The sequence below is a fragment of the Bemisia tabaci genome, chromosome 5, assembly GCF_918797505.1.
Source record: "Bemisia tabaci chromosome 5, PGI_BMITA_v3".
Classification (NCBI taxonomy): domain Eukaryota; kingdom Metazoa; phylum Arthropoda; class Insecta; order Hemiptera; family Aleyrodidae; genus Bemisia; species Bemisia tabaci.
Window position 1 is genome coordinate 6,941,062 of NC_092797.1, and position 71,795 is coordinate 7,012,856.

At 38.4% G+C, this 71,795-nt stretch overlaps 4 protein-coding genes across 6 annotated transcripts in view; 1 reads left to right on the forward strand and 3 right to left on the reverse strand.

Annotated features, from left to right (window-relative positions):
- LOC109034916 (major facilitator superfamily domain-containing protein 6) overlaps positions 1-9,045 on the reverse strand; it is a 22,714-nt gene extending 13,669 nt beyond the window's left edge. Inside the window, exons 1-6 of one of the 3 annotated variants that reach the window (XM_072301139.1) lie at positions 8,690-9,045; positions 7,606-7,779; positions 3,630-3,771; positions 2,764-3,119; positions 1,811-2,050; positions 1-70 (exon numbers count right to left, since the gene is read on the reverse strand). The exon at positions 1-70 is cut by the window's left edge and continues 150 nt beyond it. In XM_072301139.1, the coding sequence (XP_072157240.1) occupies positions 1-70; positions 1,811-2,050; positions 2,764-3,119; positions 3,630-3,693 (730 nt within the window). In that variant the 5' untranslated portion in view covers positions 3,694-3,771; positions 7,606-7,779; positions 8,690-9,045. The remainder of the gene's footprint in view (positions 71-1,810; positions 2,051-2,763; positions 3,120-3,629; positions 3,772-7,605; positions 7,780-8,689) is intronic. The other 2 variants (XM_019048335.2, XM_019048334.2) reach the window with 2 other exon arrangements.
- A 9,969-nt stretch (positions 9,046-19,014) lies between these two features.
- On the forward strand, positions 19,015-36,997 carry LOC109034917 (clavesin-1). The gene is made up of 8 exons (XM_072301141.1): positions 19,015-19,265; positions 27,457-27,623; positions 28,881-29,043; positions 31,091-31,152; positions 32,091-32,284; positions 33,242-33,358; positions 34,021-34,114; positions 34,892-36,997. The coding sequence occupies exons 2-8, from the start codon at positions 27,476-27,478 to the stop codon at positions 35,071-35,073; spliced, it is 960 nt and encodes a 319-aa protein (XP_072157242.1). The 5' UTR covers positions 19,015-19,265; positions 27,457-27,475; the 3' UTR covers positions 35,074-36,997.
- Positions 36,998-37,020: 23 nt separating this feature from the next.
- On the reverse strand, positions 37,021-46,225 carry LOC109034852 (mediator of RNA polymerase II transcription subunit 27). The gene is made up of 7 exons (XM_072300614.1): positions 46,141-46,225; positions 45,457-45,655; positions 44,711-44,855; positions 42,885-43,006; positions 41,151-41,244; positions 38,606-38,812; positions 37,021-37,155 (listed from the first exon to the last, which is right to left on the reverse strand). The coding sequence occupies exons 1-7, from the start codon at positions 46,223-46,225 to the stop codon at positions 37,021-37,023; spliced, it is 987 nt and encodes a 328-aa protein (XP_072156715.1).
- A 16,575-nt stretch (positions 46,226-62,800) lies between these two features.
- Positions 62,801-67,405, reverse strand: LOC140224725 (uncharacterized). The gene is made up of 2 exons (XM_072301142.1): positions 64,839-67,405; positions 62,801-64,466 (listed from the first exon to the last, which is right to left on the reverse strand). The coding sequence occupies exons 1-2, from the start codon at positions 66,279-66,281 to the stop codon at positions 63,633-63,635; spliced, it is 2,277 nt and encodes a 758-aa protein (XP_072157243.1). The 5' UTR covers positions 66,282-67,405; the 3' UTR covers positions 62,801-63,632.
- Positions 67,406-71,795: the final 4,390 nt, after the last annotated feature.

The following is a 71,795-nucleotide window of genomic DNA, read 5'->3' on the forward strand; positions in this document are numbered from 1 at the left end:
ATTTCATCTCCTGAATCTGAGCATTGCGGTAGGTTAATTTTTCAAGTGGAAAGTACATGCAGTTGTTCAACTGAAAAATAAATAACAATATGAATTAGAATTTTCAGGCATCACTAAACAACTAAGGATTTTTCACTGAATGGTCCTCTAGTTTAAATGATAATTCAGGCCACAGCGATTAATTTTTACTTTTAGTACAATGAATCACTAGATAAGGTACGCATTTAAGCAATATGATACATGTTTCTTAACCAAAATTTCACATACAGCACGATTAACGCAATGAAAACTAATGAAACTAACTCCTAAAGAAGATATTAACGTTTTTATTTTACATTGGTTACAAGGAATTTGAACTGCTAGCTGACAAGAAACTCAAAGCTCTATGTGAGTCAAATCGCGCACTACAACGGTTTCGGCAAGCCTCTCAATCGAACAATATACATTTCCCACCATGTGTTCTTAAAACTATGAGCAGTTTGCTACAGCTGAGCCAAAGCTTCAAGATTGAGGTTGCCAGATTTTTATATCGCAGAGACTGTCATAATAACGTTTAGCGCACGATGTGAATCACGCAGAGCATTGAGTTTTCATGAGCGGGTGGTTTGAATTCACGCATCAAGAACCATTAAATATCTTTGGAAGGAGTTGATCTCGGTAATTTTCATTGTGCGCGTCGTATTCTACGTGAAATTTAAGTTAAGAAACATGTATCAGAATGCTGAAATTTGTACCTTGTCTAGTGGTCCATTATATGACAGAAATAGGTGCTAGCACATACCTGCTTTTCCATTTAGAGTGATTACAAGACTAATTTGAAAATATTTTAGCTGACTTCCATACAATCATTGTATTTTATTAATTTGGCTACATGACCAGTGATTAAAGGACCAAGAACCAGAACTATATTTTCGCTGGTTCAAGAAATCATGAGAAAACCATGCAACAGCTCAACTAACTGCAATATATTTTAAATACTTAAAAAACCTATGACTAGGGCTTGGTGATTGATATCATAACAAAGGCTTTTGCACTCATGGATCTTTCACTGAATATGTTGAGAATACAAAAACCATGTTAGTTATAGGCAGTTAATGTGGTATGGACAAAGGCAAGGAATGCCAGAGGAGAGGTTGCCCAAGCAAGTTTTGGATTGGGTGCCCCCTGGAAAAAGGCAACAGGGTTGTCCATGAAGGGAAGACTGCGCGGCGTCAGCAGATAGATCTACCGTTGTCAGTTGCTCTATAACCTTCGGAAAGATAGGCACATGTGGCATTTGAGTGTCACAGAGCGCAAGAGTACGCTGTGAAAGCAAAGTATAAGTTTGTGAATTACGTTTCATTGGATGATTCCTACATAATTATACTATTGAATTCGTTTTGACACAAAGATTTCCATTTGATTTTTGATGACGTGCTACAACTTCATTTCATTTTATTAAATTGATCAATAATGTTCTAAATATTTGGGATTGCTATCATTCTCCCTCCCCTGATGTTTGTTAATTCACTACGGCTTCGTTAATTTTGTTAAATTTTCTTCTTTAAAATTTTTACAGGTGTTTTGGACCTTATTCAAGACATCACCGATAAGGATTATGAGCAACGGAAATTAAAATCATCAAAAAAAAAAAAAAAAATTGGAGGAATTTAATCATCACATAAAAATTATAATTTCTAACGCAGATTCAAGATGAAATTTGTTGATGATAGTGAGAAAGGTTAACACCGCCTACAATCTCGGGACAAATATTTTGACATGATGTCATCTACAATGTAATTTTGTGGGAAAATTTAAGACAGAAACTTACCTCAAAAGAAGAATTTTTGGAAACAAATGTAGAAAACTCAAAAATGGAGTGTTTATGACCAGGTTGCTTTTGTTTGAGGCTGGCAAAAACATCCTCAAGGCTGACCATGCTGGCAGGAGAGGAGAGATCATCCTGACTGCTGGAGAACTTTGATGTTCCACAATAACTTGATAAACCCCAAGATTTGCACAGTTCTTCAGTTGAATGATGCACATTTGATGTATCATTGTGGCAGACTAGCTGAAATAAAAATCACTCATGACTTGTTGAATGATAGAGATTGTCTTGGTTGGTCGTTGGATTTGCAATTTAAAATCTAAAATGACTTTGTAAGAAACGACTGCCGGTCAAAAACGGTGCAGATGTTATTAGATTCTTCCTTTATGAATATCGACAAGTACCAGGGTAATTAAAATTAATTTGTTAATTATAGATTAATTTTTTTATCACATACATATTTAATCTTTTTACACTTTCTTGCAATTTTCAAATGTAAAACTCTCGCTATTATCCCCATTTTTCAACCAAAGTTCGCTTTCAGTAAAGCTTTGGATATAAAAAAGTTTTTCTAAAACTCGTAAAATTCGTTTTAAGTGGGCTTCATCATACCCTGTTTTATTGATTTTTAAGGTATTCTGGTAAAATTAGAGAGAATAATTTTGAATTCATCTTCCAGCAACTTAAAACTTAAAGATTTCAATTTCGGCTTCTCTGACGTCTGCAGAGTTGTCAATACAACCGAACATTCTGGGAGTAAGATTTAAGTCATTGGTAAAAATTGAAAAGCGTGATCCAACTTCGAGCCAGAAGAGTTTCTGTTAGTTGCATAGACCCCATGGGGATGCTTCCCTGATCAGCTCCACCCTCACTGACTACCAACTAATAATTAACAAAAACAATACAATTTAAAAACCTAGGATCAGATAATGAGAACAAATGAGATCCACACTTACGCGACAGGTCATTTTTGAAGTATTCTCTTTCAAGAATGCCAATTTTTCTTTCTCCGCTATTCTACTGCCAGAACAAAAATTGAAATTTGTGCCCGATGAATTACATTCCAGAGATGCGGATGGCTTCTTTGTGATGGCCAGTAATAAGAGAATGAGTAGAGTGAAGGCGAGTGATGCAAAAATGAAGAGAAGAAAGCAGAACCTCTGTCTTTTGAATTTGTCTGCTAGTGCTCCAAACCAGGTTTTGGCAAACATGCCGCAAATAGGCAACCAAAGGAAGACAATCCCGACAATATTGCTGGAGAAACCCATATTTGTTATGATTATTGGGATGAATGGGTACATTGAACCCATAGCTAAAATGAAAGTAAAAGCAAACAGATTGGTGAATATGCAAAACAAAACAAAAAACACAAAAAAAACAAAAAACATGAGATATACAAAGATTTATTTAAATAGATACACAATTCTAGACACTTCTCTTGTACCTAAAATGTAAAGAAGCCCTGTCACAAAATTCAAAGGGTTTGCTTCAAACATAACTACAAGGATGAAGATCAGTGTTATTTTTATTGTATATTTGTATTGGAATATAGGCTTCTTTTGCTTTTGAAGAGCAATAATTCTGAATTAATTAAAAATTTTGATGAAATGAAAATATGTATGCGTAAGAAGATAAAATTTAGAGAAAACACATAAAATAGGGACTCATGGCTGCCTTAATGATAAAAAAAGCCAATGGATCAAGGAGAATACCTAAGAATATTCACTATGATTTCTTTCTTTAAACATTTTTGAAGAACATTCTGGCAGAGCCTGGCATTGAAAAGAGGGATGGGTTAGCTTAAAAGTAAACTACTACTCACCTCCAAAGAATAAAACATAGTGCGCTTTGATTGGCCCAAGCTGTTTCTTAATGTCACAAAACATTTTGAAGTTATTTTAATAACTGTCTAGTATTAAAGATGTGGCGTTCCCTCAAAAATCGCTCCTTAACAACAGGATCATCTGGAAAAATAAAACAATGGAATTAAATATTAGGTGGCAAGGTAAGGTAGGGTAGATACGAGTGCATCCCTCTACTCCATTTTTCAGCCATCTTGGATGTTGGAATAAAATTAGAAAAAATTCCAAACTAACTTGTCCATGATTTACAACACATCTCAGTTTCATGCAGCACAGAGCCTACCAAACTCTGTGCCACAAGACAATAAGACAAGCCCCTGAGTTGGACCCCAGATAAGTCACTATTAAGATGAAGGTGTCCAAGAGTACCAAAGTGATATTCAAACAATCAATATTACATAGAAAACCATCTACGGCAGGGGGCAGGTGGTGTCTTTAAGGCAGTATTGCACTTAATCACCAAAATATCAAAAAATTTCCTTACAAAGAAGGAGGTTGCATGAATCTGAGGGAGAAAGTACCTTACGTAATACTCGAGCAATCTCATTACTGTTAATAGGAGGCTGGTGTATGATATCTGTCATTAAATATCTCTAATTTCCTAATTCTTGGTTTTCATTTTTCTGTCGTTTCCTTAAAGTTTTTTTCTTGACTTTCAATAAAGATCGACTTCCTCTGTTTAAAGCCACTTACAAAAGTGTCCTCTGAAAAAAGAACTAAGGTGCATGGAGAGGAATTCTTCAGAAAAGCGTTGTTACTCAAGTTGAGTAAAAAATTCAGTATTTAAGTTTTCAAAGAAATCTAAAAGAATAAGTTCGGTGCAAGTTAGGAACATGTCAAGCCAATGACGGGTGCAAAATTGTATTTTAATCTGACAATTCTAATGCCAAAACATGGCAAAGTATAATCATTTCGCATGGATTTTCCTCAAGACTACTACTTCCAAACTTCATATCGTCATAACTTTCGTTTGGTTTGAAATTTTGGCGCATTTTCCTTGCTAAAATGTTCCTTTAAAATCCCTCAAAGTTGTCAAACCTACGACTCAATTTTTGAGTTTACCTGTGCTAAGATCTTTTTTTCTTCTAAAAGGAAACACACCACTCCGTTAGAGGGAATTCTGTAGCAAATATTGCCAAATTTCCACCAATATAATACTCATTTTTTAGATAATTTGGGATAGGTTTTCCTTCAAATTTCCAGACAAGGTCAATCAAATAGCAAAAACTAGGTTTTTTTGCTGAAGCTTTCTAAAATTTCTCAAAAGAAAGAAAGTACTGAATTGAAAAAAAAAGTTTAAGTTACAAAAAGTCATGTATTTGCCAAAACACATAATATACAAATGGGTGACATTAGTTGAAGTTGAGATCAATAAAAAAGCGCAAAAGTATTTACATAAGCGCCAAGTTTTAAAGTTTTCAAAAATTCACCAACAAAAACATGGCCTTATGTCTTTGCAACTTACTGTCTGACAGTTAGAGTACTCAGAATCAAAGATTGCTAAAATTTATCAAAATCGCACCTGTTCAGAGAACACATTATGGAAGACAAAACAAATTATAATAATTAATTAGTAAAAGATGGAAGTTTCTTCTTTTATCGAAAAAATAGTATAGTGTTTACTCTGAAGAGAGTGCAGTTAATAAAGTTAAAAAAGTATGGTAAAATCAGAAAAAAACCTATTAGCTTTTTTGGTGGAGACTCTGCATAAGATAAAGATGGTTGAGCAAAAAATGATTAGAGTACTGACACTAAGCATTAAATTGATAGACACTAAACAGTCAACTAATCTTACAGTCATCGTGACATACAAAACCAATGCTTGCACCAGACTTTGACATCCATGATGCGATATGAAATACTAACAACTTACTTGTTGTGACAAAATATAATGCGTGAGGAAAACTAACCATAAAGTAACACAATTTATCACTTAATTATATTGCTAATCTCTAAAGCGACATTTTGATTTTCTGTGATGATATTTTGAAAAAAGTAAAAACTTATAAAAAATAAAAAAATAAAGACTAAACTAAGACCTAAAATCGATATGAATATTAAATGTAAAAAGTAAAACCCGTAATTTACATTGGCTTTTCAGAGTAGACCACAATATAGAATCAAAATTGAAGCATCTAAAAACTCGTTTTTTCACCACAAATTTTAAATTGAACACGTTTTTATGCTGAAAACTTGCAAAATTTTGCTCACTTGCTCGCTATGAACCAAATTGGCATTTTTTGTTATGATAAAATTAGTCGATTCAAATTTGTGCTTTCTCTCCCAATGCACAAAATGCGAGCGAGCTCCAATAAAAATTCAGGGCATTGAGAAAATTATTTCAGGGTAAGGTATCTGTAAGTTAGTCTGCCTAGATAAATTCATGTAAACTTTGAGGGGTTTTCTTTCTTCTTTCTTTGCCAGCAGGAAGTTATTCTTCAAGAAACAAGAAAACACGAATATAGGCGAGAACGTCTCATGAATTAACATTGTAAATTCTTAAATGTGATCATTAAGTTGGATAAAGAATTTTTGTGAGAAAACATGCACTTAGATGCTTGATTTCTGAATCTGTGTAGTGGTTCATTGAAGTTAGAAAATTAATTAATTGTTAAATTAAATAAAAACAAAAGTTTTTATTCTGCTTCGTAAGAAATTGGCAAGGTGTAAATGATGGTCAAAAAGTCTTTTTTTGTGACAACTGCTTGAGCATTGAAATTCTAACTGGATCATAAGGAGGTTGAAACAAGAGCACTTAACATTCGAAATTAATTTCAGTAGAGGAACTTGATAATCAAATTACATTTGAGAGATCTATATCTTGAAAGAGAGATAGGAGTTGTAGTCGATATTTTCCTTTAAATTATAGGAAATCTACCAACAATTAAAGATTAGCTTCTCCTGAGCCTTGATAGTAAAGTAATTATCACAGATGACACTAAAAGCTAAAGTTTGCCTCAATTCAAAAGCACTTTGGCGAGTAGATAACAATAATTATTGATGACATCAGTGAGTGTGCCCAATGACAGTAAAACAAGCACGAGAAAATATTCCGTAATATTTTTTTACTTTACTTCACTAGGAGAAAATATAGGTTTAAAAAATGGGTAAAAGTATCATTACACACGAAAATTGCTGAGGCATAATTAACCAACATAGTATTTCACTACATTACCTATAAGAGCGCTTAACTAAATAGAACTCCAGCGAAATTCAAGGATTTTAGATCAAATCATTCATTTCTATTTGAAATTTTGTGAGAAAAACGATAAAGCGACTAGTTTTCTTTGAAAATTACCCTCAGGAGTCTTAAACTCAGAAGTTCTTAGATTTGAAGCCGTAATAAAGGAACAACTGCTTTACAATACAAATAGAGTCCACCTCTACATTCAGTCTAACTTTCCATGAGGAGATGAGGCTTGAAACAACAGTGGGACTCCATAACGGTGGGTTAGAAATGGATTGAGTTAGAGAGAAAATGTACCAATTTGCAATTTGAAATAAAAAAGTTTGTAGCAGTTTAGAATGCAGCTCGTCACACGTTGTCTTCAATCGAAAATTGAAGATGGGAAACATTACGATAAACTTCAATGAGAGAAGCAAGCCTCTCCTTCAATTACTAGGTAGGCAACATTCACAACATTCAGGTGCAGTAGCGAAAATTATACAATGTAATCGCACTTATTGAAGCCTATGCTACTTGGGAAAATCGTCTTCTTCACAGAGCAGTAAAGCTCTTTCATTATGGCTTCAATTTTAAGAGCTTTTTCTGAATGGGAATTTGATTTCCAATGGATCCAATGGCAATCCTGTTTTATTCCGAGATGATTTTTAATACGATTGCCTTAAACTCGTAGCACTCAAATAACCGACGGTTTTTGTTTTGCCAGCCGGCGAAGAGATATAACATTGAGATCAAAAGATAAATAAAGAGACCTTACAGTTAGAGGAGATCAACAAGTCATGGCGGTCGGGTGCACCTCTTGGTAGATGTGACAGCACAAATTCAGGATGAAAAGGAACTTTGAAAAAAACGAGATTCCGGAGACACAGTTTTAGATGGACGGACCGGAAATACGACGGCTGACTTTCAAGCAACTTTACGGCTGTCTGCAACAAAGAAAGAAAAAAACCTCATGAGAAAATGCTGGATATTAACGAAGACTTAAACCATCACAGTATTTCGAAATGCGATATCTTCTTCTACATTGAACGTAAAGACTTAGCGTTTGATAGACCACATTTTTTAAGATATTTTGTGGGATAAGATAAAATATCATATTTTATGAGACAATCATTATTATTTTTTTAAACCTGAGTTGAAATAACATTGGTCAAAATACACATTCAAGTTTTCAAACTCCACCGAATACATGACTGACAAATGATGAAATAATACTTGAAAGTCTAAAAAAACAAAAAAAGTCTTGAAAAATATGATTTTGATCGGTAATAAAAATAGACATTAATTTAACAGAATAGACATAGAATTTAACAGAAAGGAACCAAGCCACATCAGCCATTGCCAAGTTTAACTGGTCAATTAAATTTTTTACGAGAGAACATTTGTTCGGATTTCTTTGAAAATTTTGAGGAATTTGCTTCGTACCACGGAGAATTTTCACTGAAATTTGCACGAAAATCCGCACAACCGTTTTCATGTTAGAAATTAAATTGCCTAATTAAATTTGGCAATAGCCGATGTGGCTTGGTTCCTTTCTGTTTAACGCGGTCCAATTTAAGGGTTTCACACGTAATCCCGTTTTGTTCACACAAGAGCTTTTCCTCGGTTTGTTACAAGAAAACAAAATCCCATTCTTCGCCTATATATCAGGGAGAGAAAAATTTGGAGCAATTAACCGCACTAAAAATTGGGAAAAAGTCCGTAAAAATCAGTGTAAGATGAAAATACGGAGAGGATCGTAAGTCCTTTGGACAGACAAAAAGAACAAAAAAACACAAGCGCTGATGAAGTGAACGATCGCTATACGAACTCCTTACGAGGAGGCAAAGTTATTACCTTCTCATCATTCAAGAACGACAGTGTGACTGAGATAACCACTTTGTTCTGAGATTACCGACTAAAAAGTAATTGAGAATCCAGCACTTGAAGCGCCGGGTGTCATGAAGGATTTCAATGAGGATATCGAGTGCGATCTACACAAGCACTCGAAATTAAGAGGCTGTTGATTTGTATAATTTGAAAAAAAGTAGTGATAAAAAGTTAACAAAATGTTTCCCCGATATTTTTTGTGAATTTTTGAAAGAGGAAAGAAAATCCACGGATAGTTTCAAGATGAACAGTTTCTTGTTTTCCCTTTAGAAAAATCAAACAAGAACAGAGATTTGAAACTACAAATTAATATAATTTCTTGAAATTGTCACTGAGTTTCCTTCGCACAAAAGCGAAAAACACGGCTGTTTCAAGAATTGACGTTAAGTAGTTTTCCGGTGGAAATTAAAGTATGACAGGAAGTCTACAGCGTCGTAAACCAAGATACGTGGTCTGATAGTTTTACCGTCAATATGTTTTTTTTTTTTTTTTCTCACGCGCGTTCTTCTTAAATTTGTAAGCATTTATTATAGGGAGCAGTGCTGGCTGGTGTAAATACATTTAGAGATGAGCTCTGTCTCCCGCATAACCCCCTGTTTCCCATGGCTCACAAAATAGAGAACGAGGTTACGCTGTTTAGTTATCGGAGCAGCCGATTGTGAGGTAGAGACAAACGAAAACGCCTTCAAGTTTTCGTATATGCAACACGCACATCCCCGGAGCACGAATAGTTGCATTCAGGCCTTTTAATTTTTTCACGGTGCATATGTTGCGTTTAAACCATTTTAGACGAAACGGAGAAGTGCAAGCGGTGCATCTGCAGAAATCAAATAAATACTACAGTTTTTTTAAAACCATTTTGTTTCGAGATTACTGGCCACCGAAACCTCTCAACGGTTAGTACATGAATTTGCATCGGATTTTAAGATGAGCACATCTGCAACTTTCAATTTTCTACATACATAGGGGTCACTTTCAAAGCGATCTCTGACGCTCTGCGACACCTAATAATGATAGTTGCCCACGTCTTCTAGGTTTAAGATCAGGAGCAAAGTTACAGAACTTCATTGCATTCATGTGCACTATACCGAGCAAAAATAAAAAAAATTTTCTCCAAAATATCTGAAATTTTGATTAAATATGAACATTCGAATTAATTGAGTCTCGGTCTCGCAATAACAGCGTATCGACGGCTCGATTTTATTTTTTATTTTTTTCCGGTTGAAAATGAAATCGTCACTATTTTGAAACGTTCCGGGTTTTGTTTATCCTTTGTTGCTTTATTGCAGCCTTTTCCCCAAATTAAGCTGTTCTTTTAATACGTGTGTTTTGGCTGATTAAGTTGTTTTTCATTCGAATTAAAGGAGGAAACTTGGATTTCGCTATTTACCTTTTTAATTTTGACCTTTTTTCGGTTCAGAAAGTCGCTTAAGAGAAACGAGAGGATAAACGCTAAAAAAAGAAACCGACATTTTGTGTTAATATAGGAAGTAAAACACAGATTAACCCAAGCCTTCGGTTGACTCTAGAGTTCCCCAGTCCCTCCATTTTTTTTCTGCGCTAAATTCACTGCAAACCGTATCAAAGTCAACACAAAATTTGGATCGGTTTGTGTTTCACTTCCTATATCAACCAAAAGTAACACAAAAACTCAAATACTTTTTTCAGTGTGCAGATCTGAAAAGCGGTTAAGGTTAGGGCAGATAGTTTAGATTATTTTTTTGTAGCTATGGAGATAGGGAGGGAGACTGCCAACATTACTCCCCATCCCCTGAACGACCGTGGAGTTACGGGTTGTTACAGGTGGGAGCCCCAGAGAACGGCCACTTCGTCGAATTTGGATTACATTTTTTAATACGGAACCACTTTCTCTGGATCTTCCATAAAGTACTTTTCTGCATAGGGAAACCAATAGCATATACGTTGCTTCTAAAATGATCCAGAAATTGTAGTTCCTGATTGCAAAATGTGGTCCAGTTGTCCGACATTCTGTTCCTTGCATGTATTCTAACACAGAAGATGCCTCCTACGTGGACCCCGACTTTGACACAACGTGCATTGCACGTGGTCATTTTTGCATGACCAAAATGGTGCAGTGGTAGTTTTTAAACAACTAATACATTAAGCTCGATCGATAAACAAGCTGGTCATTCGTTCTCTTGTCGACATCTAAGAGCAAAAAATCGTCACGGAGACAAGATTAGGAATGTCGGGATGAATGGAGAAGGACTGAGGATAGAAAAAAGGTGGAAAGTAAAGAGGATGGTAAAATTCAATTGCCTAGAAGTAAAATGTGACGTCCTCCCAACTTTTAGGAGGAGCGTGACCCTGGGGGCATAAAAACATAATCTGGATTTGGTTTTCCGTGGAACTTGGACATGGTTTTAGGGCTAAGAAGGGGTTCATCTTTCTTTGGAAGGGGTGGCAGTTACAGACGAGGACAAGGGATTTGTGGGGGGGGGGGGGTCAACGGAGACTCAACTGACTCGGAAGATTCTGTAGTTGCAGATTTTTCTGACACAATACCGACAGCCAAAGAACTAATCCACGTGGCCCCATTGCGATGTTTCGAAATTCCCGCTCTTTTTCTATTTTTCCAAAGAGTAAAAACCTATTTTATAGCTTGAAATTCACACGAAATATTCTGCTAACAGAGCAGAGAAGAAAAATTAAGGAGGTTTCAAAGAAAGTACGTTGACTCCCCAGTGAAAGTGCATCGGGCTGACGTCAGGCCATGTTTCATTGATTACCCTGAGTGAGACTGATTCAGGCTGATGTCAGACTGACGTCAGCCTGAATCAGTCAGACTCGGGGTAGTTTATGAAAAATAGCCTTACGTCAGCAGGCTGACTCACTTTTAATGGGACTAGTTTTCCAAAGAGGAAATGGTGAATGCCAGGAAGTCTGCAACGTCGCAAACGAAGATACGTGGTTTGGCACTTTACACGGAGAAAAAAACTTCTTGCGTGAGACCCGAAGTTTAGGTCATATGGATCTCTGAAGTTTTCGGATTGAGCATCTGAACACTTTAGATCTTGCTGTCGAGGTTCGGATCACACACCTGAAACTTCAGTTCTTACATCTGAAGTACTTCGGGTTTCACATCGAAAAAACTTCGGTTCTCACATCCGAAAAACTTCGGTTCTCACATCTGAAGTACTTCAGATGTAAGAACTGAAGTTTCAGATGTGTGATCCGAACCTCGACAGCTAGATCTTAAGTGTTCAGATGCTCAATCTGAAAACTTCAGAGATCCATATGACCTAAACTTCGGGTCCCACGCACGAGGTTTTTTTTCTCCGTGTAGCCATCGATATTTTTGTGCTAGATCCCGTCAAAGCTTTTCATTGAGGTCAGGAATTGATCTGTCCAGGTTTTCCTTGAATTTACAAGAACTTGTCACCTTTGAATCTTAACAAAACGAAGTATCGCAATTTGACGTCCTATCTTGCTGACATAAGATTTCAATGATCGACCCGTAGGGCCTGGAAATTAGTTTCATTACTCGTCGTTAGAGCGCGGTGACTATTCTAAACGACCAGTAACGCGTGGAATATTATGCACCATAACGCCGGTGAGGAAACAGTGATACGTTTAAATGATCTCATAACCACCCCGAATACCTCGAAACGAGACGTAAGCGGCACTTTGGGTGGAAAACATGAAAATCGCCAGGAGCGAATGTGGGGAGCTTACGCAGGCTCGACCGAATCCGTAATGTTTTTTTTTAATACATCGGGAATGAATAAAGTGAATCGAGTTTTGAAGGCGCAGGCGGCTCATTGAGGCTATTAGTTACGGCTCGACTCCAGTATGGAGCGATTTTCTCGCTTTGCGCTTATGATCAATTGAACCACGTTGTCACATTGAGTAAATAGACGCGGTGATGCAAAAGAGGTCTGCACTGTACTGAGAAGTTTGAAACAGAATATGCATATCTGTTGGAGGGATCGATTGGAAGTATTTAAATGAAATAATAGGTATCTGTGCTGGGAGCTTTGAAAAACAAAACTGAAAAAAAAAAAAAAAAAAAAAAAACCTTAAATTTTCCGCCAGTAAATATTTTTACTTGAAGCAGAAATGGTGCTACTTAATTTAAGCTAGTTTGTTTTACTATATCTAAGCATTTTTTCTTTTTTATAGAAAAATTCAGCTTGTATTAAGATGAAAAAAACTCTTGGCGGAAAATGTAAAAATCCTTATGCATTAAATCCCAATCACTTTTTTACGATGAAATGTGGAATAGTGTAGGATTGCTAACCTAATGATGAACTGGACTACGTTTTGCAAAAGGGAATAAGTATACCTACCCATTATTTTCCCTATGTAGATGGGTGCTTTTTTGAATGAGCCAGAAATAGTAGCTCCTACTGGCAAAATACAGTCCGATTTTTCATCTACTTTTTCAAAGACAAAATGGTCTCGGTGTGGAAATGGAAAACAATTCAATGCAGCTTTCCTAGCGGGGTCCGATCTTTCTGAAAATTTTCAATTTCTGATGTATCCCAGAATTTACAAGCTATGACCCAAATTTTTTTTGGGTTCCTGAAATATGTTTTAATGGTTTCCAACTTGCGTCAATGACAACATGTTGCGACAAGAATCCACAAATTCTAACTTATCCATAAAAATCCACCTGTAAAAGGAAAATGAACCAGAAGTGTCTGATGAACCAGATTGGTACACTGGGAAAAAAAAAACACATTGGATCTAGAGTCCAGGCTCTTGAAAACATTGACAAGAGAAAATACTCTTGATTCAATCAGATTTTTGCTTAAATCAAAAGGAAATCCGCTCAAATTAAGAGGCTTGCTTCTTGATTTAAGCAAAAATCCAATTGAATCAAGAGAATTTTTTCTTGTCGATGTTTTAAGAGTCTGGACTCTAGATACAACGTGGTTTTTTTTTTTTTTTTTTTTTTTTTTTTTTTTTTTTTTTTTTCAGTGTAAAATGAGCCGGCAATATGGGTGTTTTACACAGAAATTGACGTATTTGTCGAAAGGGACTATGTCCTTAGAGACGAGGGCCCAAGTGACGATGAAGTTAATTACTTTTCATTCAAATACATCCGAATGTAGTCTAATTGGACGTATTTCTACCAAACAGACCTATGTGAAGGTGAGAAATATGGGGTGTGCTCGTTAGTTCTCTGGCCGTAAGAGTGAATGAGAATAATAAAGCGCCAGTGACGTCAGTGGCAACGAACGAGGATAAGCTCCGAGGACGCGGGAGCGGGGACATCGTCGTCGGGGCACTTTAACTCATGAGCCCTGTCTACAACGCTCTCTTGCCATGCCCGTGGCTCATGAGTTCCGCATTCAGTTGGCACATAGGTCTGTTTGATAGAATGTAAAATCCCGCTTTTCCAATTCTTCAAAAGGAATCACGCCCACTTTTACATTGCTTCCTATGCAGCTTCGACGAGCACACCCCATAATTCTCACCTCCACATAGGTCTGTTTGGTAGAAATACGTCCAATTGATGGACCAGGGCCTACCTCTTGGGCCAAAAACATATTAAGCCCACCTTCATACGAGAAAGGGAGGGCTGGGCTGACGGGAAAGAAGGATGGGAGCGGGAGGAGATACGACGGGAGACTTGTTCGTGTGTCGTCACCCTGGTTCATATGCCTAATCATGACGCGAAAATACAATAAAGCCGTTTGGTGTCTGGGTCCGAGCAGACGCGGGTCCACCATCATCAGACATGGAGGTGAGCGCATATGTAACAGCTTCGTACCGTCTCGAATCTATGAAAACTCCGGCCCGACAATCACACCCAGTTGTCAGACGTGCTCATAAATCGCCACCATCCAAACGAGCACCAAGTTTCATTCTTAAAGGACCTGACGTATTTTGTAAAGTTTCCCCAGACACGAAAAGAGACTTAACCTTAGAGTACCTATATAGCGAGAGTATAGACAGATCGCTTCATGGAGGGCTTAGGGCCCAAAAGTGCAGCCACCCTTCTAACCAACTTCTAACGCACAAAATTTCACTGCCAGTCTGCACATTCCAATTCTAACCAAGATGGCTAAGAATGTACATAAATGAGCGTTCCTCCGCAAAAATGAGTAAATTTATGCAACAAGTAAGTCAAATACGTGCTTTATAAACGATGGTTCGTAACAATTGTATTGGTAAAGCGCTCTGGATAATTGAGATTCATAGGTTGTCTGAATTTCTGGGCCCTAACTTTATTCGCGGAGACATCGATGAAGGCCTGATGGATTTTCGGAGTTTCACATCTGTCTATACTCTCGCTATACAGGTACTCTACTTAACCTCAGACACGAATTTTCCCCAGACACGAAAAGAGACACTAACCTCTTGCCGACAGGTGGAAACTTATAATTTCGGGTATTCGACGCTTCCTTATGGACAATGGAGATGTTGCATGTGTGAGGGATTTGCGATTTGACTATTGATTCTTGTGTAAAAGTTCGCGAGAAACACGATGGTGCCACTGGTTTTCTCTGATATCAACTCCCAAGCTCAAAAAAGCTCTCAAGTTGAGGCCAAAATGGCCGGGGATATCCCACGTTATCCTGAGAGTCCACCTCTACATCAAGAAAAACTCTCCATGCAAAGATAGGGAACAAATACATTAGCAGCGTTGCCGTGTTTTCAGTTTTGAAGTCCCCAAATAAAGTGGCAGCCCTGTCGATGTATTTACTCCCTATCTTTGCATGGAGAGTTTGTCGTGATGTAGAGGTGGACTTTCAGGATAGCGTGAGATATCCCCTACGTTTTTGCCTCAACTTGAGAGCTTTTTTTGAGCTTGGGAGTTGAAATCAGAGAAAACCAGTGGCACCATCGTGTTTCTCGCGAACTTTTACTTAAAAATCAACAGTCAAATCGCAAATTCATCACACGTGCAACATCTCCATTGCAAGGGAGTAACTGTCTCAGCCTTTTTCGGTTGTTGACCTACCTCCTAGGTGGACGATTAGCTTCAGGTCTCGTCATGAGCGGAACAAGTTTACCAAACTTCGATTTGTTTGCAAAACGAAAGACACGACACGCTGCTGAACATCCACCTAGAAGGAAGGTCAACATTTGAATGTTGGAATGCTGAAAGTAAAAGATTCCAACATTGCAAAGATACCTATAGAGGGCCTCTCTTTGTCTCCGATATTCCCACGGTTAGTACGAAAGAAATGAGCTTGACAGTTATCTACCGAAGAGGATTTTGTATGGGGAGGCAATTCTCGACTGAGCCGACCGTTCAGTTGGACTAGAGGATGGTAGATTAGTGTTAGAGTATGCACACTATTCTGATGGAGAATCACAGCCAAAAGTTTGAAAATTTAGAACTAGAGTTAAAAATTTAGTACCATGGTGTCTACTGAAACAGGATGATCAAAAATAAGTACGTTTACAGTACTTTTTCAGTACCTTATCAAGTAATTCAGAAATTGATTGAATTCCTTTGATTTCCGTTATTTTCGGACCGCCCTTAAAGAATCAGTACTAATTCCGGACTTTCCGGAAATTCCGGACTTGTAGACACCCTGAGTGCAAAACTGAAGCTAGACAATAGGCAAGGATTTAGACAGCTTTTAAAAATAAGCGGTTTTTTCAAGGAATTCTGACTAGTAATATGTCAAAGACCGTAAAGAATTTGTGAACAATCGTAAAAACGTTGATGGGTGCCTTTTAAATGGAAGTTTCCTGTTCCTAAATACCTACACTTTCTGACAGGAAAGCAGAAAGTTCTTCGGCGGACGCAGTTTTGAGCAAACAGAAATTCAGTCTACTACTATGACAAGGCGTATTCGCAGTAATTTTCACAAAAAAATAACGCATTCGCAGTAATTCTCCGGATATTGAGCGCGGTCGAATTAATTTTCTAAAAATTCAACGCTCCCGCAGTATATTTCTCAAAAATGTAACACTCTCGCCGTAATTATTTCAAAAATTAATCATCTAAGCAGTAATTACCTCAAAAACTCAACGCTTTTGCACTAATTTAAAAATATCAATATCCTTGTCATAAGTTTGTGTAAGAATCAGTGCATTGAGCGTTCATTCTTTAGAATAAAATCGAATTTTTAATTCGTGTAATCGAACTTCTTTCATCAGTTATTTTATCCTTTAAAGTTCGGTTGTACGAAACGAACGATCGGTAACAGGAACTGAAAGTTGAGTGCGATGAACCGAATAGTTGGAATGATACGCAACACCATGTTCTCCTTCATTTTGAGGATATGCAATTTTACCTAGTCGGAAGTCAAAATCGTTGTATCATGTGTTTCGCCCCATCCAACTTTTCTACTTGGGGTTAAAGTTTCTGAGTCAGCCAAGAAGAGTTCTCCTTCATTTTATGGATATGCAATTTTACTTACTTGGAGGTCGAAATAGTGGTGTCACGGGTTTCGCCCCATAAAACTTTTCTATTCATGCATTTAAGTCTCTGAGTTAACCGAAAAGATTTAACGACTCTCTTCATCTCATGGATATGCAATTTAACCTACTTGGAGGTCGAAATAGTGGTATCACGCGTTTTGCCCTGTGCAACTTTTCTATTCATGCATTAAAGTCTCTGCGTTAACCGAATGGAGTTAACGACTCCCCTCATCTCATCGATATGCAATCAACCTGATTGGAAAAACTTGGATCTACTAGAAACATCAAGACATAGTGTCAAGAGCTTTTGACCATGCTCATTTCCAGATTTTCCCCTGATTTTCAGGAGCTAATTGCCTAATGAGGAATCTAAGTTTTCTTCCACTTTTCCGGTATTCTCAATAACTCTTCGTATATCCAGTTATGAATGTTGAATGTTATAACATTTTTCTGCGGATTCTTCAGCGTGCATTCAGGATTTCAATCCAAAAAGCATTCTCGGTGTCTATATTATCTGGCCAATGAAAGATGATGATTCTGATGATTTGAATTATTCAAAAATGTCATTCAAGAGGTCCATAATGGCGGCTCAGGTTGCAATAACACATAAAGCCCAATAACAATAAGTACTAAAATAAAGCTCAAAAATAAAGCCTATTATATAGTCTAAAAGAATTTTTCGAAGAACCAGTATAATTTCATTTTGCTTAAATTGGTGTAATTGTTGTATAAATTGTACATTTGACTTGTGCCAGAGCTTTTTACTATAGGTTGTATGCATCAATAAATTCTATCGATTTATTTATCTATGTATCTATATAACTATCTATCTATCTATTCTATCTATCTAAAATTTCCACAAAATTTTGGACTGAAATGGTTCGATGCGGTAAAAAAGAAATGCCCGGTTTTTGGAACAGATTCCCGGATTCGATATGAAACTTTTCATCCCCTGATGAATCCCGCTTTTTCTCGGTCCTAGAAACCATGCACTAGAGCACATACGTTGTTTCAATAATGCGCTAGAAATAGTAGTTCCTATTTGAATCTCTCAGTTCAAAAACGACTCAGCAAGGATTTATTACGATGTTCATTTTCTTCTTTTTTCTGTGTGGAATAACTTCTTTTACGCCTGTTACGCTGCTCTTGTCGGAAGAATAAGATGAGTTGTTTTCGAACTGAGAGATTCAATTGCAAAATGTAGTACATTTGGACTACACTAAGCAGAAAGGAACCAAGCCACGTCAGCTTTTGCCATTTAATTAAACAATTGAATTTTTACATTAAAACGGTTGTGCTGATTTTTTACGAACAGTGAATTTGCTGGCAAGTCAGGCAGGGTGTCTACTAAAACAAGCCGGACAAAAATCAGTACTTTTTCGGTACATTTCCGAGAAATTCAGTGCTTCCTCAACAGAAAAATTAAGTACTTATTCAGTACCTCCAATTAACGGAATTAAGCAAATTTCATAATTGTGAATTTCCCGCTCAAGTTGCGACAAAAATGAAAAAAAATGAAAAAATTCCGGACCTTCTTGCGGAATTCCGCACCTCTTCAGTACCTCCGGACGGCCCTTAAAAAATCAGTACTATTTCCGTAATTTCCGGAAATTCTGGACTTGTAGACACCCTGATAGTGCAAGCAAAGTCCTTAAAATATACACACACGAAATAAAAAAAAAAAAAATAAAAAAAATCCACACGAATGTCCTCTCGTAAAAAATTAAATTGCTCACTAAATTAGGCAACAGCTAATGTGGCTTGATCCCTTTCTGCCAAACGCGGTCCATTTATGCGTTCATTTCCCACAGGTCAATTCCGGCAACGGTGTCGTAAAGAGCTCCAAATTACAGCGGGCAATGGTGGGTGGTGGACGGTGGTTAAAGCGCGCCTCGAGGAGGGGCGAGGGGAGGGGCGCAATAACTCACGCTAAAAGAACCAACTTTATAACCACCGGGCGATTGACTGACCTGCACCGGTTCAGCCAGCATCGCCGCGTCCGTCTCGTACTGCTTCGGACTCCGCGGATTTTTCTCGTCCCCCTCTTCGCCCCTCCTCGAGGAATATCTGAAGAAAATCTGACCCAGTGTAATCGCTTCCCGGCTCTAGGTATCGTGCCTAGTGAAAAGTTGCGATTTGTGGTGTCGTCGAAGGAGGTACGGGTAGTGTCTGTTTGCGCGTGATTTTGTGACAGGTATCGTCAATTTTTTTAAAAATGTCTTTCTTATAAAAATATTCTTTTTTTTTTTTTTAAAATGTCTTTCTGTCTTGTCTTGTCTGTCTTTTTGCATTTTGCAAAAAGAAACCAAGAGCATTCCAATGTTGCTAAAATTGTGCACTTTACATTCTTCGCAAAAAATACTGAAATCATGCAAAAAATTAAATTTACAATGGTAATTTTCGTCTTGAATTTATAGTTTATTGGGAGTAAAGATATAAAGATACAATTTGTTCAGATGATCAGTTTATATTGGCAGGGTAAAGAAAGTTGCACAATCTTAGCGATATTGGGATGCGTTTGGTTCCCTTTTGCAAAATGCAATCCAGTTTTAAGTACTCAAAGTTCCGAATGGGCTCCTAGACGAAGTCTAGACTGGATAAAAACAGAAAACGTTTTTTCCTCACTATATCTTACTTAAAGAACGATTGGACGTATTTCTGCCAAACGGAACTATGTGCATAGAGACATGAGCCCTGAGACCCATACGAATATATGCATGATAAGGCTCAGGTCATGATGCACATAGCTCCGTTTCGCGGAAATACGTCCGATTCACACATCGGGGAATTCGGGAATCAACTCATGAACTAACATGTTAACAAGTATTTTAAACACAGATCAAATGAAAATTTAGATGATAAATGATTGTAAACACTATATCGACGGTGAAACTACCAAACCACGTATCTCGGTTTGCGACGTCGCAGACTGCCTGCCATTCTTTATTTTTTAAATGAAAAACTACTTAACGTCCAGTCTTGAAAATTTCTGTGATTTTTCCTCTTTGTGCAGAGAAAATTCTGTGAAAATTTCAAGGAATGATATTGATTTGGTCTACTTCAAAAAAATAAAATGTGAGCGTTAATTTTTAAACACCGCAAACGAGATACGTGGTTTGGTAGTTTCACCGTCGATATCTTGCTTAGTAGTTGATCTCCAGACTTCCCGTTGTGAGATCCATTTTCCTATGAAAATTTGAGGAAAAAGCATGCAGCATTGAGCTTAACTTTATAAACTTTATACCTTGTCTATGGACTGGTTCCAGGATTTCCAATATTTCTTCACAATCCGATTTTCTGACTATTCCCGGTTTATTTTTGATTTTCCTTGAATTCAAAATTTTCGAATTCCTTGATTTTCCCAAACCTTGGAACAAAATTTCCACTTATACTTTTCACTTTCAATTACGTTGACGTCTGCTAAACGATGCTCGCAAAATTCTTTGATATCTCCTATGAATTCCCTAGCCTTTTCTGGCCGCCGTAAATGTTCTACCGTTCCAGGTTTTCCAGACCGCCAGGAATCCTGAAATTCCTTACATCTTTCTCACGCATGCAATGCATTTTCCCTATGTTTGTGCACAACTTTTGGCATACATTAAATTTCTCCATTCGGACGACTCTCAATTGGGTTATAGTTTTAGCACTTGAATTTGTAGTTAAGTTCTAAGAATCCCTCTTTTTCTGATGTTTTTCGAAAATTCCCCACGCTTTTCAAGATATTTCCGCCTGATCCATTCCCTCCGTTTTCCTCCACTTTTATCTTTTTTCCAATTACCGAGAGCTTGCCTTTCCGCCTGAAAGTATCACAATTCCGCACAAGTTGTCTTTTTGAATTCGTAAAAATAGACATAGCCAATAGGTTACCAGACAAGATATGAATTACAGCACTGAGCAACGTGTTTCCTCTTAAAAATTGCACGCATATAACGAATTACACAACGAGTAGTCAGGAAATCAACTTCTAAACAAAATTAAGTTTTTACAATACTTGGATAATGTAATAATAATATTGAGGTAAATTGAAAGGGTAAGTAATGACCGATATGATAATTAATTTTTTTTTTTTTTGCATCATCCGTATAGTGAGGAAAATTTATCACAGTGTTCATAAAATTGAATAAGAGTAGTAGGAAGAATCATTAGTCAAAAGCCTTGCGTAATTCTAGCACTAAACTAATTAAATATCCCACTATCCCAGCACAAAAAGGGTGTATAACAATGTATTTGATATAGCAACTATTCGTACACCGCAGTCGTGCTGATTGCCTACACAGCAAATTGCAGGCGTTTTATACCGTGTAAGTATATGAAAGTTGCAGGAGTCAGTTTGCTTGTCCATCTTCCATTCCCTTTAAACGCCTGCAATTATCTGTTTATGCAATTAGCGTGATCGCGGAGTACGAATAGTTGCTCTATCCAATCCTTTATAACTAGGTACTTTTTGTTGAATTGTATGGAGAGAGTGGTATAAGAATTTATCGTATCTTGCAAAAAGAAGTCACTATTTCTGCTGCATCCATAAAATTAACTATCTGTATAAGGAAACTGATAACATAAACGTTGCTTGTAAAATAAGTCAGAAGTAAAGGTTTTTTTTTAGGAAAGTGTAGCTCGTATGACCTCCGTAATTTGCGCTTGCTGCTGTTTGCTGTTTTATAAGTGACTTTGACTCAAAATTCGGTTTATTCATCTATTTTCTTTCCTTTACTAAGTGAAGGGCGTCTAGCAGAGGGTATAATGTAAAAATTGCAAAATGGCGTATTTACGTAGAAAGAACTAGAGTACCTGTATAGCGAGAGTATGGACAGATCGCTTCATGGAGGGCTTACGGCCCAAAAAAGGCAGCCACCCTTCTTACCAACTTCTAACGCACAAAATTTCACTGCCAGTCTGTAGATTCCAATTCTAACGAAGATGGCTAAGAAAGTACATAAATGAGCTTTCTTCCACAAAAATGAGTAAATTTATGCAAAAACCAAGTCAAAGACGTGCTTTATAAACGATGGTTCGTAACAATTGTATTAATAAATCGCTCTGGATAATTGAAATTCATAGGTTCGCTGAATTTCTGGGCGCTAACTTTATTCGCGGAGGCATCAGTGAAGGCCTGATGGATTTTCGGAGTTTCACATCTGTCTATACTCTCGCTATACAGGTACTCTAGAAAGAACTATGTAAAAATGTACTGAATCAAGAGGAAGTAAGCGCGTGGGATTTGCGCGTTTCGTGATTTCTCTTAATTCAGTTTGTCTTTGCATAATTCTTTTAGCATAAATAAGTTAAAATATCTGACCGTTTTTATATTATGAAAACGTCCATTTCTGATCCATTCTGATTTCCATTTCTGAACGTCCAGTTTCGTTCTGAGAGCGAAAAGTTACTCCGAAAACGGGGAAAATAGGCCATCGAGGCAACATCTGAATTAACGCCAGAGCGAAGAGAAATATAGGGAGAAACGATGTAAAGTTAATCTTTCGCTGAGTAATGGAGTTAATAAAATTATTAGAACTCATTCGCTTCCTATTATGAAATCATTAACCGACCGTTAAAAATTAGTCTCATTATGCGTTATAAAGACCTTTCTTCGGGCTTGCTCGATTTTCCCAAACCAAAAATCCTATCGACTTCATGTTGCTACGAAAAAGTACCTTAGGCAGAGGACAGACTCCACTTCGACCGAGAGACCTTAGATCCTTGAGAAGTCCGGACAAAAACTTCTTCAAACTGGTATGGTGCCAAATCTAAGAAAGTTTTGTATCGAAATGTAACTCGAATCCCCAATGCATGAGCGGCGGTTGACCTAAAATATCCAAATTCCCTGACTTGGTCTGAATTTTCTTCAACAAATTCCTTGCTAATTCTTGAAAGATTTTTCTCTGACTTCAAAAAAAAAAAAATCAAGAAGAAAAAAAAAAAAAAAAAAATCAATGATTCATCGGAAGAAAATTAAGCAGCACTCGAATACTCATAAAATGTTCCATCTTAACGTCGTGCGAAGGAAGAACATAGTACTAACATTTGGGCGTTGCCAATTTTTTGAATTTTCCAAAGGATTTTCTTCGCGTTTTCATTTTATGCATGTAAACATTTCAAAGAAAAATAGCAGATGGATGAATACAAACAATGTGGATCTCTCTTTAACGTTCAAAAATTTCCGATTATTTTTTATATTCTTCAAAAAAAAAAAAAAAAAAAAACCGATCAAAATTTGTCTTTGCAATGGGGCTCTAGACACGGTAAAACACTACGCCACATGTTGTCACTTCTCAATTTTACGACGAAAACGAACCATGCAAAGGAAGGCTGAAAATGAACTCCTAAATCAGATATAAGAGTTTACAATTAACATCTGTTAAATGGCAAAAATACGAGTAATGTCATTTGTATAATCTAACTTCCATTTGACTTGTGTTAAACATATTTGCAAATATCTCGTACAGGTGTTGATTTCCGAAATTCCAATGGTATGATTCGATTTTTATGATCTTCGTTTGCTGGAATTTGAAGATAATTCACGTGGCGTTAATTTCTAGTTCAGACCCTGTCTGGTGGTCCATTTTTAGTGATTATCTAAGAATGGAAGAAGAAAATTCTTACAAAATTTTAATAGAAACTGATGGATACTTTTCCTTTGGAAAAACAAAATACATGCGGAGACCAACAACGTCAAAATCTGAGATACGTTTTTTTCCGACGTTAGCCATCGATTTTCAAAAAAATTCTCCGAAACGATCAATTTACAAGGGGAAATTCGGCAACATATGAAAGTTAACATGGAGTTAATATTGAAATTAGGAACTAGACACATCTAGAGTCCAGACTCTTAAAAACATCGACAAGAAAAGTTACTCTTAATTCAATCAGAATCTAGCTTAAATCAAGAACCAAGCCTCTTAAATTAAGCGGATTTCGTTTTGATTCAAGCAAAAATCCGATTGAATTAAGAGTATTTTTTCTTGTCAATGCTTTCAAGAGTCTGGACCCTAGATCCAATGTTTTTTTTTTTTTTTTTTTTTTTTTTTTTTTTCCAGTGCAATTTCTAACTAATCAGCAAAAATACTTATATGCATAGGGAAACTAATGACCTATACGTCATTTCTAAACTGAGCCAGATATTGCAGGTCCCAATTTCAAAATGTACTTCATATATGATGTTCTTCTTCAGCGCGGTCCGTGCGATCTGGGCCTCGCTGACCAATGTTTCTCCGGAGTGGGGCAAACATGGATGGTTTAATTAAAACTCAACAAAGCGTTTTCGATTCATGAGCGCCGATGAATAGGCCAAGTTTATGGTCTCAAGTTTAATATTCTAGTGGACTCAGATACGAACTCTAATTAAATTTCGCGGTCCGGACCCTCACTGTCCGCGGCTTGCTCAACCGAGAGCGCCAAAAAAGTGATACCTGCGCGCGCCGACACTGGAGAAAGGGAAAAGCCCATAGGTGAGAGCTCTCAAAAAACCGTTAAAAATTATACAGGAACCATTTTATTGCGCGAGCACATTGCGTAAAAATTAGGTAATTGCTGTTCTATTCAAGCGGGTATGCAGCATGGTTTTGGAGCAATTGAAATAATGTGCTCTATGTAACATACCGACGGGTGAAAATCTGTCCTAGGCGAATCTTTTCCATTTTTGAGCAACATATCGGTAGTTTAGGGCAAAAGCCTCGTATCTAACATTTTTCGGACGTTAATTAATGCACATTCTCAATGTAGTTGAGGGAAGGTTTGTATCGTTACTTTCAAGTTTGCAATTTCAACAATACAATTCACTTGTTTCCAAGGATATGCCAGGATGAAATCCAAAAGTTTGCTGATCTGTGGGTGTGATCAATAGAAAAACCAGCGAATTTTCATTGGTATGGGGAAGGTCCGCATGGTACGGATATCTCTATGTATGCTTGGTAACACAGTTGGAGGGGAGGATATCCCAGCCAGGGTTGCACGGGTGAAATGATAAATATGAAATATTGAAAAGTTGTGAAAACTATACAAAATATGAAACATATATTCAGGGGCTGAGTATGCAACACGCACTAAAAAACACCCAAAAGCAAAAACCAGTCGCCTTTCATTTAATTTTGCATTTAATTTCGAAAAATATTTTTCTGAAATTCCATGAAATATTTTTCTTGAATTTCACGAAATATTTCGTATGAAATTTCAAGTTTTTATTCTTCAAGAAAAACTGCGAACCTGATCCTAGCCTTAATTTTAGATTTGAAACAACTTGATCAGCCCACAAAACTGAAATATTCGAGGGGAAAGCTTTAAAAAGGGGCAACCTTTAAAAAAAAAAAAAAAAAAAAAAAAAAAAAAAAAAAAAAAAAACCTCACCCCGTGCATTAAAATTTTAATTTTGGAAAGGCCTTTCCCAAATCAAGCTATTTTTTCCTTTTCCATTTGAATAATACCCCCTCCCCTCGCTCTTCACGCATTAGTCGAGCGAAAATCGAGAGCGTCATTGCACAACGGCTCTGTTTGGCGCGAGCGCGGGGGGGGGGGGGGGGGGGGGCTCCGCATTAGCGCCCCCCGCCTCCCGAAAAAGCTCGCGCACAATGAGAGATTTGCAGCGTGAAAACGTGCGAGGCGACAATCCGCGCGGTGGCCGACACAACACAACAATCGAACGGAGTCAATATCGGTGACGCAACCCGTCGTCCACCGTCTCGCATCTTTCGTCTCTCGTGTGTACAGTCATACACCGTCGCTCGACTGACAAAAAGGCGTAACTACACTGAGCGATGAGCTCGGGAAAGCATTGACTTATACGGATTGCGGGGCTCATCGCTGTGCGTAGTTGCGTTTTTGTGTCGGGAGGGCGACGATATATTCCGAATGCGATCGGAGCCGTGAAACGGTCGCGGCCGTGACGCAAGTTTTTCGGCCCGTCCCGAACTGGCGACCTAGTCCTCGGCGGTACTTGCAGAGTACTTAGCCGGCGCCGCCGCTGCACTGGCCCCGTTTCGGGCTCCCCTTTACCACTCAATGGGCCACCTCGCCGAAATCTCGGTTGCTCACTCGCATGGTAGAAAGAAACGTCGATGGACGGATGGATGCGAGACAACGCTGAACAATATCTTCCCCCGAGGGACTAGACCCCGCGGCTAGAGTCCTGGTAACCCTCCGCATGCTTAAGCCCTGCGGGCTGATCGCTGAAATGGAGATGTTGCATGTGTGAGAAATTTTCGATTTGACTATTGATACTTATGTAAAAGTTCGCGAGAAACACGATAGTGCCACTGGTTTTCTCTGAAATCAACTCCCAAGCTCAAAAAAAGCTCTCAAGTTGAGGCCAAAATGGAGGGGATATCCCACGATATCCTGAGGGTCCTCCTCTACATCAAGACAAACTCTCCATGCAAATAAAGGGAGCAAAAACATTGACAGGGCTGCCACTTTATTTGGGGACTCCAAAACTGAAAACACGGCAACCCTGCTAATGTATTTGCTCCCTATCTTTGCATGGAGAGTTCGTCTTGATATAGGTATAGTGGACTCTCAGGATATCGTGGGATATCCCCTCCATTTTGGCCTCAATTTGAGAGCTTTTTTTGAGCTTGGGAGTTGATTTCAGAGAAAACCAGTGGCACCATCGTGTTTCTCGCGAACTTTTACAAAAGAATCAACAGTCAAATTGCAAATTCTTCACACATGCAACATCCTTATTGACAGACAAAGCTATAGACAAAGAAGACAAAAGCGTTATGGTAGGATCCTATTCTGCCGTGATAGCGAAGAGAGCAGTAAGTACATTTCTGTATGAGCCATGGTTAGCACATGCTTTTATGGGTCTCGAGGTTCATCCCGGCATGCACTTACTGCTCTCTTCGCTATCAAGGCAGTATTGGGGGAAGCGGGTGGTTGCAATGGACACATTTTTTTGAACATTTAAAAACGTTTTTATCGAATATGTGTTTTTTTCGTTATCAGACTTTGAAATGTTCGAGAGAAGTCGATTTTTGGAATGTTAAAGTGCTTTCACGCGTCAAATGATTCAACCCAAAATGCAAAAATATAGTTATCCCAGTTTTTATTCCCCACTCTAAGTCCACTTTTGCTCGAGCTACTTTTGCAGCATGAAACTTGCTACATGTATTTGGATTGCATTTTGCAAAAAGGAACCAGAAGAATAGCAATGATGCTAAGATTGTGCATTTTTATCCTTTGCAATGAAATTACTGAAACGATGAAAAAATATGCAATTTACAGGGTAAGTTTTGTCTTAAATTTACAGTTTTTAGCGAGTAAATTAGAGACTGTAAATGGATACTCAGGTTTTTCTTCCAAGACAAAGGGAGTTGCTCAATCTTAGCAACATTGCAATGCTCCTGGTTCCTTTTTACAAAATGCAATCCATTTGATGATAACGAAAGTTTCAGGTATCCGAGGCGAAGGAAGATGGTGAAGTACGATTGCCCGTTCGACAAGTCGACGCAAGAGGAGGCCGAGAAGGAGTTGCGCGAGACGAGCGAGATCCGGGAAAGCGCGCTCGAGAAAATCCAGGAGTGGATCGAGAAAAACCCGCGCATCGAAACGTGCAGAACGGGTAAGTTCCAACGGATGACATTGCGACGAATCAACCTTTAATTCAACCAATTAACTCATTATTATTGATACACAATTGGCGCGCTCTCGGCGAACACGAGTACTGCCGCGCTAAGGAAAAACACCGTACGAGCATTCGAGAGTTGCCAAATCTCCTTCGACAAAATGTTTATTTTTGAGGGAAACTATGAATATTATTCCTTGAAATTTTCAGGAGCCTTAGGTGGAATTGCGAACAAAATTATCTGAAAAATTGGAAGAAAAACGTTTACAAATTTTCCCAAAAATTCGTGATTTTCCAAAGGAAATTTGGCAACGTCTGAAGGTTCATACGATGTTTTTCCTCAGCAGGGAGAGAATTGCCGTGCTTAGGAAGAACGCTGTATAAGCCACCAGGCGTTGCCAAATTTCCTTTGGTAAATTACGAATCATCGATAAATTTTTAAATCTTTTTCTTCCGATTTTTCAGATGATTTTGTTCGCGATTTCACCTAAAGTTCCTGAAAATTTCAAGGAAAAATATTCGTAGCTTTCCTCGAAAATATACATTTTGTCTAAGGAAAGGCAACCCTTGAATGTTCATACAGCGTTCTTCAGAGTATGTGAGCACCGGAATCAGCTTAGTACATGCGCCGTAGCCTGATTTTCTCTCGAGTCGCTACTCTGACGTAAGGGCATACCTCGATTTCCGCATGAGCCCTAGAAAGCATAGTTTTATATGTAAAGCATGGCTCACGTAGGAATCGAGATACGCCTTTACTCAGAGGGGCAACGAGTTGTAACAACAAAACAGATAATCATTCAACCTAGAAATTTTACGTTTAGGCTTCATTCTAAAGGAAAGTCACAGAGAGCTTCGAGATATTTTTTTAGCTATACAGGGTGTCTAGTATTTTTTAATTTTGAAAAATCCTGATATTTTCCTGATTTTTCTTGATATTGTATAAAAAATTCCTGAATTTTTCATTTTGGAAATTCCTGATTTTTCTTGACTCCTGGCACGGTAAGCAAAAAGCAGTAAGACTTCCTCCGCTGAGGAGATTCGTGCAAGAAAAATTCCTAATAAAACGTCCAATTTTTCCGATTTTCCTGATTTTTTCCTGATCGGCCAAAATTCCTGATATTTTCCGATTTTTCCTGATGCTAGACACCCTGCTATAGGTTATTATATAATAGAAAATTACAAATGAGAGGAAATTAGGCAACGTGAACTGCAGTTCGGCTGATTATCATTCTCAAGATTTTTCTTGAATTCTAGACCCGAGTTTCCTGCTGCGATTTTTGAGGACGAAGAAATTCAGCATGATGCAAGCACAAGAGGCCCTGGAGCGCTACCTACTTCTCAGACAAACGTATGGCTCCATGATGTTCCTCAAGCTCGATGTTCAAGAGCCGCGAATGCAAGAACTCCTCGACGAAGGGTGAGTGAATAAATGAACTACATTTTGCAATTAGGAACTACAATATCTGGCTCGGATTAGAAACAACTGTGCAATTAGTTTCCCTTGGCACAGAAGTGCTTTAACGAATTAGCCCAGGAACTGAAGTTCCTAATTGCAAAATGTCGTCCAAATGACAATTGGACTACATTTTGCAATTTGGACTTATAAATTCCGGCCCGGTTTAAAAACAACGTATGTACCATTAGTTTCCCTATGCACATAAGCGTTTTTTTTCAGATGAGCCAGAATTTATAGGTCCAAATTGCAAAATGCAGTCCAATTCGTTTTCTTATTCTGGCGGACCGTGGTCTCTCTTTAATATGCTTCCCTACATTTAGGTACCTTACGTTGTTTTGGCATAGAGAGTGATGTGATGAAGCAATTTAATTTGTAACACCATTTATTACGGAAAGTCGTCCGAATTCGCATGAAAGAAAAGAATTAGTGAAAGCGCTTCAAGAACGTGTCAGCGAGGTGAACATTGATATTGATAGGCAAAGCGATAGACATAGAGGACAAAAAGAAAATGGAGCGATCCTATTGGTGAAAGCGAGTGATTGCGATGGACAAAGAAGGTAAGTAATAGGGTAACCGGAACCGACGAGAGCCCCTATAGTTATAGTCCATTATTTCTCCCTAATTCTACGAGAGTCACCCGTTTCAACCAATAGGATCGCTCCATTTTCCCGTCGTTTTTACCGTCGATCGCTCAGTCTATCAATTCCGAAAGTCAGACGGCAGCTGCTCTCAGGAAAAACGCTGTACAAACATACAGACGTTGCAAAATTTCATGCAATTACTTAAGCATGTCGTTCTTTAACTTTCAAGATCATATCATTCGTAACTTTTCAAGAACACCTGAGAATTTCAAGGGAAAATATACATGGTTTTTCTCAAAATAAAAAAAAACTCGGTAGAAATTCAACAAAGCTCAAATGCTCTGGTGGCGTTTTTCCACGGCACGGAAGGTGTCAGAAATGTATTGCAAGAGGAGACGCACAAAGCAAGTAGCGCCATCCGGGTGGCGCCGCTCGTGTTCTACCGTGCTATGGAAAAACGCCGTATGAGCTTTGAGACGTTGCCAAATTTCCTGCGACCAATCGCAAATTTTTGGAAAAATTTGTGAATGTTTTTTCTCCCGATTTATCACACAATTCAGTTCGCAGTTCAATTTAGAATACCTGAAAATTCAAGGGGAAAAATGAGTAAATGTCCTCAAAAATGTTTGTTTTAACTCAGGAAATTTGGCAACGCTCGAATGCACATACGGCGTTTTTCCGAAGCGCTGTCGTGTTTTTGTGCCAGAGGCTTAAACGCCGGCTCATTGCTGCAAGTTCGAGGTTGTAAAAGAGATCATAAAACGGCCGCGATGCTAAAACCAGATCATAAACGCGTACAAGTGCGAGACGCATGACCGAATATTACGCCACGAGCCCCCAATTGTTATGCACACGAAACGTTACGTCCGGAATTGCTTGTCTCGGGCCCGTTACCTGTTGTGTTGAATGAGTTTCTTCATATAAATATATATTAGGGGAAATTAGGGTTTCCGGCCAATTTTGCGGGAAAATTGCCCAGACTTTTACATGTTGAACGGGCAAAATTGAAATTATTCCCTAACTTTTTCGTCAAAACTTTCCTAGGGACGAGAGTAAGATCCCCCGGGACCCTCTGACGACGCACAATGGATCGAGTCAATAGGAGAGGTCGGACAAAATTTGGAAATTTTAAACGCTTACAACTCCGTTTATACCAAATTTTGAGGTTCTGAAAGTGGTTCCATTGGTTTCCTCGAGAAATTTTATACTTGATGCACACCTATAAATGTAAAATGTGATGAAATGAACACCAAAATTTGCAGTTGAAGTCAAAATTTCATGTCCAACCTCTCTGATTGACTCGATCCACCGTGCGACGCCCACGAATAGAAATCTCAACCTTCCAAAGGTTATATTCTTCAGGTTTATCTAAGGTAACAAGTTTCCTTAAATGTTTAAGTTCGATTAAAGATCTCGTTTTTTTACAGGTATTTGTTCGCAGTTCCCGGGCGTGACAAATATGGGAGAAGAATCATCATTGCACGGCCTGGTAAATATATTTTATACAACTTATGAAAGAGAGAGCTGCCAAAGTTTGAAACCTTTTTCCTGTTTTACGAATTAATGAGGATGCAGTGAAAGGGATCATACTTAAGATGATTCGATGGACGCCATATTTTGTGTCAGAGCGCCATGCGATATACCGCATCGATTAGTTCCATGTTTTCAGTCATGTTTATCAAATTTTGAGATCGCATTTCTGTTGTCACGGGAGTAAAGAATTTACTTGCCAAATTTTACAAACAAATTCAACGTAATAAAGGCAAGATTTTTGTTTGGAAGAAAAATATCGCATTCGAGTGCAGTTTCGATAGACGCATCGAATGCGATATTTTTCCCCTATAAAGAAACCCTGCCCTTTTTACGTAAAAATTGTAAGTCAAAGGTAAATGAATTCTGTAGTTTAGTAAAAGAAGAAATGCGATCTCAAAATTCGATAAAAATGGCAAGTAGCTGAAAACATGCAACTAATCGATGCGATATACCGCATGTCCTTCTGATACAAAATAAGGCATCAGTCAAATCACCTGGTTACATTTTCAATAAATTCAAGATCCTGACTATTTTGTATTCATAAAAACTTTGGAAAAGTAGGACAGAATAATGATTCGAGAGCTTTACAGTTGATGCGATTGATGATTTGTGACAGTCGAGTGCCTTTTTTACAGCTGTGAGCCACTACTAAGGATGATTTCAAGATTCATAAGTCATTCAAGCGATGGAGAACAGATTTTTAGTTTCTGGAACAGATTCCCAGATTTTTTCCTGAAATTCCTCATTCCCTGACGATTCCTGATCTTCCCGGTCCTAGCCACCATGTGTAAATAGTATATACTGCTTTGAAAACAGAGGAAATCTTTTATGCCAAGCAGAATTTCTGACATGCAATTCATTGAAATTTAAATTAAATTTTCGTGATGGTGATAGGTGCTTTTGACATGGACAAGTATGCTAACACTGACATGTGTCGCATACATGGTGTAACATACGAAACACTGATGGAAGATGAAGAAAATCAAGTTCGCGGCTATGTTCACTTTTGTGACGGTGCAGGTGTGGCTGTCCGCATGTTGTCATTATTCACTCCCAAGGAGGCAGTGCGCATCGTAAAAAATGGAGAGGTAATGTCTTAATGATACAATGGTTTAATTAACAAAAAATGGAACCATTTCATCTAAACTATTTTGTTTTTAAACCAAAGAGTAACAATGATGCTTTTTATCTAAAACCAACGCAAGATGAGAGAAGTTACCTCACTTCATTTTCATTCAAAAGGGGAAACATTATTCAACTGGATACAAACTCCCTCTTCATCAGATACAACAAAAGACCAATAAGCAGTGGTTTAGGATTACATACAAAGTTTCCAAAAGTCAATCATTTGCTTCGAATTGGGCGATTTTTGTGGAACAAAATTCTTCTCAAACTATGTGTCCTCGGAACTGTTGCTTCCTTAAGTCCGAGAAAACATAATTTTATTTCATTGCAGCAACGTTTATAGCACTTCAAATTAAGTAAAAATCAGAGAAAGGAAGAAACTTTTAGTTCTCTTTTCAATTTTTACCTCAAAAGTAAGGCAAACTCATGTTTTGGGAGATTATGCTGCATGATAAACATGAAAATGGCCAAAATTAAGGAATATGTTACGTATGATTAAATAGTTGGTTAATGTCCCTGGCAATCCTTAATAAAACAAAATTTCCTTTTTTATAGATTAAAACTGCATAGAGCACTTGTAATTAAAACACCTTCTCTTCCATTTTAAATGCGATTCTATACAACAAGCAGAAAAAGAAAGAAAGAAAGAAAAAAACTTTACAAATTTGCTTTTTCAAGCTTTAAGAGGCTGTAGTTCCGAGAATAAGCAGTTCTGGTAAAAATATTACTTAAACCATTTAAGAATCTTATTTTGGCCTAAAGAATCAAATTCTCGTATCAATCCATAATGAACCTGCATAACTGCCTTGCCAAATGACTTAAACTGTAGACACCAGAGTAGAAAATTAAAACTGGTACAATAAGTCCTGTTTTCATTAAATTATTGTTCATTTATTTATTTTTTTTTTTTGTTCATCCAGAGAACTCTGCCTATGAGACATAAGGAAGTGCATGTTATCAATGTTCATCCATCAGTGAAATTCGCAATGGATTTTGCAATGACGCTAGTTTCTGAAAAGATCCGAAAACGTGTAAAGGTACGTATGTTGAAAGCGATGCTTACATTGCCATGAGCCAAAAGAACAACAATTACAATACAGACAGATTGTAGTTGGACATATGAGTCGTTTAGACAGAGAGTTTGTGATTTTGCCAATGTCTGTTGAAAGATTGTATGAAACTGAAATTCTCACAACAAAGAAAAAAGCTGATATAAACATCATTGAGAGATGTTGAAAAAGTGTAAGAAAAAGAGAACTCGATGCGGGGGCAAAGTCAATTTTTGACACATCAAATCTGCGCCTAAATAACATGTTGGAAATGTCATGACAATCCTGTGGTCCTGAAGTCTTGAGGTACCATCTTGACATTTACTTGCTCATGCAAGTAAAACTTTAAAAATACAAGTAAATGATAAACAACCGGCAACATACTTAATGCCATGATACATCCACATTATGCGTACAAGAAAAAATTCTGCTGAGTGCTGGTTTCTCTTTAGAATAAAATTGTAGCAACAAACTGAACCATAAAGTCTGCAAGCACATCAACTGTCTATTACTGAAAGGTTTTTTCCAAAAAACTGTAAATTAGAGTTTAAAGTTCTTGAATGGAAAATATAGCATTCAATTACACAAAATAATCTACCAACATGTGCTTTGGTGTAATGGTGTTTGAAATTCTTCATTTCATGTTACAGCTCCATTCAAACGTTGAAGAAGTTCATGAGCACATCGACAAGTCATTGCTCCCGAAAGAGTATGGAGGCACGATACCAATGGCCGAGATGATAGGTAAAATAAATCATTACATAAAATGAATATTCCTACACAGTGCTAAGAAACAATCGCTGGTTATACGACTGTGGAAATCCAACCTTGAGTAGAATTCCTGCAATATATTTCATGATATTATTATGAAATAATGGAACGGACTTTTTCTATTCAGAGCAGAAAGTTCGCCTCTCGAAAAAAGTTCGAGTAATGAACCACTGACTTAAAACGACAACTCTAAGCTGTTGGTTGATTTAGCATCAATGTTCATATTCTCATTGAAGTTTTAAAGAGTAGTAGTACCCTTTAAACTTATTTTTAACAGTAATTGATTTGTTACTTCGTCACGGTATTTTTGCATTATTGTACAGTTGAACATGAAAGAGTCTCAAATTTTCAATTTTTTGTTCACTTTACAATTTTCGCAAGTTTGGAAGCAATAAATTGACAATATAAAAGTAAGATAACTAGGATTTTTTCCTATTATGAATGCTACTATGAATGCTTAATACATCGATTTTCAAACCCATAGAATGAGTTTTAGGATTATTTGAAAATGATCAAAGTTAAAGATTTTTACTTGTTTCGGCCAAAATTAATAATATCAATGGTCGAGTGTGACAAAAAGCTTTCACCGAATATCAGGAGAACCCCTGGCAAAAAATTCTAAAACTTCTAGCTCACAAGTTCTAACAATACTTAAGTTTATCATGACTTCTCAATTTTCAATTCATTCTTTGAAATTGGTTTTGGCAGCATCATGACAATCCTTTTACAATATTGACTTTTTGTTTTTAGAATCATGGAAGAAAGAGCTCCTTGGAAAGCGAGAGATGCTGCTGAGCAACGATGATATGCGGGTGAGAGAGGATCTTTTCAGCGAGGGCGCTAGACAAGGAGCGGTGTCAGCTTTGAGAGGCGGATGTGGACCTCAAAACGATATAATGGCTGGCAGTTTTCGGAAACTAGCCATCGATTAGAATATACAATAATGCTTGGGACAACTTTTTTGATCCCTCACATTGTGGATAACCAAAGAAGCAACTAGGAAAACACAAAACTGAAAAAACATGAAGTTTGACGAGAGTTGTTTAAACCTCCAATGACTAAAGAATATTTCCCACATTGGAAAGATTAACAGAAGAGAACTCAAGATTTTATACAAAATCTACTATATTGAGACCAAAGCACTAGTTTTAAAAATTCCAGAAAACGATTAAACAACGTATTTCACCTCAGTTCCTCTGTTTATACAATCAGGGCAAAGACATCAAATCGGAAGAAGATGTGCAAGACACTTCATTAGAAAAACTCTGGAGATAGCTCATTGTTTCATAAAAGAAGTTTTCAAACAATCAAACTTTCAACAAAAGCTGATGAAGAAACAAGGTGAACCACTTTTTCAAAAAGCAGCATAAGCTACATAGATTTATATCCATGAAAAGTACGTATGAAACGCTGAAGATTAAATAAAAGGTGTTACCTTATTCTAATGGTGGCAAATTTGGCAGAAGTTTTAATTTTTAAAAAAAGTTACCAATAGGACTTCTTGATTAAAATACCGCTATAACTTTCTCTCAAATAAGGAGAAAATTAGTGAGAAAGTATGCAAACATAGGATCATTTGCACTCTTTTTAACGAAACAAAACATTCGCCAAAGTTTTTGACAGCAGAATGGAAATTGCAGCTTCTGATTCTTAGCGCTTTATATTTTTAAGCACAGACCAAAAAAATATTAAATCTTTTAGATAATTTTATTTGGTTACATTTACTTGGTGCATAACACATGATTAGTTCCCTATCAGACAATTTAGCAACTTTTAGTGGAACATCAAGTATTATCTCCAGAACTTCTCTTTCACCTACTGATTTGCAGACATTAGGACAGGACATTTAAAATAGCACACAATGTCTGACTTAAGTAACTCCTGATTTTATACATAATCATTCAGAAACGGAAAATTTTTTCTTGTTTCTTGTATGAAATTCAGAATTCTTATCCTTCATTATGCTTGTCATCTATTCGACTGCAAACAAATTACGAGCGCACTGGACGCAATTTGCAAACTAGTATAAGTCAAGAAATAATTACATATTCGTGAATACAAAAACTGCCCGTAATTTTTAAATAGAACCCACCTACCTGCATATTAAAGTTAAAATGATTGTTATAATTGTTATTATTTTTTTTTTCAAACCTAAGACTTTCATTCATTCCGTTTTCATTGGCAAAAGTATTTTTGGTATTCTAAAATTTACGATCGAAAACCAAGTTTAAATTTAAGAAATAATTAGCTTTTCTATTAAAAATATTTTGAGGTATACTTTATTTTCTCTATAAGTGAAAATTTTGAAAATAAGGAGACTTACTTGTTTTATCTCAATTTTTTCCTCCTTTTTCTTTTTATACGTAAAATAATCCAAACTGAGGTTACTGTTATAAATATCTAATGTGTTATTTTTGCTACACTGTCAAAACTGAAAAATAAAAGTTAATTAATGAACAAGACAAGCGTCTTGGGACATTCTTGTAAATTAATTATTTTATTTCCTCTTTTGTGGGCTGGAGTCTCTTTCCCTATGGATGATAGAATATCAGGGGAATATTGCAAAAAAGAAATTGAAGTAAAGCAGCATAGCGATGGCGTAAGTCCGCAATCGCATATCTCGTTTGCGGCATCTGAAAATCTCTGCCTCTATGTTATTTTTTTAAATGAGAACAAATTGACATCATTTCTTCAAGTTTGCAAGTCCCAAATGCAGAATTTTCTTCGCACAGAGAAGAAAAATCACAGCAGTTTTAAAGAATTACTGGGTTGAATAGGTTTCCCTTTGAAAAATAAAGTATGACAGGAAGTCTGCGACGTTGCAAACCTTACACCAGTTGTAGGAGCATATAGAAGTAAAGCAGAAAAATGTTACCTGATTAGTGCTTGCATTCTTCATGGTATGGCTCTAAGGACCGGTAATCTCTCCATGTTGGCGGCATGTTATTGTGCAGATGATTGTGACAGCTTTTGCAAGGATCACTGAACAAAGACTGGTAACTGTGGAGCCAAGTCTATTTGACAGAGAAAGAGAGAAACAAACCTAAAAATTTATGAGCTGTCAAATACATGCATAAAATACTCACAAACTGTTGCAAGCATCCGTGTTTAAATTACTCAAATTATTCTCAATAGCCTCATGCCATTAAATAGAGAAAGATAAGCTTCTTGGTTAGAGATAAACTTTTTGGTTGTCAGATGGAGACATAATATTTCTGAGACCCCACCCTGTTATCTTAACTATCGAGTAAAAGAGACTTCAGGAAGTCAACGCTCCGATTCACCTAATGATGGTCGATGACCTAAAAGTAGAGCAATAGGTTTATCAACCCTAACCTACAGACCTCGATAGATGATGAAAGTACCCATCCAAATGAGAAGTGTGTTGGGAGTCATCAGTTCTAAAATCCGTTACTTCCTGTTGTTTTCAAAAGAAAACTCAGCAGAAATTCAAGATTTTCACACGAAAAAATCCAAAGTATCCAAAAATCTATCAGCCGTGCTGCGGTCATTATGAATGACAAACGCAAAGACTCATGCATAGGTACTTGAAATTTCATTGTGTCTGAATGTTTGCGATTAGTTGAACACATATTTTCTAAGTTACGACTTTTTTATACTTCGTAAGTCCTGGAAGGCGATTTTGGATCCCTCCTCCAAAATGAAATGTATACTGAGGAAAATTTTTTTAGGTTTAGGTCAAGCATTTGGAATTTTTTTTTGTAAGGGAAACTATCACTAATATTTCAAAGAAAGCAATTTCAGGTAGCTTCGTTCGCTACTTAGGATTTCTATAATTTTTTCATTTGCCAATTCCTTAACTTTCCTTGACTATTTTGGCTTTTTCTTGACTCCAAAATATTCGATTCTCTGACTTTCACTGATCTTTGATCAAAGCCTCCATTTAAATGTTTTCCCTTTTAATTACACTTAGATACTTAAGCTGAACTATGATTAAAAACTCCACTTCTAGAGATTCAACAGAAAGAAAAGGTACCCCAAAGTTGTTTGCGCTCTCCTGAATGGCATCAGTTGAACTTGCTTGACTTGCAAAATTTCCTGACTTTTCCAAGTCAAAATAGATTCTCTGACTTTCCAGGTTCTTCAAACCATCAAAAACTCTGGGAATCCATCAATGGAAGAAGTAAAGATGCATTATTATCCAACAATACCGAGCTTCAATCATACAGCAGATTATAGTTTTCTATCTAAACTATGTCTTCAGAACTGCGAACTTCAAATGTTGTTTTGACCAAAACATTTCTGACGATTCCCCATAGGCCATGAAATCAATACCTAACGATCTAGTAGATAAGTTTTATAGCCTCTTGTACTTTTTTACCTTCCAAACTGTCTTGCTTTAATCACAAGACCGACTCCTACCTTCAGGCTGTAATCGTGACCTAGTGAATCCAACGTTAGTGTGGATTCATGAGTTCGTGGATTAATTTATAAATGACGTACCATGAATGACCTGATAGCATAATCTGGAATAGTTGGTGAGTAAAAATGGAGCATTGCTGCGTGAGTGTTCTCTGTAACTTTTTGGAATACTTTGTATCGTGATTCTGTCCATAGATCCAGCTGCTCACCCAGACCTTTGATCATAACCCATTCAATCATTAGACCTTTGAATGATATTAGACCTTGGAACACTCTTCCTAATGTTATCTGTAATTAAACAGGGAAATTGAACAAAAGTGAATGATTTTTAAAAGGAAAAATTAAAGAAAGAAAAAAAAATGACAGAGGTATCAAGTTGCAAAATTAAAACAAAAGAAAATAAGGCTGGCATCAGATACAGTGACATTTATTTACTTCTGAATGTTACGTAAGGCAAACCAACTTACAAACCTACACACTGCAATGACTACGCTCTTGGTCAATTCTAGACTGTTATTTAATGATGGCGGCGCAGTTGCTTTTAAACAGAAAGAACACAAATTTCAACACAACAGACACAAGTTCTACCTTCTGATTAATTATAGTCTGCATGCGCAGTCTCCAATTCCAAAAACAATGAAACCTGTGGCACAGTTTGATATCCTCTCTTACATTTTAAGTGTTTGCTTCAAAAGGAAACAACTGGTAAGTTGCTTTGAAATTCTATTCAATTTTCATTCACACCTAGAGAGAAAGGCTAGGACCGATTTCAAGCAATCAGCATTCAACTTAAATTGTTATACAGTAAGGAGAGATATCAGAACAGTAAAATGAATTGTGAAATTTTTATGATACTAGAGTCCTCATTTTTGGCATCACATTCACCAACTTTCAGCAAAGGCACAGTGCTGCGAGCAATAAACAATAAGTCACATGATTCGTAGTAGTAGGATAAAACCATATTGTAGCTGACACATGTGAGCTTTTAGCGAAAATTCAGCATCATATAGGACGATTCCATCAAATTTTAACCTTGAAATTAACTTTAAATTCAATTTGACTTGAAGTAGGCTTCTGTTGGCAGACAGGTAGATTTTCTTTACCAGGTAGGCAGCGCAGGTTTCTTATCATAAGTTGATTTTAGAAATTTTGATGAATGTGACCACCATGTTATATTTGGACGTATTTCTGTCAAACGGAACTAAGAGCCAATTTGAGTTCCCTTTAAGGAATATAGAATGCAGGATAACGCGTTCTGTCAAACAGAACTAAGCGCCATGGAAAAGCATTGCGAGTATAGGACGTAATGAGCCCGACACCCGGTTCCGCCGCCAATCAAAGCCCCCCTCTACCTTCCTCCCCCTATGGCGCTTAGTTCCGTTTGACAGAAATATGTCCATTTGAAATGTTGATGAGAAATCTTAAAATATGTATTTTAACGCTTGATCTCTAACTCTGCGTAAGGAATCACTGCATCAATTTGGAATTTAGTTTAAAAAAGAAAAATGTAAACATGTAGCTTTCCAACCTCAAATTTTAGAGAAGCTCAGACCTTAGGTATCATTATATCACACGACTGACTTTTCACTTGGCTCCAAAAGTGTCCATCTCTTACAAAGCAAGTAGCCAGGCCATCAAAAAAGAGAATACAAAACTTGGAGCAAGCAAAATTTTTCTTTTTAATGGTAGTAGCTGTGCTTGCGATTAGATGAAAAGAATGATAGGCACAAGACATTCTTCAACAATCTGACTTCATAAGGCATTAATTCGACCTTGCTGCACCCAGTATTGGACTGCATTTTGCAATTTAAATGTAAAATTTCTGGCTCATCCATAAAAATACTTACGTACATGGGGAAACTAATGATACATACTTGCTTCGTAAACTGAGACAGAAATTGTAGCTTCAATTTGCAAAATGCAGTCCAACTAACGCTCAATTTTGCCTTTAGTATTGGTCACACTGGCGGCTTACGTGGCTCCCAGCTGTCAGTGTAAATAAATTGGTTAAGTCTCATACCACGAGATGTGCAAAATGAAAAAGTTATGCCACAGAAGACCTCCAATAGGATGTATTTAAATCAAAAGGAACCGTATCCATTCTGACAAGAGCCCGTATAAGAATACTGACATGCATGAAAGGGCTCATGTCACATTGAATATAGTTCTTTTTTATTTAAATGCTTCCAATAGGGTCAGAGCTTTGGGTTCATTTGACGGTATCAAATACTGCGTGCAATGGGCGGCTAAACATAAGTAGGGGCGTTAAAACGAATTCTCGCCGATACGCTATCAGTATCGTCTCTTACCAAAACTAGTGGCAGTACCAACAGTGGCGATGATATCATTAACAGCCAATCTATTGGAGTTTTGAGAGCTCCCACTAAATGCATTGTTGCCCCGTAAGTCAGTTTGTCAGATTGTCTGGTTCGGCGGCTCGTAAAATAGATGTGCAAATGGCAACAACTTATTTTCGTCAGCTCCGAAAACTCAGATCCCTATCCGTAAGAGCACTCTTATCGTAACTTTTTCTTGACGGAACTGTTTCGGTAGCTTACCGACAACCGAAAGAACAGCCCTAAACACAAGAGGAAGAGAAGAATCTTCACAGTACATGTTAAATTACCTGCAGTACAGCATTGGATGTGTATGGTCTTGTCACTGACATTGTCATATTAGGAAACAATCGATCAACAAACGCAATAGCACTGTCAACAACTCTGTTGGGCAAAAGAATAATTTGGGTCATCAAGACGGAATATGGAGATAGGAAAAAGTCGATAGTATGCCTAATAAATTCTGGAAACAATGAGACAAATTGAAAGTACGTTTTTTCCCAGTGAGAAAGAATGAACTCAACAAATTAAAAATTATGTAATAGGAGTTAGTATGAAAAGAAAAAATAAATGAAAAATTATAAAAGGAATAGGCATCATCATTGCTTATGGCTGCATATGAATGGCCAAAGTGCGAAACCCTGAATCTCCATTTACAACATTGAAGACTATCTGTGATATTTTGTTTATTCTTTCAAATACTAGTTGACGGAATTTCTTGAGAACTCTCTGTATTTTCATCTCTGTTGGCAGAATATTTTGAATCAATCAAGCTATAAAGTTGACTTGTTTCTCTTTCAAAAAATAAAATCGGAGTGGAAATTTTGAATCAATGCAATGAGCAAACTTGGTTCAGCACTATGGCCATCGATAGGCAAAATTAAAATTTAAAACTTGGGCAGATTTTATTAACTGACTCCACAAAACTTCCAAGGATTCCTTGATAATAATTCATCGTAAAATGCAAATCCAAGCTTTTAATCGATACAAACTAATATATTTGTATAAAGACATTCAAGAGGAGAAATTAGTCTCTAAACATTAAAGGAAGACATTTCTCGTTTCTGGAACAGATTTCCTGATTTCTCCTTGAAGTTTTCCATTCTCTAATAAGTCCTGAATTTTCTCAGTCAAGACCCTGTAACTCAAACTGAATGGATGAAATTTTGATTGAAATAAATGGGAAACTGTACGAGGGTGCAGGAGAATTTGTTAAGATATTGTCCGCATTATAGCAAAAGCCCCCAGAATATGTGTTATGTAGAAAAGTTTAAATATTGTGGAAGTTTAAAAGTTAATACTTGGATCTTTGAATCTTCCTTAGGGAGGCCATGGTTGTGTATGCATGTATCCATTTGACAAAATAAAGATTAGTGGTCAGTGCTTTTTCCTCCTATTTATGGTAAATTCCGATTGATTCATGATTCTTGTGCAATTTTAACACTTTCAGGTGATTTGATGGAGGCTATATTTTGTGTCAGAGCGACATGCGATAAATCACATTCATTGGTTCCATTTTTTCAGCCATTCGTCATTTTTCTCGAATTTTGGGATCGCAATTCTTTTGTCAATATACTAAAGAATTCACTTACTAATTTCGACAAACAAATTCAACTCAATAAAGGCGTGGTTTTCTAAGAGGAAAAATATCGCATTCGAGTGCCGTTTCGATATCAGTATCAAATGCGATATTTTTCCTCTAAAAAAACCACGTCTTTATTACGTTGAATTTGTTTGTCAAAGTTGGTACGTCAATTCTTCAGTCACCTGACAACAGAATTGCGATCTCAAAATTCGAGAAAAATGGCGAGTAGCTGAAAAATTGGAACCAATGGGTGCGATATGTTGCATGTTGTTTTGACACAAAATATGGCGTCCATCGAATCACCTTGATAGATCTACAATAAGTTTCTCATCATCATGGTGTACTCTCAAGGATTAAATAATTGAAGGATCTTGCCCTTGATAGGTCTTTGTAAAGAAGTCTTCTGTTCAGTCAATGAATGAATAAAAAGAATACTTACTGAGGAGGGACATTATGACAGTTTGGTTGAATCCTTCGTCTTTTAGGGCTGGAATTTGCATGTGATCTTTTCAAGAGATTGAAACTGAGTAATGGCAAAGACATTGCACTGTATTCATGAACCTTTGCAAAACACAGAGAAATAAAAAAATCAGCAACTCAGAATAAAATACGAATGCATGAGGTGACTTCCAAAAATACGGATGAAATATTTCATGAACAAATTTAAATCCATTGCTTAGGAAAAATTTTAAGTACTGTTTAAAAGGTGTGAAAAATTTTGGCATGGATGCAGAAACTTTCAGACCGACCTATTTGGAAGGAATGGTAGAACTAAGTTTGAATTTTTTGAAATTTTCATTTGAACTGCTTTTTCAGGAGAGGAAAAGTTCAGCTTTTAGGGGATAAGGTTTTTCTTCTATTTTCACGAAGGAATTGATCATGAATTTTGATATAAAATGAGGGAGACATGAGACTTTCAGCACCTCTGAGTTTCAGTGTTCGAAGTCATACGCAGAGCAATAGAATAGGAATAGATAATTTAAAAGAAAAATAACGATCTTCCTCAAAAACTTAGAATGAAACTTAATTCCTAAATTGAAGCCATACTTGGAGCTTACTTACACCCTTTAAGTGGACAAATTAATAAACTCACAGTTTGAGATAGTGCACTGTACTCTGCAGTATCAAAGGCGACTTTTTTTTGGGGGCTGGTAAGATTTGACATCTAATTGTTTCCTTAGTTACTGCACTAATCAACTGGATTTTGTTTGATTTGCGGGGGTCTAATTACTTTTCTTGATCTTTGAAAGGAACTTTAAGAGGGAATGGGGTGATACTATCAGTGGAAAAGTGAAAATACTTGAGCCTGTCTTGTTGATAAACTGCCAAAAACATTGTTTTGCGAAGCATGGTTATGGATTTGTGTTCTTGACCAACGTTTTTTGCCAGTTTATTAACTTTTATTATTACCATTATTATTTTTTTTATATACCTATTAATGAAGTTGAATTTGGGTATCCCAACTCTTCCGGTGATATTGATCCACTTTTCGAAAGTCTCAAGTTGATGCTACTACTTGCCTAGTTTGTTTTATGTTCTAAGGAGTTTGAAATTAATTTTAAGATACCATGAAAAGCAAATTTTATTTCTCGATCAGTTACAGATTTTGTTTCGGAAGTACCCTGATTGCATTTTATTTTGTGTTGGATCTTCCGCGTACGGTACCATACATTCACCGTTGGCATCACACCACAGACAAATCAGAGCTCGGCCATCAAAAACTGGGAGCAAAAAGTTGTATCCTGCTTCCGAAGCGGAGGTTGGGAACTTCCTTTCATCTGATCGGACAATTTTTCGATCGGCGACCTAACTGTGCCTCCTCGTAGCCTTGCGGGATTGTGATGATGTGAAGAGAGATGTGGTGATTAAGGTTTTCGTAAATCATGATTTGTAATTAAGAATGTAAAGAAATATGTCTCTCCTTTGATCGCAAGTACTGCTTATGATGTCCAACACATCAATTGCGTACATCCGATTGGAAGCATCTCCAACCTTCAGCTGTTTGATTGGCTAAAAAAGTTGCTGACCGAAAAACCACATCCATCACCAATCGATGACCCGCCATCTGGGAGACAAAATCTGTGTCCGATCGAGAAGTAAAATATGCCTTAAGTGGTGCTGAAACGCTGAACATTTTATATGTTTTGATTATCTCCGATTCCAACAAAAAGTATTCAATGGATATTTGAACTTGAGAAACATTTTACATTCTTCCTGATCCCACTTAATAGGGTATCGTTGCTTTATTCTAAGAAAACAAATTACCTTGTCATTCCATTTGAAAGATTTCACAAGTTGCTTGTAAAGAGCCTGCTTATTTGGAACACTTTCTTGGCTCAGCAATGCAGAATTTCCAAGACTGAATGGCCCAGCAGGCGCAGAAAGGTTGTTTGTTGACTGTTCAAGGTCTCTGAAAAAGTAGAAAATGCTAAATTAAAAATAACTACACAAAAAAAGTTCAGACACTACTTTCTAAACACTGAATTTTGTAAGTTAGCAGCATACCCAAAATAAATGAACGCCTTTGTATTACGGCAACCAAAGTCCCTACATCAGCTGTGGTGCAAAATGTTTTTTGCCTTCACACTTCTTGAGGCAGCCTTCACAGCTCGGTCCCCCAAGACTTCTTTCCCTTCATATTTTTATAGACAGCCTTCACATTGCTGTCTGCATAAGACTGCGCACTTCAGCATTTTCTAAGCATAAAAAACACAGTTCACTTCGCTGAAAGTGATGAACGTAGCAGTTTCCCTCTCAGAGAATGCAAGTTAAATGGTTTCATTTACAAAAATTAGCAGTGCATTTGCATTTCAAAAACCCCTTTTTGGCCACCTCCACATTATCATTTCAACTGTCGCCAAATTTTGTACTCCTATACATCAGGGCAGGTATCACAGGTACATTTACACATGTGTACGTAATACACTTGCATGGACACTGGCCATTTGACTCTCAAGTAAGTTGTCAACAGAAAAAGATAAGTGAATATAATGCAATGACACCTGACAAACCTGAAAGCCTGATTGATTTTATTTATGTAGTCCTGCACATCTTCAACAAATTTGCTATCCAAAAACTTATCAGCCTTTTCGCAACCAACGCCACCACTTGATAAAACTTTGAATAGGTCTCCCATGAAAGTGCGTAGTTTCTTCACAGAATTGAGCGCAGAATACAAAGAATCTGTTGGAATGGATACCGCCATTTTACCTGTAAAAACAGTTGGGAGGAATTATGGGGACTATTCATACATAAATGAAATTAATAGGTACTAAGTTAAAATAATGGTCATTTTCAGGAGCCACTTGTTGGACTCGTCCAACTTGTTGGCAGAGTCTCCCCCCCCCCCCCCCAAAAAAAAAAAACAATTTAACTCTCACCCTTTAGGATGAAAAGAATACAATAAATAAAGGCAAAAGTACCAATTCAAAATCACTATTGACAGCAGCAACAATATCATCAGAGAGTGCACTCAGATGTGAAATAAACAGGGCTTGACAATATCTAGTTCTCATTCAGTCTCGACTGAAATGGCAGTACTTACTTTTTCCATCATTCAAAGAACATTGAACTCTCAATCGTATAGATCTCAAGATGAAACTTGGGACGGGTAGTTAAATGAGCATCTCCAATGTATCACACTTAGAGAGAGGTGTCAGAGGTGTTGTCAGCTAAGTTGACAACTGTTTACTTACTTTCCTTTGGCAAGTGGCTGCATTGCAGTCGTCCGGTAACAATTGATGATTGACCGCAGCAAGCAACCTTTGCAAGCAATACCATCACTGTTCAAAGAGACGTAAATCTGTCTACTATGCGTGACAGTCAAAAGTAAGCTAATGTCAACGTAAGCAACAATACTTCGTTATCTTCCGGCCAAAGTATCACAAACGCCATGCGACGTTTAAAAATTTCCGCCGTCATTTTATTTTTTTATAGAGAAATTGTTCATCAAAACTGTCAGAAAATTTTAACAAATTTTTTTTGTGCTGCCAATGGAATTCAAAGAAATTTTCAAACAGATTCAACCAACAATTTCCGTGTAAAAAAATAAAATGGCAACGGAAATTTTTAACCATCGGATAGCATGTGATACTTTGGCCGGAAGGTGAGGACTTCTACCAAGTTAGAGCTGGCGCATCGCGTGTTGAGACAAACGTCAAAGTATTCATAATGTCACCACTCATTAGTGGTGCCATCTGACTACATGTATTAATATGTTGAGAGGTGTTAATTTAGAGCTCATCAGAGATTGATGTTTGTCTCAACATACGATGCACAAGCTCTACATTTGAGCAAGCATTTCAACAAACATTGGATCCGCACTTGAATGAAAGAGGTAGAGACTTTCGTAACTTAATATTTCATTTGTTTGACGTAATGATGAGAATTCAGCAATGTTTAGATGGTGCAATATTCGCGCCTATGAAATCTGACTTAAAAATTCCCATTCTTTCACTGGCCGATAAAAAGCTCATCCAACCTCTTCATGAGAGCATCGTAATTGAGATTCTGTTATACCTACCAACAATAAAACGTCTTTTGCTCTGTTCTGCATTTTTAAAAGCACCCAACTTCTAAAGTGAATGGGTATTGGATCAAAAAATTTGCAGTGCGTTTAAGGTGATTCGATGGACGCCATATTTTGTGTCAGAACGGCATGCGATATATCACATCAATTGGTTCCATTTTTTCAGCTACTCGTCATTTTTCTCTAATTTTGAGATCGCAATTCTATAGTCAGGAGACTAAAGCACTCACTCAACGTAATAAAGGCGTAGTTCTTTTAGAGAGAAAATATCGCATTCGAGGGCAGTTTCGATATCAGTATCAAATGCGATGTTTTCTCTCTGAAAAAACCACGCCTTTATGACGTTGAATTTCTTTGTTAAATTGATAAGTGAGTGCTTTAGTCTCCAGACAATAGAATTGCAATCTCAAAATTGGAGAAAAATGACAAGGAGCTGAAAAAATGGAGCCAATTAATGCGATATATCGCATGCTGTTCTGACACAAAATATGGCGTCCATCGAATCACCTCAAGGACAAGCTGATGCGTAACGACAGTGTAAGTCGGCAATCACATGACTCGTCTGCGGCGTCTGAAAATCTCAGCCTTAATGTTACTTTTAAAAGGAGAACAAATTGACATGATTCCTAGAAGTTTTTGCAAAATTTCCTTCGCACAGAGAAGAGATAACAAGGCAGTTTTAAAGAATAGCCGCGGAGCAGTTTTCCGTTTAGAAAATAAAGTATGATAGGAAGTCTGAGACGTCTCAAACCAAGTTATGTGATTGTGGACTCACACCATCGATATTCATTCCTGAAGTTCGATACTCGTAGGAACATACTTACATACTATTTGGGAAACGAAACTGAGATTCGTGTATATTGAGAGAAGAGTTTACTTTCATATGGTAGCAAGACCTAAAGGACTTGAAGAGGGGAAATGAGTGATAATTGGCTCATTATGTAGTAAAAGTGAGGATTAAGTACAATGTGAAGCTTACTGTTGAAGTTAAGAAGATTGAATGATGAAGTATCAGGGTAGGAATCGATGAAAATGAACGCAAAACGCAAATACACGGGTCGAGACGTTGCAGGAGACTTCCTGCAAATTTGAAATCAAAGAGAACAATTTATTTCAGAATAAAACACGGTAAATACTCCTCAATTCAAACTTTCAAATTTTTCACTCGGCAATGTAAACAAGACTCAAACAAAACATGGACGGCGTTGCCTTCTTGGATGAAAATATAACATTCTTTTTCCCGGCATGATTCGTCAAGCTCAAGCTCAAGTGACGTGGTCGAACTGGTCCATAGAGAAAAAAAAGGAGGTGTTTGCATTTCGGGCATCTTGGAATTTTTCATAGAGTATCTATAGCTTTGATGACGTCATTGGGTACAGCGACGTTTTTATCCTGTCGATTTTCTTGGAAATGGTGTAATTTAAGGGAAAAAGTCATTCTATAAAAAGTGCTTGAAATTAAATAAAGAGTTGATTTAAGTAAAAAAATCGGACATTATGGTCCGTTTTTACAGCGTCAACATAACCCTCAACGAGCGTCTTGTTTACATTGATGACGTAGGTGGGTACAAATCCTCAAGATGCAAACACCTCCTTTTTTTTCTCTATGGAACTGGTCGAACTGGTACTGACGTGCGATAGATCGCATCAATTACGTAAAAAATCTCGGCAGATTTTGAATTTTTAGTGAAAGAGAGGACGATAGCCCCTGCGCTTAAGCCTAATGAATCATTTTAAACCCAAAAATCGGCAAAATTCGGAGAAAGGAAAGCAAAATAATATTTTTTTTTTTTTTTTTTTTTCTGTTGTTTTATGGCTTTGTGTCTAAGCACCTGCAGCCAACTTTAGACTAGTGTGATAGTGTAGAGAGAAGGTTACAGGTGACTAGATACCGATTTTAGAGGTGTGTAAAAGAAAAAACTAAAAACATGGAAAAAGGTGAGGGGTTGATAAAAAAGAGGAGTTGAGTAGGGAGAGGGTGAGAACCCTTCACCATTTTCACGCTCTGATACCCGGCAGAGCGACTTCCTATATATGATCAGAGACTGGGTAATGGAAAACAAACAAAGTGAACATACGGTAGGGATTGAATGTGTGAGAGAGAATGATTTGTTTGGACAAAAGGTAGATTGAATAAAACAGAGTGTAAGACGGTTGGTGGGAGTGAAAAAAAAGTATAGGGAAATTATTAGTGTAAGAATGAAGATTTGGTAGATTAGAGGTGGATATCATTTTTATCTAGAAAAAGGGCTATGGATTTAAGGGTATTGAGGTCGCCAACCGAAAGAAGATAGGTATAGGGTTGAATAGGGTGGGAAGATTTCAAATTTATTTATAAGTTCAGAAAAAAGGGTATTTCTATTTTTAAGTTTATCACATTGGAAAAGGATATGTTCTAGGTTTCCAATGGAACCACATTCACACAAATTAGAGGTTGTTAAGTTAATTCTAAACAAGTGAGTGGGGTACAGGCCATGACCAATTCTAAGTCTAATTAGATTCGTAATAAGGGAGCGTTTCCAGTCAAGTCTATAAAACCATGGTTTACGAGAGAGAGTAGGGAGAAGAGATTTTAGTCTTTGGCCTTTCCACGTACAAGCCATCCAATCAGAGTTCCAATCGTTAAAGTTTTGTTGGGAGATAAGGGGGAACAATTGTTTAAAAAAGATTTTTATTATCAATTGGCTGAGCTAAATGAATAGATTTAGTCAATTGATCAACTCTTTCGTTACCTAATATTCCTGAGTGACTATAGGGATCCAGATCAGCCAAATATTCCTTTCTCGGTATCTAAACAGGATTTCTTTAGTTTCTTCAATGAGAAATAATATTTGCAAAAGTACCTCGCACTCGATACAGAAATCGATAGCTGAATCGAATGCGAGGTTTTTTCCAAATACTATTGGTTCTGCTTTCATTTCTCTGAAGTTTGCCGATTTTTGGGTTTAGAATGATTCTTAAGGCTTATGCGCAGGGGCTGTTGTCCTCTTTTAAACTACAAATTCAACATCTGCTGAGATTTTTGACCCAATCGATGCGATATATCGCATGTCAGTTCGACCACGCCACTTGAGCTTGAAAAATCACCGAACCCAATCCACACAGATCGGTCATGGAGAAAAAAAGGAGGTGTTTGCATTTCGGGCATCATTGAATTTTGTTGATGACGTAGGTCGGTACGTCGACTTTTATCATCGATCTCGAATCTGAAATATTTTGTTTTATGCCTGTTTGAAAAAATCTCAAAATTTGCCGCCTCGGTCCGCGCCCCCCCCCCCCCCCCCCCCCACAAATCTGGCCCTGGTCAAAAAGGAAGTTCGGCTGACTGGTTGGTGAATTTATCATTTAGATGTGAAAATCGTAACAGCATTGGAAGCCTCATAATACTGCCGTGCCAAGGAAAAACACCGTATGAACGAACATTCGAGAGTTTCCCAGTTTCCTCCGATAAAATGTTTTATTTTTGAGGAAAATAATCGATATTTTTCCTTGAAATTCTCTGATACTTCATATAAAATCACAAACAAAATTAGGTATATGCAAAGACATTGAATCACGGGTATATGTTAACTTGGGAAAAAAATTTTCCTGTAAATTAGTGATTTGCAAGAGGAAATTTGGCAACACCCGAAGGCTCATACGGCGTGGTTCCTTAGCAGCATACCTACGTCCATCTATCGAAAAGTTCCTCAATCCTCAACTGAATCAGTGAGAACAAAAACACACCAACTTGAAAAAATGAAAATAATCAAGATGCACACAAAACTGCACAGAAGGTAAAGAATGAAAATTGACTGTCCTTAGTGACAAGTGAGAATTTTCGAGCTATGCACCGAGTTGGTGTGTTGTCGTTCTCACTGATTGAATTCCTGAGCAATGAAATTAACTAAAATAGAGAGGTATGTACTTCACAGTTAAAACGACATTTCACTTTTCATGCAATTTTGCAAACCCTGTCCGTAGGTAAGTCTGACGAAGAGAGGAGAGAGGAGACACACACTCCTCCCCTACACTCTACACTCATTCACGTAGGTGCGTGCTTCCCGCCCGTTCCCCTCCATAACTCTTTCACTCTCCTCACTCCACCCCTCATGCTGGTTCCATCCTGCCGGCAAGTCTGCGAAAATTCGGCCATTCTTCGCTACTAGTCGCGTACGTGACGGTCAATTCCTCCGGCACCATGCTCCTAACTTCGGTTCATACCTTTCATTCTTTACTTTTTCAGTTCTTAGTATATTATCCGACTTTCAAGTTTCGCGTCCGAATTTTCGGTGTGCGTTTACCTTCGGAAGGATTCTTATTGCGTCGCGTTTCGCGAAAAATAGACAATCGCAATGAACTTTGACGTTATTCGGTCCGGGTGGTCTTCCCTTCCCGCGCAATTTCGTGAAATTCCTCATCGGATTTGAGTCGTTGGCGTTGTTAATACTGCTTTCGAGAGTTTCGTCTATATTCTCGCCGTTAAATCATTGTTTATTGTGTAATATTGTACTTTTGTATGAACGATTCGTGATTGTCGCGATACGCGATTCGGTCGGGTTCGTCTGACTTTCAATCATGGCAGTCCCTGGCGTGATGAAAAACTTGGCCCCTGCTTTCAACTTTTCTGCTGAGATCTCTGGTTCGACTGATTCCGGACTGGAATCGAGGTTTGAGATACTGTATCTACCTACGATTTAAATTCTGCCCATCTTTGAAGTGATTACCGTTTTTATGATGTCATATTGTATTTGAACGACCAATTTGAAAAATGGTGCATCTGTTATTCACCAGATCAATTTCTACATGAGAGACAAAATACTTACTAATGTGTAGGTTTGATGTAAAGCACAGAAGAAGCGGGCATATTTTTCATCATATCTTGATTCCATACACATTGATTGTCGCCAAAACTGTCAAAATGAGTCAACCTGTACCTACCTATGCTGGGAAATTTTCTTAAATATTCAAGAACTAAGATATGCGCCCTTTTTCAAATTGATCACTTTTTATCAGGAATTTTCTATGATAATTTTCCTCCTCTCTGTGATTCTTCCTTTTTTCTCTCCCTAATGTGTGTGTTTTTTTCTCTTTTCAATCGAAAATTCAGATGATGCAGGTATTTCCTTGTGTGAGGAACCTGAAGTTTTTCATCCGGTAATTTCTTCAAATTGATTCGATATTACCTAAGTCATGAGACTATATTTTGGAGTATATACTAAGTATGGAGTTTCATACCTTCCTTGCCCCTTTAGCTTCTGTGCAATTCACTGGATTATCATTCTTGCCCAGGAAAATTGCACGAGAAATATTCAAGCAATTTTCTTAATCGGGTGTTTTGATTCACGTATGTGAATTTTCTTGATACGTTTTTTTTTGTGAATTTTTCTGAATCAATTTGTTGGCGAATTTTCTCGAAAAATTTCTTTTGGTAGCTTTGGCTTCTGTGCAATTCACTGGATTATCATTCTTGCCCAGGAAAATTGCACGAGAAATATTCAAGCAATTTTCTTGATCGGGTGTTTTGATTCACTTATGTGAATTTTCTTGATACGTTTATTTTTTGGGAATTTTCTTGAATCAATTTGTTGGCGAATTTTCTCGAAAAATTTATTTTGGTAAATTATCTCAAAACAATTTTTTGATTGGTGAAGTATGTGCTTGGTTCAAAAACTTCCATTTGGCTGCCCCCCCCCCCCCCCCATGTTTCTTCCTGGTTTGGATTTTTGAAGAGAGAAGTTTTCTCGAGATAGAAAAATTGTTTTCCAACAAAATGGATACCTAGAAAAATTGTTTTCCAACAAAATGGATACCTAGTTTTCCCTAGAGTTTCGGTGAAATTCCGAACTTAAAATGTGTCTGACATTTCGAATGACAAATGTTGCGTGAGAACTGTTCCAAATCAACTGGACCTTCTTAACTATACGGCGTATCCGAAACCAAACTTTGCCCAAAAAAATTTCCGAGGAGTAGGTACATTTTCCACAATCTGCGGCAATTACAGAAACTTTGGCGCAAGTATTTCTGTCACTTTTCTTGTACCCAGGCATTTAAAATATCCACAATCGGATTTTTTGAGCATCGCAATGGAGACACCTGTCGGCATTTTTCAACGTAAAAGATTCTCGACGCCTTCTATCAGATCAGAGAGAGAGTTGAAAGAGGGGGAGGAGAGGTGATGAGCACTCTCGTTTCGTTTCGTGCAAAGTAAGGTTCCCGCCAGATTCCAATGATAGGCTGAGCGGCGGCATCGAAATTTTGATTGATTCATCTTGGACATGAGATAACAGCAAGGAGTCCGAAGGAATTAGTGGCGACAGGGCGGCGGGCGAGACACCCCACCGGATGTCTGGCTGTCTGCTGGCGGTCTAGTAGGTAGATAAGGAGAGTTTTTCCCCGGGATTCGAGGTCCGAGCGAGCGATTTCAGCCCGTTTCATTCTGATTCTCTCACTCTGTTCTTTCAACACTTGGGTTTTGTCAGGTACCTTTTTCTCGGAATTCGACTTTGAGGCCCGCCGCCCGAGCGATTTCAGCTCATTTCGTTCTGATTCTCTCGCTCTGTTCTTTCTGCGCTTCGGTTTTCCCCTGTGATAGTCCGCCAACTCGCTTCATTATCAATCGAACTCGTAGGCACTCCGTGTTCCCCCCGCCCTTTCTTCTTCGAATGTTTTCTCGAATAATTCCGAGAAGCCTCTCACTACACTTTGCTGAGGAACGTTCCTCCTTCACTCCCCGCCGCACGGTGGATCGAGTAAATCAAAGAGGTCAAATATAGAATGTTTGACTAAAACTGCAAATGATGTTCATTCGTCATATTTTGAATTTTGAGGAGTGCTTCCTCATGGATATTTCACGATTAGACCAAAGGAACCATTTTTAAAATCTCAAAGTTTTGATTTAACGGAGTCGTAAGCTTTTGCAATTCCCAAATTTCGTCCGACTTCTCCCATTGAATCGGTTCACCGTGCGCCGCTCACGATTCTTTTCGTTCTCGTTTTCAGTATGAAATTCATGATTCTCCTGCTATAATCAGTGCAGACCGCCCCCCCCCCCCCTCCCCCGCAGCCTCGCATCGCCGTACTTTGAGTGCAGCTCCAGTCATAAGAAAAATCACTACTTACCTACTGTGAGAGTAGATACCCTTGTTTTAAATATTTTTTCCATTCTCATTTTTAAGCACAAAATCAATGATTCTCCTCATTCAGTGCAAGCCCCCCCCCCCCCCCCCCCCCCGATCTATCACAGGATGATAGATTTGCGCCTTCGAGCACATCTCGAGTCGTAAGAAAAATTACCACGCACTGAGAGTATCCTTTTTTAAATTTGAGTATTCATCATGTCAAGAGAGGACTTTTTTTCTGCTTTTGTCAGCAACTATTAGAGCTGTTCCGCTGATTGATTTCGATCGCGATGTGGGGGGGGGGGGGGGGGAGATCGGCACAGTACACCTGATTGTGAGTGCATTTTTTGTTGGATCGTCTTTTAGATTTTTTTGAAAGGGGGGGGGGGGGGGGAGGTGTTGTCTGGCACGGCTTCCGAAGTGTCTTATATCGTTTCTCGTAATGGTGTCAAGAAATCGCAAATTTAACGTGCGGAATCACAACTTTCCGTCTAGGTTTTCAGACTCGGAGAGTTGCAACGTTGTCTCTCAATAAAATGATGCGGAACGATGGTCACTGTTAGATGCCTCAAGTGTGCATGCAGGATGCTGAATCTTCCAAGCTTTCGCGTTTTCAAGCGCCCACCAGCTTCCCACGTTTTTCTTTTTCGCTTTCCACAGGATTTCCTGCCTATTTCGAAAGTTTGGGATCTCATTTTCCCTCTCGTTTGCCTTGATTTTTGACTTTAGGCCCTATAAAATCCTCCCTTTCTCCACATTTTTATGCACTCCTACGGATTAATCCCAGGTCAGGTATCTTCAGTCAGCGCATAATCCTCGAGAGATTTGTAGGGATGTTGGTCGTTTTTCACGCACCTATTTTCTTCTCGTCCTGATCCTCTGCTTCCCACTCCCTTCCCATCGTGATTTTTTTCTCGAACCCTTGAACTTTGCCATCTCAACCGCTTCTCTTTTCTCTGTTCTCCTCCTTTTCCCTCATTTTTCTTCTTTTTCTTCTGTTTTCTATTTTTCTATTTTACCTACTTCTTTTTTATTTTTTTTCCTTCCTCGTTTTTCTTCCATATTTATCTTTTCTTCTGTTTTTTCTTTTTCCTCACTTTTCTTCTTCTTTTTCTGTTTTCTCTTTTTCTCTTTTACTTCTTCTTTATTTTTTTTCATCTTCCTCATTTTTCTTCTCATTTTTTCTTTTTCCTCATTTTTCTTCTATTTTTTCTTTTTCTTCATTTTTCCTCTCTTTATTCTTTTTTTCTTTTTCTTGCATGTTCCTCATTTTTTCTTTTTTTCTTTTTCTTTCTTCTTTTCTTTCTTCTCTTTCTTCTCTTTCTTCTCTTTCTCTTTTCTTCTTTTCTCTCTTCTTCTTTTTCTCTTTCTCTCCTTTTTCTCTTTTTTTCTTTTTCTCTTTCCTTTTCTTCTTTTTCTCTTTCCTTTTTCTCTTTTTCTTATTTGTCTTCTTTTTCTTGCATGTTTCATGTTGTATGTTGTATGTTGTATGGTGCATGTTGTATGTTGCATGTTGCATGTTAGTGATGGTGGGAACCGAGTCGAAGGTGCGTCTCCACGGTTCGTCCGAACATCGGACGGATGGTCCGCCAAGCAGTCCGTCGGGCGCTTTGTCCTCGGACAGAGGGCCCGGGGGGCTGTTTGACGTATACCCTCCATCTGATGATCGGACCAACCGTGTAGACGCACCTTCGACTCCAAGGCTCTCGTTACAGGGACAAACAGCGAGCAGATCCCCGTCCAAGTGGAAGTCATCAACGTTCATGGATGCACATCGATGAGCATTGATGACTTCCACTCGGGCGGGGATCTGCTCGCTATTTGTCCCCGTAACGAGGGCCGCAGGTGGGCCGAGCCGAAAGTGCGTTTACCCGGTTCCTCCGACTATCGGACGGATGGTCCGCCAAGCAATCCGCCAGGCGCTTTGTCACCCGACAGAGCGCCCGGGGGGCTGTTCGACGTACCCTCCGTCTGACAGTCGGAGGAACCGGGTAAACGCACCTTCGACTCCAAGGCCCTCGTTACAAGGACGAACAGCGAGCAGATCCCCATCCAAGTGGAAGTCATCAAAGTTCATCGATACTCATCGATGATCATTGATGAGCTCCACTCGGACGGGGATCCGTTGGCGATTTTGTCCCTGTAACTAGGGCTTCGGGTAGCCATGCGTGTGGTGGTGGTGGCGGTAGCGTAGAAGCCCGGGGGTTTCGGGGGCACCGTCTATCGGGGCTCAGCGCCAGGAGGTCCGGGCGGGTCTGCGGATGGGATCCTCGCCGGAGCTGCACGAGCGGCGATCGCCGTTGGACGTCTCGACCGCGAGAGGCAAGTCGCGATGACCACAACTCGGGTTCCCGGGAACCCGGGTTCAGCGGAACCATTTCGAGGCCTTAAAGGATTCACCTCAAGGCCTCACACAATGGGACTAGGGGAGAACCGGGTAATGAGAGACCAACAGGGTAAAGAGAGACCTACCTTCCTATTTCTGAGCTCCCTGTTTGAGATTAAAAATTAAGAAAATCAGGGTACATTATAGTTACCTCATGAGAACTTATTACCCAAAGTTTCATCTCTATCCCTGCAATAGAAAGTATTTTTTTCTTTTTTCCCATTTTTCATGTCTCTCTTTACCACTACGGAGTAAAGAGAGACGTGGTCTGGATTGCCTCTTATATTGCACAGGAAAAATATAGCAGGGCAATGAGAGTGTTCTACTAATAGAGTTTGATTACCATTTCAAATTTCAGGTCAATCGGACAAAATGTGACTGAGTTACGGGGTTTTGAAATTGGACTGCGGGAAGTTCACAAATTCAATTCAAAAAGTGAAATTTCAAATTTTTATTAGAGGGACAAAAAACCGCAAAAATAGACCTTAAATATGGTCTTAACAGTATACAATGAAATTAAACATAAAAAATTGCTTAAGAGTACATTTTGGCTTTGAAATTATGATAAAATTGACCGGTGAAGCGGTTTCAGGGTAGGTACCAGTTACAAAATTGGACTTTTCCTGATCTATTCTGATGTTAGAGGAATATTTGCCTGCTTAGCTGGCATTGTGACACTTGTCTCCAGGTTATACTTATCTAGAACATTGTACTTAGGTACCTAGTTGGATGTGTGGGGGAGGTAGATGAGATAGTTAAAATTTCATTAGTTTGTACATTAGTTAGTACAGGGGCGTAGCTAGGAAATTTCTCTGGGGAGGGCCATGGGACCACTTCTCGTGGTGAAGAGAGGGGGGGGGTGAGGAATGGAGGATCCCGTTTTTCTGGGGGGGGGGGGCAGGCCCCCCAAGGACCCCCCCTAGCTACGCCCATGGTCTCCCATTATCCCAGTCTCTCTTTACCCGGTTCTCCCCTACATTTTGCTATTTGGACCTATAAATTCTGGCTCATCTGAAAAAAACACTTATGTGCATAGGGAAACTAATGGCGCATACGTTGTTTTTAAACCGGGCCGGAATTTATAGGTCCAAATTGCAAAATGCAGTCCAATTCACTTCAAGGCCATACACAATTCACCTCAAGGCACTATACCCAGGCACCCACTATGACTATTTAGCCGTATTCCTAGTTGTAAGAAAGTTGTATGAAACAGGGTTGCCACACTCGCCTCAGTCAGGGAATACGGGGAAATGTCCGGAAATTTTAAAAAGTCAGGGAATTCCTGGAAATGGCCAGGAAAAATGACGCAATTGTCCGAGAAAAATCGTCAAGTCACCTTTATTTGCTTTCTCGAGTGGGTTTAACGTTTCGAACAACCAAAGGACCCCGCACGGTTCTTATGGAAAATTGCCCTCGGTCAAATGCGTTGAAACTTCAGTATGTTGTGCAGCATGTCATCATGAACAAAAGTTCCAATAGGCCAAACAAGATCCCATGTGCGGTTTTCGAGATATTCGCCGTTTTATGTGCGTAAACGGAGGTTTCGCGCGCTCCCGCCGGAGCCATACCATTGTGCGGCGCCGCTCGTGCCCTTCCCTCCCAGTCACTCTCCGCTGCCCCGCCGCCCATACCTTGGCTCCTCTATCGCTCCAACTCCGACGCTCACGAGGCTGCGCCCATCATTACCGCACCGCACCCGCACGCCGTCTTCTTACGCGGACTCTTCTTCGGCCATGTCGCCTCTTTTTCTCATCGATCCTTTCTCTAAGTCTTCAAAAACGTTTAAGAAGTCCATTTTTACTAAACATGATAATGCTAATAACACAAATAATACAAAAAGAGAGGAAAAACAAATGATAATCCATGCGAAAGTACGTAGGAGAGTTGGAATGCCTAAGAGACGTTAAATAAAACAAACTTTTTTTTATTTTCTTCCCTCTTCCTTTCTTTCTTTTTTTTCTTCATTTTTCTCATGTGGAAGCAGTGAAAGTAACTTCTGTTGGAAGATGATGTTGATGTTTTTTCTTTTTTTTTTTCTTTCTTTCAATAATGACGTGGCGGAGGTTGAGGGTAATTAGTCGGCTGACGATGCTCAAGTAGGAATTAAGTTTGCTTTAGTCTTGACTTAGCTGAACCGCACCAATGGAGGAGGAGAGAGGGATCATTAATAACTGAACTCAAGGAAGAGAGATGTCCATTTAGGCGTAAATGGTCACATCTTAAGTCGCTCCAACTTGCAGCACCACCTTATCAGCCATCTTATTATATGCTGATCGTATCCTCTAATCAGATCGTACATCCAAGACAAACTCCATAGAGATGATGAAAAAGAGTTGCAGGTCGACCGTAACATTCATGCGCGTACGCGGCTTTTTGTGAGTACGAGTTTTCTCCAGGTTCCATAAAAAAGACATTAAAGATGCGGCTGGAAGACCATTGCAAGAAAATCCCTAAGTAACTTTCGAAGGTCGAGGGTTCTGATCGCCGATCGTAATCGTCATTATTGAAAGAAAGAAAAAAAAAAGAAAAAACATCAACATCATCTTCCAACAGAAGTTACTTTCACTGCTTCCACATGAGAAAAATGAAGAAAAAAAAGAAAGAAAGGAAGAGGGAAGAAAATAAAAAAAAGTTTGTTTTATTTAACGTCTCTTAGGCATTCCAACTCTCCTACGTACTTTCGCATGGATTATCATTTGTTTTTCCTCTCTTTTTGTATTATTTGTGTTATTAGCATTATCATGTTTAGTAAAAATGGACTTCTTAAACGTTTTTGAAGACTTAGAGAAAGGATCGATGAGAAAAAGAGGCGACATGGCCGAAGAAGAGTCCGCGTAAGAAGACGGCGTGCGGGTGCGGTGCGGTAATGATGGGCGCAGCCTCGTGAGCGTCGGAGTTGGAGCGATAGAGGAGCCAAGGTATGGGCGGCGGGGCAGCGGAGAGTGACTGGGAGGGAAGGGCACGAGCGGCGCCGCACAATGGTATGGCTCCGGCGGGAGCGCGCGAAACCTCCGTTTACGCACATAAAACGGCGAATATCTCGAAAACCGCACATGGGATCTTGTTTGGCCTATTGGAACTTTTGTTCATGATGACATGCTGCACAACATACTGAAGTTTCAACGCATTTGACCGAGGGCAATTTTCCATAAGAACCGTGCGGGGTCCTTTGCCTGAAAACCATCTCTAACTACATACTTATGTGTTGTTAACAATCTGGCATTTGTTCCATTGCCAGGGAATTTCAGAAAAATCAAGGGAAAGTCAGGGAATTCAATTTTCCAAACTCTGTGGCAACCCTGATAAAAGTGTCATACCTCTACATATAAATACTCAGTTTTAAGCTATGTCCGGAGATGAGACGTGACAATGCTAATCTACAGAAAGTTGCAGTTACAGTAATCATTTTAACAAGCATTTCAATCAATTAACTTTGAAATATTTGTCTGGAGCCCGATTCGTACTTGAGCTTATTTTTTTTTTTTACCACGACCCGAGCGTGGACTCTAATTTATTTCGTTGTTATTTGCCTGAACAGTTTTTAAGAGGAAGATGTAAAGCATTCTCGCATTAGAATAAATGATCCGCGGAAGTTTTGGATGTACCGTTGCCTCATATTCTCATCGTTGGCTTTTTTAAAGTATTCAAATCCATAATAGTAACGGAATGCATTTTTAGAGCTTGAAAAATCTGCAGTTGAATCCTGCTATTCAGCTTATCGTGCTTAATGAACCTATGTCTATTGCTGTTATAGTGCATCAATGCCTAACTTGAATTTTAAGCTGTAAATAATTTCCAGATGATCCTTATTGAAACCCCCTTCACTTGATATCTCCTTTACACCACCTTAAGGGAAATGCACTAACGATATGGTCCAAAAATATAAACCCGGAAAAATGAAAATATTGGGGAAAAAACAAGGATATAACATTAAAAAAAAAAAAACACTAGAAAAGTAGGTTTTGAACCGCCAGAGGTTTATTTGTAGCTGCACCCAGAACTAGAATAATCGTTTTGCGACCTGATCCCAGCTTCTTGTAAAACAATCCCCAAAATTTCTACATAACGTTTTTTGTGAAGTTTATTTTTGATTAATTTATCTGCAGGAAAGATATTTAATAATTATTTGTTTAAGTTTGCATTAGTGCAAGTATATAAAGTCGGACCTTAAATTATGAGGCAATGACTCGTTTCGAGTGCCTTAAAACTCTGTTCCTTTATGAAACCATCCCCCATTATTAGCGCCTGCAAGACTGCAGGAATACTTCACGCATTGCGCGTACATCACGGCGCGCGCCTCAATCGATGAATATTCGTAATTTCTCGGTGTCAGACCTTCCGCCCGCAATGATCCCACACAGTTGGTCAGTTGTGCTGGTCTCACAATCAGAATCGTCTTTTGATGCTTGATTTCTTGTAGATTAGCTGCATAATATAAGATCCGTCCAAATAGCAACTTTCTACGTTAAATATTAACCGAGATATCGCGTTTTTAAAAATTCGGTTTATGACGTCATCCACCGCGGTAGTTACACCCTTGGTTTCTTCTACATTGCTTTCATCAGTCAGGGAAACACACATTTGCTCTGGTTACTCAACGTGTAGCTCGGATGAAAGCAAGGTGGCAGAAACAAAGGGTGTCACTACCGCGATGGATGACGTCATTAAATAAATTTTTCAAAGTGCCCGAGGATTCTTTTTCCCTTGGATGGTCACATATCCGTTTAATTTTTACTTAAAATTCAGATTAGACTAATTAGAATCAAAATAAAGAGCCAAGCACAAAGTGGCCCATTTTTGGGCCCTCGAAATTGGAGTCGAAGTGAGGTTTTTTTTCATCCTTAGGGTGACCCTTTACACATACTAAAATTTCAGATTGAGTATACGCACCGTTTTCGAGTTATGGGGGGGCAAAGTCCCCGATTTTCACCCATTTTTGCAGGTGTTTTAATGTCGAACTCCGGCTGTTACGAGGTGCCAGATCTAGATATTGAAGCGCGGTTTGCGGTGATTTGTTCAGCTATTCCTGTGGTATTTTTCCACATCTTTCACAAAGCCCCAAACGGTTTTTCGGGGGCGGGGAGGGGGCTTTATTCATACTATCATGACCGTAAGCGCATCTTACTGACTTTACTTTGTTCTCTTCTCTCCGCGCCGCGGTCACGATGGTATTTTCTGTTAAGGATTTTTCTTCTTCTTCTTCACATTTTACCCATTTTCATGTCCTCTCCCTCTTTTCCCCTTTTTACCCCCTCCCCCGCAATCCAAACACTTCCTCTCAAGTACTTCTTCCTGTAAGGCAGATATGACGGGGTCATATGTGGGGGATTATTTTTCTTTCTTTACAATTGATGAACTTTGACCCAACTTACTTCTCCTTAACAGGGCCCTCCTTACCCCTGTATTAACCCCCCCCCCCCTGCCCGCTCCACTTTACTTGAAGTATTTTGCTCCCTCCACAGCAGAAATGACGATGTTTCCTGTGAAGAATTATTTCTTATTCATATTTTTCACGTTTCTCTTTCCACTTCTATGTTTGATTTATCATTTCCTAGGTACATTCTCTTCCACTTTCTCCTCACGTGACCATATTACTCCCACAAAAAAGTAGTAAAAAGTAGAAGAAAAGTGAAGAGTAAAGAGAACGAGGCAGAAGAGGGACAAATTAGAGGGGAAGAGGAAGAGGAAGAAGAGGGGGAATAATGGAGAAGAGTAGGAGGGTGGCTTAGGGTGCGTCAAAAAAAATGAAAGTCTGAAATGTTGCGCTCCCCAGGCGGCAATCGATGACGTTTGGTAAAAAAACGTTTTTGCCAAATTTTGGGCTAATTTCAACCATTTTAAATGGTGCCAACGGTCAATTTTGTGGTGAAATTCTGGTTTTTCGACTTAGACCACGATTTTATACAAAAAACCCGATTTTACGCTGAAATCGTGCGTTTACGGGCAAAATGCCACATAACTCAAGTTGTAGAGGATGAAATTTCACTCTAGAAAAACGTCTTTTCAAACAAAAAAAATCAAATCTGACAGGCAAAACGCACTCCGGTATTTTATTTTTTGGTCCTCAGAATTTCTGAGGCCTTACAAAGCACCGCTATTAAAGACTCAATCCTTACCAAATTGAATCGAAAATGGGTATAAATGAACTGTAGGTAAGTGCTAAGGATACACATGTCATCAGAACATCCTCTGTTTTAAAAAAACGTCCCATTTTTTTACGCATTTCTCAAAAAAGTATACGACCCGAAAAGCAGGATACTGAAAAAAATGACCCTGAAAGATACTAAAACTTTACAGGCCGTGCAAGTATTATGTAAGCCACAGGGGGGGGGGGGGGGGGGGGGGGGGTCGAGCCCAGATGTAAGCCTTTCACTTGGAAAAAAAAGAGAATATTCTCCCATAAAAGTCAATTTTGTGGCTATTTTTCAGTTATCTACGTTATCTTTGGAGAAAATTAATTGGAAGGAGGAAGAGTCAAGTTATGCTCATGTAATTCAAAAGGGCGCGGATGGGTTGGCTCACTGATGGCCTTAAGGGGAGGGGGTGGGGTTAAGTTGAACAAAATGGCTTACTTAATACTTAAATGGACTCTAAAGTATTGACAGACGTAAGAGTAAATTGACTTTAGATCAGAGTACCCACTTTAGATGAAAAATAAAACACATCATCGCTCTCATGGTATGAGAAGATTAAAATAACGTTACAGAAGGTTGCCGAAATTCACTTTTTTTCAGAAAAGTGGACTTCATTTGGACGTATTTCTGCCAAACGAAACTACATGCATTACGACATGAGTCCTGAGACCCGTAAGAATATGTGCATAACCGGGCTCACGTCATAATGCACATAGCTCCGTTTGATAGAAATAGTCCATTTATTTCTCTTAAACTGATGTTGTTTTATTATTTTCAGTAGTCCTCAATTATGTTTTTATGTGGTTGACTGCAGATATTCGGTACGTTCATTTTTTTGCATAATTTTTAAACATACTAAAGTGGGTATATTTCAACAAAACTTAGGGGAATTTTCCTCCGCAGCATATCGAAGAGGAGCGGCACATGAAAGAAAAAGTTATCGTGTACTTCAATGTATGATATATTGCGTTCGAAAAAAAGGATATCCAGTAAGTAATAGTGCAGAACAAATTTTTGGACACAATTTTTGAGTGAGGTGCCTACAACAAAAATGTCTTCCTTGCTGAGGGATACTTTTTCAAATTCTCTGTGACAGTAAGGAGTAGAAATTGCTTTTGGTCTTCCTTCGATGTTATTGCATTGTTGAAAGCCGTCATTAATGCCACCGATCTCTCGGCGGCATCATTGACGACTTTCATACTCTTTACGATTTTACAAGCTGCATTATAATTTTCTAGCTGACTCCATTCGGAAGGATGGGAGTTGAGGAAATCCTTAGGGATATTCAGTAGATTAAAAAAATTGTGCGTGTTGGAAGTTACGAAATTTTCCAATGAGATGTTTTTCTTCCTTCTCAATAAGTTAATGTCAAGCGATGCTTTCCTTGGAGGACTAGTTGTTGAGCTCTCTTTTTCCATGGCCTTCACCATGCGAATTTTGGTTTTGAAGGGGACCCGCTCATCAAAAAATGCAAAAGCTACCAATTCTTCGGACAGATACCATAGATGATTGAGTAACTTTTCTAAAGCAGCTGTAGAAATAGGAAGGTTTATTTTTTCATAAGCCAAAAGACTCGATAACAAATCACAGTCATTTTTTGGCGCCATTGCCCCCGACGGCGATTGGAACCAATACTTTACGTATATACAAACAATGAAAGTGCAAATGTCTTTAATATGACCTAACAGTTCTTTGGACATAGTTAATTGTTTCTGAAACATATACATTTTTAAAATATATAAAGCCTTCGCCATCCAGCGGGCATTTGATACTGCTCCAGGTCTTCTGAATCGTACTCCTCTCTCTGGTGTTGCTCCGCAAAATATGATCACAAGTTCTAGAAGCTCTCTGTAATCTTCTCTATGTTTATGTTTCTAGAAACAAACAATACAAAACAGCATCGATGAATTTGTTATTAAGAATACAGGCCCTCAGCATTACACGTGCGCACAGATGCCTGCACGTAAATACTTAACAAAAAGAGAGAAAATTATGTGTGTTAAACTATGGTTGAACTGATGAAACTTGACGCACGACTCGTGATTTGCTACTTCCTACAATTAAAATTAAAGAGGAAGATGTTTTCTAAGTAAAAAAAATGACGTCATCAAAAGCAACGGGTAAATATTGAACTTGATTGATCGAGATACAAGGTCACTTACGTCAATAACGATCTTTAAACTTTAAAAATTAAAAAACTTGGCCAAAAGAAGAAAAAATGTTAATGTATTTTAGTGAAAACTCACCGAAAGTTGCTCGAAACAGAAGTTTAAAAGTTCTGTCTTGATAGGCTGCACATTTTCAAGAATGTCAGGGTCGTCTAGGGCCGTCGTATAGGTGCTTGGATTGATATCCTCCCACTTGTCACGGAAGTTGGTAAAAATAGGATTTTCAGGTTGGTTCCTCTTGCCTATGCGAGAAGTGACTGCAGCATCGAGAAGGAGTTCAGAAACATGATGACGACAAGCACAATATAAGAGACGTTTACCTAAGATTCGCTCCGTACAGACACAAGAACCACTTTTAACTCCAGTGTTTGAGGACGTGGTATCAAAGCATATAGATTTGACTTGCTCCTCTATATTCCACTCCCGAACAGTTTGGCAAATTGCCTCAGCTATAAAGATACCTTTGCCAGAGGGCAATGCAGGTACACTTAAAAGTTGATCAATGTTGTGACCTGTGACTAAAATTGGTAATCGGTCAACCTTTTTCTTACCACCCATCAATGGAGGTAGAAGTTTGCCATCTACATGTATTGTGAGAGGCACGTCAGGATTAAAGTTCTTTTGAATTCGTTGAGCAGAATTTTTTCTTAGCTCAGCTCTTCTTCGTCTCACAGATGCCTCGCTAACAGTTAGAGTCTTCACATCAACACCCATTGATTTAGCGGTTTTTGCGATGAGAAAAGTGGCGTTTCGATTGGAGGTTCTCGTGCGATCTAAAGTTGAACTCAATTCCTCGTCTAATATTTGCAACCGCTTTCTCTTGGGCGATTGTAACTTAGACTCAAAAACACTTCCTTGAGATGACGGTTTAGAATCTTGTGAAGACGATCCTGACAATATAATTTTTTCAGAGAGTCTCTTAGCATATGCTTCGGCTTTTTGCTTTTGTCTTTCTTCCCGAAGGGTACGCTTCTTTTTTTTCATCTGCTTCCGTGCAGCTTCAAGTTCATTTGACGCAAGATATCTTCTATCAGCATATCCTTCACCTGGTAATTCTTCCTGTAACACTTGTTTATCCACCTTTTTTTCCTTTTTTTGCGAGTTTTGATTTTCCCTTCTAGCTTTTTCTTTTTCAGACAGCAAATATGGCCTGTCCTCTACGCTCATACACGCTAAAGCATCAGAACTGTCAATTTCAAATAAATGGTGTAAACTGTTCGTAAAAGCTGCTTCATACTTCGACGCATTTTTCTTATTTACGATTCGTTGAATATTCCTGTATTCTTGGTACAGCTGTATCAATTTTTTTTTGCACTTGTCCTTTCTTAATGTGGGACTTCGAGCCTTAACCCAAAAAGGTATCACTCTGTCAATGACATTTTCCACACTTTGTGACAGATATTGTTTTTTAACATTAAGTTCGTACAGTAAATTACTGAGCACTTGCCCTCTAGACGGATACTTTTCGGCAGTAATTTCCGATTTAGGCTCTAAAAGCTTCGCATACTTCTTTATTCGCATCTTTAATCGCACTATTCCGCAATCCGATATCTAAATTTAAAACTGCACGTTCACTGTGTAATGATCTTTAAATTGCTTGCTGCATCTTAATTTGCACTCTATTGCCACTTCTCGATCAAATAAAGAAACTCACACACTATTGCGCGAAAGAGAACGTCAGCGACACCAAGACTGAGGGCACAAAATATCGGAGGGGTACTGAAGGTGCCTAGCTGTTCACCCGTCTGCGGTTTCAAGGCGTTATACGTAAGAACAGTTGATTGGCCGCTCAGGCGACTGGCGGGGAAAGTGGTGGGGATAGCTTCATCTTCGTTGACCTTGAAGTCGAAAAATATTCTCCCGCCCCGCTGGTGTGTTTAAAACTCCTCGAGACTAGGCATGTATGCAACTGGTCAGACATTCGCGCGGCGCACCGCGGCGGAAGGATTGCGCTGCAGTTATAGTGACTTGGACAGACGGTTTTCATCTCCACCATTTCGTCCACTTCTTCTCCTTCTTACTAAAACGTTCGATTTTTCATCTGAAGAAAATTGACTCGAACCTCTATTAGTATCTTAACTTACCAACTATGTCGAAGGCAATAATTTCAGTATCCTGCTTTTCGGGTCGTATACTTTTTTGAGAAATGCGTAAAAAAATGGGACGTTTTTTTAAAACAGAGGATGTTCTGATGACATGTGTATCCTTAGCACTTACCTACAGTTCATTTATACCCATTTTCGATTCAATTTGGTAAGGATTGAGTCTTTAATAGCGGTGCTTTGTAAGGCCTCAGAAATTCTGAGGACCAAAAAATAAAATACCGGAGTGCGTTTTGCCTGTCAGATTTGATTTTTTTTGTTTGAAAAGACGTTTTTCTAGAGTGAAATTTCATCCTCTACAACTTGAGTTATGTGGCATTTTGCCCGTAAACGCACGATTTCAGCGTAAAATCGGGTTTTTTGTATAAAATCGTGGTCTAAGTCGAAAAACCAGAATTTCACCACAAAATTGACCGTTGGCACCATTTAAAATGGTTGAAATTAGCCCAAAATTTGGCAAAAACGTTTTTTTACCAAACGTCATCGATTGCCGCCTGGGGAGCGCAACATTTCAGACTTTCATTTTTTTTGACGCACCCTAGGGTGGCTCCCATGTATTCAGTATTTCAGTACCTAAACATAAGTAAAACATTATTTGCCAGAAACATCGTCATTTCTGCTGCGGAGGGAGCAAAATACTTCAAGTAAAGTGGAGCGGGCAGGGGGGGGGGGGGGTTAATACAGGGGTAAGGAGGGCCCTGTTAAGGAGAAGTAAGTTGGGTCAAAGTTCATCAATTGTAAAGAAAGAAAAATAATCCCCCACATATGACCCCGTCATATCTGCCTTACAGGAAGAAGTACTTGAGAGGAAGTGTTTGGATTGCGGGGGAGGGGGTAAAAAGGGGAAAAGAGGGAGAGGACATGAAAATGGGTAAAATGTGAAGAAGAAGAAGAAAAATCCTTAACAGAAAATACCATCGTGACCGCGGCGCGGAGAGAAGAGAACAAAGTAAAGTCAGTAAGATGCGCTTACGGTCATGATAGTATGAATAAAGCCCCCCTCCCCGCCCCCCGAAAAACCGTTTGGGGCTTTGTGAAAGATGTGGAAAAATACCACAGGAATAGCTGAACAAATCACCGCAAACCGCGCTTCAATATCTAGATCTGGCACCTCGTAACAGCCGGAGTTCGACATTAAAACACCTGCAAAAATGGGTGAAAATCGGGGACTTTGCCCCCCCATAACTCGAAAACGGTGCGTATACTCAATCTGAAATTTTAGTATGTGTAAAGGGTCACCCTAAGGATGAAAAAAAACCTCACTTCGACTCCAATTTCGATGGCCCAAAAATGGGCCGTTTTTGGCCCTTTTTGTGCATGGCTCTTTTAGCAGAAAATAAATAACGTTGCTGAAAGAGTCTGTTCTGTTAATCTGAAAGAATCAAATGGAAGCATTCGGATTATGTCGGTTGCAGCATGCCAATTATAAAATAATCAATAATTCTCCTTCCCCGTTTTTATTCTCCAGCCTGATAGCGGGCGATTATTACCCAATGTAAGAATGTAAATGTCACAATCTCTTCCTCGAAATTTGATCAAATGTATAAACATTTTTCTGGATGGTAACGGATCCATAATGAACCTCAAAAGAAGTGACGTCTTGAACATACTTTACTGGGGTAACCCTTTTCTTTCTCCTTCCTTTTTTCGGAAATTACAGAAATTTTTCAGGTCCATCCTGAGCCTTAACATTCCGAAAAAGTGCGCAGATCCCCCCGCCCCCAAGTACTCGCGTTTTCCGATATTTTTCCTGTCTTGAAATTTGCATTTTGTAGGTCGTATGTAGCTCTAATGTTCGTCAGGATCCTCTCTTGAGCAGTAGCTTCACTGACGCAATTGATTAATTTTTCAATTGACCCTCTGACATATTTCGCCGAAGGCGTATTTTGCAAAGGAGAAGAAAAATAATTATATTCGTGCTCCTTACATTCATCGCTACTCGCACGTAACACACACGAAAATGAATAGCTTACCGTACTCGCAACTAAAGTTTTGAATTTCTTTTCGATCTGTTAGAACCAACAATTGGTATTTGCTCAAGTCGTAAAATACGAATCCGTGGCCGTAATAAGGAATTTTTCGTGAAAGTGGTACTTCATCCAGCGGCTCGATTGTTGAATCAGATGCGGATCTAGCAATTTGGCAACACCGGATTTTCTCCATTTAAACCTATGTTAAGTAATCGATTCTTGTCGGAGCACCTGGCCCCTCCAAGAATCGATACATTTCTATAGATTTAAATGAAGAAAACCTGGTGTTGCCAAATTGCTGGATTTGCCTCTGTTTTGAATCGTTATCGAATGACCTTGATCGATAAAAAGCACTGCCAAGATAGGGATTTATCGATCGAGTTCATTCGATAACGATTCAACAATCAACCCGCAGGAGGATCTAGGAGCGCTCAGGGAGACATCCTATATAATATGTAGATCTGCATCAGGGTCTCCCCTAACTGGTAAGAGGGGTTTAGGAGCAGGTGCTCCATTTTAAATCGTGGGAATTGAGATGCCCCAGGAGCCATTTTAAATCTTTAATCAATTAAAATGCAGTTTTAAAGGTGACAGAAATGTCATGCACCTATTCCGCGAATCACTCTCATTTTCTAAGAGCGCCAAGTAGAATTCTGGGGAGTTCCCCGGTAGGTCCTCAGCTCCCCTTTTTCCACCCTAGTTTTATCTCTAACTAGGGGTCTATGCCTCCTGGCCGCTACGCGGCCCAATCCCGAGAGGTCGCTTCGCGCTCTATTAGGCCTGCTTTGACACAAGAACGACCAATCTACTAACAGACCAAGATCCTTTATTTCCCGCTTAGTTCAATTTTCCACTAAATTTGAAATGTTGCCCCCCTTTTTAAGCTTCCTGGTCTTCTCTTATATAAAATAACCTACGTCCTATTTCTAAAATCTGCTCAGAGCAGGCTCATCTAGGACCTATCATCTGTCGATAACCACAAAAATCATGGAGATCGGCTTAGTAAAACGCTCAAACGAACTGTGACAAAAAATTTATATTTACATTGTTTAAATGGGAAAGTTCGCAACTTTACCACGTAATATAAGAAAACCTGGGCCATATTTTCAAATTCTAAATAAAGCGGGCTCATCTAGAGACAATTGTCTGTCGATAGCCGCAAAAATCATGAAAATCGGCCCGGCAGAACGCTGGAACTGAGCGTTACCAGTTATGCAAAATTAGGAGGCCTTAGCTTATTGTATAGATGCGCGAATTTTCTTTACTTACTTTCGAAATCGCCCATGATGTTTTACAGTTGTCTAAATGGAATCTACTTCGAGTGTCTCTTTGAAATAATCTGTGAATATATTTGAAAAGGCGAAGGAAATGAACAGATATTTTACACGAGAAAAATGTGTATTAACTTCTTCGAAAAAAAGAAGAAAACGAGTAAAAAACGAGTAGAACCTTCGATTGAAATACTTCATCGATACGTTTAGTTTTTTCAACCACATTATCTGACTTTATTGGGAGGATCCTTGGTTGCAATCATCAACGGCTGTTGAAGTACGGAAAGTGATGGTGAAACACGCGACTTTGCGTTTTTGTTCCGTTCATAATTTTCTCGACTCGGGAGTTTAATGCGTATACCTATTGATAGTAATAAGACGTATGTTGTTCGCTAGTTAGGGGCAAACTTGTGGGCCAAAAATTTTACGGTAATACACTGAGGTCCATCAGTGCTTGAATAGGCCGATTTCAGGTGTTTTTATGCGCGGTGAAGGAGTTTAACCAATCCAAAATTGCCCTACTTATCGACCGGTCAACCGGAATTTTTCTCGCTGTTCCCGCCTGCCTTTTTACTCCCGTCGTCAGCAATTATACCGAAATTATTTTTATTTCATTAATTGATGAATAAAATAAAATCATAAAAGGCTAGTGCGTTGATTCCTCATTATTTTTTTTTTCCTAGTCACTCTAAGAAAAAAAAAAATAAGAAAAGAAATCAACTGTTCTTTCGTTCTCTTCGTAGCTTCCGTGTATAAGAATTTAGGAATTGCTCTCACAGCGTGGCCGAAATCGCCGCACTGTGTGTTGGTAGAGACGAAACATGCCGTGAGGGCAATAATTGAACGGGTTATTTGAAGAAAGCGCGTAACCATCGAATTTTCAGCAGTTGAGTTTTCGTGGACACATCTTAATACCGAGCGATTCTACCAAAATTGCTCTTTAAGGTTCTTTTTTTAAATATTTGAGTATCTGATTTAGTGGAAAAAGGGCTTAAGTTCCGAGCCACCTCTCCTAGCGCACAGTACTTCTTAATGATAAAAGCCATGACCAAAAGGCACAAACTATAATTTTTAGCTTTGTCATCAAGCACGCACACTGGAAAAAAAATCACATTGAATCTAGAGTCCAGACTCTTAAAAATTTCGACAAGAAAAAGTACTCTTGATTCAATCAGAATTTAGCTTAAATCAAGAACCAAGCCTCTTAATTTAAGCGGGTTTCGTTTTGATTCAAACAAAAATCCGATTGAATCAAGAGTATTTTTTCTTGTCAATGTTTTCAAGAGTCTGGACTCTAGATCCAATGTGTTTTTTTTTTCCAGTGCATGCCTTTTAATGCTCGATACTTACATAGAAGTGCTGAAAATGGCAGCACTGAGCGGTTTCATGTAAGAAGGACGTATCCACCAACATTTTAAATATTTTAACACTAGCCCAATCGTGTGACTGTGGTTTTATTAAGTACAGATCGTATGTAGAACGTTGATTAATTTGCGCAACTGTCGAAGAAATAGTTTTTTCATGTTTGGTCGAAACTTAACTCTTGGTGGTCAAGTACGTCTCTCTTCGAATAACTCGTTCAAATCTCGGAAAGTAAGGTGGTAATGAGTCCTCGACTGTTTGGCTATTTTTACTTCCCAGGAAATCTAGTGGCCAGAACCAAACCCTTAGGTCTCTTGACCGTGCGTCTGG

What these genes read in the sequence shown, in the direction of transcription:
- LOC109034917 (XM_072301141.1), top strand. Translation starts at nt 27,476, where the DNA reads ATGGTGAAGTACGATTGCCCGTTCGACAAGTCGACGCAAGAGGAGGCC. An exon ending in AATCATCATTGCACGGCCTG is followed by an intron (nt 31,153 to 32,090) that starts GTAAATATATTT and finishes TGATGGTGATAG; the next exon opens with GTGCTTTTGACATGGACAAG. An exon ending in GCATCGTAAAAAATGGAGAG is followed by an intron (nt 32,285 to 33,241) that starts GTAATGTCTTAA and finishes TTGTTCATCCAG; the next exon opens with AGAACTCTGCCTATGAGACA.
- LOC140224725 (XM_072301142.1), bottom strand. Translation starts at nt 66,281, where the DNA reads ATGCGAATAAAGAAGTATGCGAAGCTTTTAGAGCCTAAATCGGAAATT. An exon ending in TCTGTTTCGAGCAACTTTCG is followed by an intron (nt 64,467 to 64,838) that starts GTGAGTTTTCAC and finishes GTTTGTTTCTAG; the next exon opens with AAACATAAACATAGAGAAGA.
- LOC109034852 (XM_072300614.1), bottom strand. Translation starts at nt 46,225, where the DNA reads ATGGTATTGCTTGCAAAGGTTGCTTGCTGCGGTCAATCATCAATTGTT. An exon ending in AAAATCAATCAGGCTTTCAG is followed by an intron (nt 44,856 to 45,456) that starts GTTTGTCAGGTG and finishes CTACTTTTTCAG; the next exon opens with AGACCTTGAACAGTCAACAA. An exon ending in ATGCTATCAGGTCATTCATG is followed by an intron (nt 37,156 to 38,605) that starts GTACGTCATTTA and finishes TCTGTCAAATAG; the next exon opens with ACTTGGCTCCACAGTTACCA.